This window comes from Thermobia domestica, chromosome 5, assembly GCF_964235325.1.
Source record: "Thermobia domestica chromosome 5, izTheDome1.hap1.1, whole genome shotgun sequence".
Lineage (NCBI taxonomy): Eukaryota > Metazoa > Arthropoda > Insecta > Zygentoma > Lepismatidae > Thermobia > Thermobia domestica.
Genome location: NC_137458.1, coordinates 148,651,355 through 148,711,364, shown reverse-complemented (window position 1 = coordinate 148,711,364; position 60,010 = coordinate 148,651,355). Strand labels below are relative to the sequence as shown.

General features: G+C 35.2%; 1 protein-coding gene across 5 annotated transcripts; it reads right to left on the bottom strand.

Annotated features, from left to right (window-relative positions):
• Positions 1-2,794: 2,794 nt before the first annotated feature.
• On the bottom strand, positions 2,795-51,724 carry Pgm2a (phosphoglucomutase 2). Of its 5 annotated transcripts, none has more exons than XM_081759177.1 (11): positions 51,450-51,724; positions 43,647-43,745; positions 41,762-42,018; positions 38,152-38,344; positions 35,702-35,971; positions 30,610-30,797; positions 20,849-21,026; positions 17,747-17,970; positions 15,625-15,730; positions 10,675-10,901; positions 2,795-8,518 (listed from the first exon to the last, which is right to left on the bottom strand). In XM_081759177.1, exons 2-11 carry the CDS (start codon positions 43,722-43,724, stop codon positions 8,416-8,418), a joined length of 1,824 nt encoding a protein of 607 aa, XP_081615303.1. In that variant the 5' UTR covers positions 43,725-43,745; positions 51,450-51,724; the 3' UTR covers positions 2,795-8,415. The 5 variants fall into 5 exon arrangements, with proteins under 5 accessions (XP_081615303.1, XP_081615302.1, XP_081615300.1 ...); XM_081759176.1 differs by having other exon boundaries at positions 51,430-51,722; XM_081759174.1 differs by lacking the exon at positions 51,450-51,724 and adding an exon at positions 51,125-51,175.
• Between the last annotated feature and the right edge of the window lie 8,286 nt (positions 51,725-60,010).

The window sequence follows — 60,010 nt, the reverse complement described above, 5'->3', positions numbered from 1 at the left end:
CACATGTGACTAGAGTTCCCATGAAACATTCTTTCCCTTTTTTTCGTGATCCCCATTTTGGCTCTATTTCTGGCAAAATACTCACTGCTCCTCGTTAAAAAGGATGTCTGCTACATATATGACAGTATGCTCCAAATATGGTGAATTATCCACTAAGAGTATACAATTTTCCGCCACACATGATTCAGCAAACTGACTTAGCAATCGTAGTAATTTTGTGAAACTTTGGTAGTCCCAGCGATAGACCATGTTTTGTTTGTGTCGTATTCTGTAGGAATTTGGATGCAAATTGATGTTAAGCGGTGCAGTTTTACAGTATCACTCTCTTGCCGCAGTTCTTTGTCTTGAAAGTTTTATAGAAGCTTTTTTCGATGAAATTCATCGTTCTCATGTCAGTTTCGTTTCATACGTGGTGTATTACAGAGAAGCTTCGATTTTTCACAACAGCAATCCCTTTTCTTGTTGCAATTCTCGTCTGTCTGACTGGCTTCTTTTTGTTTGCCATTCTTCTTCAGAATAACTGAGAACACGTAGATTTCAGAGCGAATATGCTACTATTGTCAACTTACAGACAGGCAAGACCACAAAGAATATAACAGATTATTTAGTTTTACAAGAATGAAAAAAAAAAAAAAAAGAAACATTACATACTATACAAAGTATTAAGTGCGATTATCTGTATGCACATGTAATAAGAATACATGCCCTACGCAGTAACTTCGAGAGTTGTTTGATAACTTTACATACGAGCAAACATGTTTGGAAGTTATATTTGTTGTAGAATACCAGAACAACAAGTATTTTCATAAGAACATAATGTAACCACCCAACATTAAAATTATTGCTTTGAAATATTTTCCATTATACCATGGACCAACAAGTCATGAATCCTCCCTGGGAGATTTATCGTTACTGGGAATCTGTCATGATATAACGAATGAGAAAAGCAACTAGAATAATTTGTACCATTTGTTTTCTATAGAAAAATAAACCGGAACATTGACACAAAGTCATATTCGTACTTCCATGAAAATCTAGTATTATTATGAACTCTGTGAAAACTATAAAAATCATATTTCCTCTGCTACTATTTAATGAATCAAGATGAAATTTTCAGTTAAGTTGAACACAAAATAGGACATATAAATACATTTTATTATTTACCTAGTTTGCAGTGTTGTCATGTAATCTAAAAGAATCGCGAGAAGGGACGTTTTTAAGAGAATTTTTATAAATATCCCTGAATTAGTTTTTCTTTGTACACAGAAATGTCCAGTTCATTACGTAAACTGAAAGCCTGCAATCTTACAAATCGATCGAGGTATAATTTGTTCGTGTTGCACTAACGGACTGATCTACGGTCATTTAAAGATATCCCATCGATGTCTGTAAATACACACGGGTGCTAAAGGGTTAAGGTCCCCAGGACTCAAGTTTTGCACTTATATGTTGACAAACAACTATTTTTAATTCTAAGGAACCTAAGGAATATTTCTAATATAGTGACAAAAGTTCCCCAGGGGGGAATTATCACCCCCTTGGCCCTTGGTCTATTATATATAGGTATCTTTACTTTTTAGATGATGGGCTGTTTGCCCATCAAATTGTGTACAGATCTGGCCAATAGTTTCCGAGGAATAACGTGCCATATACAAGTCGAACCGCCCCTATTCCTAGTCGAGCTCGGCCACTAAATATAATGATTCTTATTTCTTACACGATGGCCTACTTGCTCGTCAAATTAGGTTTAGATTCGGTCAGTAGTTTCTGCGAAATAAAATACCACATACATATACACCTGGAGTGAAACTATAGACTTCCATATGCTTACGCCAGGAACTAAAAATTAAGATTACTAAACACCGTATTTGGCCCAATCATTGTGAAGACTTCCATGTGCTTACGCCAGGAGCTAAAGATTAAGATTAATAAACACCGTATTTTGCTCAATTACTGTGAAGACTTCCATGTGCTTACGCCAGGAGCTAAATATTATGCTTACTAAACACTATATTTCGCTCAATCATTGTGAAGACTTCCATGCGCTTACACCAGGAGCTAAAAATTAAGATTACTAAACAGTGTATTTCGCTCAATCATTGTGAAGACTTCCATGCTCTTACGCCAGGAGCTAAAAATTATGCTCACTAAACACCGTATTTCGCCGCCCAATCGTTGTAAATAGAATTCTCAATAGTACTGTGACCACGCCCGCTCTTAGATTTGGAAGAACAATATTATACTGCTACTGAGTTAACTGTGACGTGTAAGAAACCTTGCAGAAAACACAACATTAATATCGCGAAATTAATGATTTCACTTTTATTCTAACATCACTTAATAGAGGAACCTGAAATCCCCGTCAATTTAAATTGTATTCTTTTCTTTCTTTTTTCCAAATTCAAGTACATGTTATTTAAATATTAAAAAAAATCATTTAAATTTTAAAAATCAGATTTTTTTTTTTTGACTCGTTTACACTGGAAAATTATGTTGTATGTATATGTGCAAACTTCCGATATGAGGTAGATTTTTACCTCATTATTTTTAATGGATTACAACCTCAAATAAGGTTATTTCGGATGGTTTAGGAAGATTCATAGAAAATTTCATTAAAATCGAACAAGTTTACACGCGAGAGTTATTCTGAAAAAGACAGACACAAATATGTCGATTGAGTCGAATAGTACAAGTTTGCCTCAATTAATTATGAACACAGAAAGTTAGCAAAGTTAACGCTAAAAATACAAATATGCACTGATTTAAACGTTAATTATAAAATAAAGATTGACTATTTACTTCTTGAGTTTTATTGCATCACATACATAACTCACGTACGTCGTCCACATATACCAGTAACATATATATCAAATAACAAGTTATCTGGAAAATAACATCCGGTAAGTTACATTTATAAGGAGAGGAAAATGTCACAACAAAGTAATGTAATGAGAATACTTGTTCTCATAATTCCTCCTTCCATATACATTTACAGTTTATAAACAATGCAATTATTTATTTATTCCACTGAGTGAAGCATTTTGTACTATCTAATATAGTAAAGAGAAATATTAAATTCCCGATTATCTTTCTTCGTCAAATACAAAGACACCAAAGTGAATACATTTCCTATTTTCCACAATGTACACTTTCTTATATCATAACGTGAAATGAATTATTAATACAGCCTTTTTATTTATTTATTTATTTTTTTTGTAAAAAGTTTGAGAACTCTTTTTTTTTTTAACAATTATAATTTTATATTTCTTGTTAATTATTAAAATCCAATTTCCTAAAATTGAATACTGGTAAAATTTAAAATCAATCTGCTTTAATTGTAATATTTTTTGTAATTATACACTGAAAGTTTCGAAAATATTCAATACGAACAACGGTAACTGTAAAATATCTTGACATATTGATATTCTGTCAGAAGAAAAAGACCCCTTCTACGAAAATATTATGACTGTTTACACTTTGAACATTTCTGAACATTAAGTTCAAAACTATTGCAATTTCCCTCTATATTTCAATATATATCTTTATTTATTTGCAAAGTTTTAAGGAAGTGTTTGAAACTAAAAGTAACAGCGTCCGATTCCTATGGTAAATATTTCTTGAGTTCGATTCCTGATAGGAGCTCATTTGGTTCGAATCCTTTTTTAAACGGTAAGTTCATCTCCCATAATAGTCTCGGTGCTGATAAAACGATAAAAAATTTAAAATACCAGTATATAAATAACAAATGTAATATCACATTGAATTTATATTTAGTAATATGAACGTGAATTAGATTTCTGAAAACCTGAAAGTAATAAGTGCAATAGATTTGAACGTTGATGCAAGTACTGTTCACAAAAATACATTATATTGGGTTTTGCAATTCTTTCTATTAAGATACTAATAGTAATAAATAAAAATGATTTTTAATTTTACTCCATTTCACGGTAATATGGAATGAATAAGTACTTCTGTTTTCTTGACATTTAAATTAATACAACAATGTCTTGCAAATTATATAATAGTATCAAATAACAAATATTCTTCACTTATATTAATTAATGTGTAAGATATCCGTGTAATAATGTTTGCTTCACAGAGGAAAGGTTTCTTATCAACCTTTAAAAAATTTCTCATCATATGTAAGCACTCGAAAGACACGAACAAAATTATATTTCCATAATTTTACTTAATGTTGCCTATATTTATACAATTATCTACAAAATTCAAATTTCATCAAACACTTTATCCCTTTTCTTTAACTTATTTATTCGTTTGTTTGGTTCTCAATCATACCTAGGTATTATAGCAAAATACAAATGAATAAATAAATAATTTGGAATGCATTTAACAATCAGGTCTTATCGATTTTGTACAGAAGAAAAGAATATCCATACTTATAGGAAGACTATAACAATAAGACTAGGGATAATAGTAATAATAATAATAATAATAGAAAAAATATCAAAGTAACTTCTACAAAACAAAATGTTAACTAGAAATGCTTTTTTTTTTTTTTTTTTTTTTTAATCTGTCCTGGAACGTTGTATCATAAAAATATGCGCATTATTACTCTACCGCCCACCCAGATTGTATATTTGAACTCAGCGATCCCTCTTGTACTTTGGATTGATACAATGTCTCTCAGAGTTTGCAAGAAAGCGATTAGGAGCTACGAAACAGAAGTTTAAAAATAAATGAACTTTACAATATTATTGGTGTATAACAAAAACAAAATGTACAGATGAAACACATACCAATCAACAGACCTCAGTATGCTGAACAAAGTAATATGAGTGAGTGTAAATCCTCATGCGTAGTTTAGAAGAAAAGTGAGAGATACATATATACATATATTTTTAAACCTAAAAATTGGTGCTGCTCGAAAGCCCCACTTAAGACGAAATTGATACTAAAGTATCTACTAATTAAGCTTTCTATTATGATGCTAACAAAATTACAGTACACAGTAAGGTTAATGAGGTATAACCCAAAATTAGAATTAACTCATATACTCTAATTTTTATTTAATTATATTGTCTACATGAAATGTTTCAGTTTAACGTCCTTGATTATGCCCTTTTAGGCTAAGGGAGATGAAGATTAAGGCAAGTGAATGATGATGGAAGAATAGGTAGAATGAGAAAATGCGAGGAAACTGGAGTACCCCGAGAAAATCCATAGACACGATACTGTCCATCACAAACTTACTTGGCCGAGGATAGAACCACCGACCCATACACAAGGGATAAGTGTTCTACCACTGAGCCACCGTGCCTCCTTAATGCATTTTAAAGATGGGCGGTACCTAATTGTTATTAAACCAGACTTACATAGACTTTGATAAATTTGCTCCTCATACTAGGTGGCAATTACTTGTAATTTATATTCTTTTCATTTCATCCTTCAATATTTAACAATTTTCTTCGAACCTCTAATTTGGGAACTCATATCGACCTCAAGTACAAGGAATTCAAGTTTTGAGAGGAGCTATGAGCACATATAATTTTAAATTTTCTTCCTTTCTTTTTTTCTTTCTTCTTAAGGGAAATGTTTAACTTGTATTGCTTGTTTAAGAATTACAATCGTCCCCTTTCTTTCTTTTTTTAATTAATGCATATACATATGAAGAGACCATATGGTGGTGTGAAGAGGGGTTATGATAATGCGTTTTTATATGGATTCAGTCCTAAGAATATGTTTCATCTCCCACGTTATCCCTATATTCAAACCGGAAGTGGTAGAAATCTAATACCAATACCAGTTTCAATATTAATCTCCATGGAGCAAAAGCAATACCAGCTAAAAGTGTTATTTTGATATATTTATAGATTCTCTAGAATAGCTTCCACCTTCGCTCTTATCACTGTACTAGAATCGTAAATGGCAGCAATTTACTACTGCTTCCGGTTTCAATATCAATTCTCATAGAAAAAAAAACTAAGTATCGAGAAAAAGTTTTCTTTTTTTATATGGATTCAGGATTCCCAAAATAGATTTCAACTCAGCTGTTATTCTTCTATTGAAACCAGAAGTGGAAGAAATCTACGTCAGTATTCTATATTGATTCCCATAGAGCAAAAACTGCAAGAAAGAGCTAGAAACTGTTTTGATGTGGATTCAACGCCCCAAGAATCAGTTCCATCCCCGACGTTACCGTCTATTACAACCGTAAGTGATATATCTGTCGCTTCTCAATGTGAAATGAAAGCCACTTTTTTTTTCCTTTCTTACACATCAGAATAGTAAGACAACCATAGAAAAAAAACTTGTAGTGACTCTCGATGACACACTTCCTAGCCCTCCTCTACCCAGGCTCTTTCCTTACTAAAAAATAAATAAATAAATAAATAAATAAATAAATAAATAATAATAATAATATAGAAATGTTGTTAGTATCAGTTATACCAGCTCTCATGATTATTTTGAACTCACGTTTGTTATTAACATTATTGATTATCTGTTACATTAGTTGTACTGTTATATAAGTCTGATGCAAAATGAATTATGTTTATTTTATGCACTACATAAATTTAGGATTAGGAATTCGATTTCTGGGCTTTCGGCATCTATGGTCATGTTAGCCCGTCACATGTATAAGGGATGACTTTCCTCGGCGATCACACTACCCGGGGAATGGGAAAGGAAGGAAACAGTCTAGGACTACTATGTTAGGTACCATCTCGGCATTTGCCTAGTGTGAATAAGGAAAACCCAGGAAAAACCTCAGTCAGGATGGATGGCCTGAAAACTTGTTACACCTTTTCGACTGAGTGTCCCCACTGGAAATCGAACCCGGGTCTACTCATATCAAAGGCGAGAGAGCGTTAGCGTCTACGCTACGCGGCGCCACACTGAATAAATTTATTAAAGACAAATAAAAAAAAAAAAAAATAATAATACAAGGCATATTCGGACAAATAACTTGAATAGTCTTTGTTATTTACCCTAAACCTTATACTAATACCAGCTGTGTCTGTAAAATATCAATTCAGTAATATAGTTTTACTTTTTTCACCGAATGTATTTTCATATAATATGGAATGCTAGTTATATACCAATGCGCTTTGCCTTTCGAAAATGTGTTAAATATAAGTATTGCACTGTTCTCCGCTAATACCGTTGTACAGTAATCAACAAAAGTAAATAACATATTTCACATGTAAATTATATACATAATATGGGATTTCTTTGATTGCTATCTGTACTGGTACTCTTTTGAAACACAACAGAAGAACTGGACAATCGTTTTGAACTAAGTAGACTTTCTCAAGGTACATATAAAGTTTTAATGAAGTTTTAATTGCTGAATTAACGTTTTTCTCTCAACTTTAATTCACAGCATATTTGCAAGTTATTGTTCTTACTTTTACTGCCGACTGTGACAAAATTTTTAAAGGAAGAAAGTAATTTATTTTAATATTTTAAATTTAAATGGAACCATGTCACATGTAGCAATTGGAATAATAATTAACTTAATATATTTCAAGTAAAAAAAAAACTAAAATTAAAAAACGTGTAACACTGTAACTAATATATTAAAGAAAACGCCTGTTAAGTATTTTCAAATTACTCATTATTTTCATTTCTGACTTTTCCTTATTCAAGAAATAATTACTAGTAGTCTTAGTCCTGATATGATCTGTTATTAAGAAACATCGTAAGTAAGTTGTCATTACTGAGCACACTTCATAATAACATGTTTGTTCACTTCTGTGTCGAACTAAAACTTCTTGAGTTAATCTTGTTCTAGTATTATTTAGAAAAAAAAATCAAATGAGCAAAAAAGTTAAGGCTAGTGCGTTATCTATCATCCCTAACATATCTGGAATGATCAAAATATCTTGTAAGTCTTCATCACGAAAAACGAATAAAAAAGTCTCACAAACTAAGCATACATCTATAGTTTTTGATTACAAATCTGAACACATCCACTGAGCTTAAAAATTAGTTTTTTCGCTCTATATACACACCTTGCTTTGTCTCAACACTTCTGTAACTTACAAAAATATCACATTTTGTCATTTAAAGTACACAAACCACAAGTACTTAATTTAATTATTTCGCCTGAATATAACAATAACAAAATAGAGTAACTTAACAACCTCCATGATATTACACGATGAAGTATTTGTTTTTCGAGAATAATGAACAACAAAATGCAACAAAAACAGAAAATGCCAATGAAAGAAAACATTCAACAGAAAACAGTAAATAAAAGTAATTTGAAAAATCAACAAAATTCGAATGTAATCAAAATAAAACATTATTATCGAAGAAGAAATAAATTTTGCCAAAACTGTTCTTCAATAATTAATTTGCAATTATTCCTTTGACGACTAGACTTACGAGCATTCTTCTGAACATACTTCTGATATAACTTTGCACTGATACACACAAGTCCACGGCTACATACTATGTGCTTCGAGGTTCAAGATTGTTGTCTTTCGGTTGCAGAAACTCTTCGATTATGGCTTCTACCATTTCATTTAGAGTTTCGCGAAGAGCACCAACATCCCTGAAAATAATAATAGTAATAATAAAATAAACAAATTTACACCGCCTTGTTTTGTTGCATTTATCTTTATCATTTCTTTGGAAATTACTTTCAAAACGTCTGCAAGTAACAGACTCGCCGTTTTTCTTTATAATAATCAGAAAATAATAGTTAGAATCGCTAGAGCAGAACTCGGGAAAGAATTGCACTACGTGGGGGTAGGGGGTGGGGATTAAAGCGATATTGCAAAAATACTGGTAACCTATGTTGAGTACGATTGGAGATGTGACCCAGGCGAGATTCCAGCTCGGACCCTCTCTAAAATAATCCCCGGATTGCTGTATTTCTCAATTGAAATGGGAAATTTAGAAGATAATTTTCGGAGGGGACTCCTGGCATATATATAAAACAGTAAAAGTAATAATAATATGGAAAACCTCGCCTGGATGTTGTTTAGTAAAATTAATGGCAATTAAAATAAATTGCATGGCAGATTGATAATTATTGCACACAGAGTCCTTTATGAGTCGTGCGAAAACAGATCTTACCTTGATTTCTGGTAAAGTTAAAAGCATCATCCAAAATCTAATAATTCGCCTGGTGGCGCCTGATAATCACAGGTGGAAAAAGAAGGCAAGGAGAGGATTTATGATACGAAGGATGAGACGAATAGCTTTCGCAAGTGGTTCTGTGGCTGTCACCCATTAGAGAAATCATCGTAGTTTCATCCTTCATACCATTACATCGTCTCTTTGTTTTTTTTTTTTCTTTTTCTATAAGGAGCATTCATTTAATTCGTAGTCACCCTATACAAATATGAGAAATTGTTCATCTACCTTAAAAGTAATCAGCTCTGGCGGTGACGCATTTTGTCCACTGTGACACGAGCCACTGGATGCCTTTCTGGTAGAAAGCCTTGGGCTACTGGCGAAGCCACGACGTCACCTCTTGTGATCTCATCATTCGAATGGAAACGATGTCCACGTAGAGCTTTTTCCAGTTCCCCAAACAGATGGAGAGGTCTGGGTTGTAGGAGTGACGGAGAACCGCCCACTTAAACTTCGTCAAAGTCCGCTGCGTCACGTTGGCCAAATGGTGCCGCGCATTGTCATGAAGCAAAATCACACCCGCCGACAATTTCCCTCCGTACCTGGTGGCGTTCACTGTCTGTCCATGCTCCCAAAATTCCGTGTGCAGTAGTCCTCGAATGTCGAAGAACACAGAGACCATGATCTTCCCCGCTGAGGTTCGAATCGATTTGGACCTCTTTGGAGGGTGACAGGTGGGTTGACGCCACTGCGAACTTTCGCGTCTGCTTGCCGGTCTGTAGTGATGGCACGACGTTTCGTCTTCTGTGATTTTCTCCAGGAATGCCTTACCCTTAGCTTAGAATCTGTCCAGATGTGACTGGCACGCCTCCCTCCATTCTTTCCTTTTTGACCGCCAGTAAGGCTTTGGGGCACTCATTGGGCACAAACCTTGCGAAAAGGAAGCGTCCTGGTGATTATGGAGTGGGTCAATCTGACGTTGATGCCCATTTCCGTCGTTACCTCCTTCACCGTAGTTCTCCCTGATGATCTCGTCCACTTGCGCAGTAATCTGTAGCGTCGTCACTACGGGCTTCCCCGGACGATCGTTGTCTCTGGACCCTCTTGCTTGCGCCATTTGATGACTACTTGCAGTGACAATGCGTACGTAAACACAAACCATTCGTCTGTATATTGGCCGTGCGCCGACACCTTCGGCGGTAAGAAACCGTATAACGGCATGCTGCTTTACTTTATCAGCCTCCATTTTCCGCGAACCAGCTTGTTGGTTTTTCAACTGAGAACACACTACCATGTATTTGGACGACGCTGACTCACAATTGTCCCTCTTTGCAGCTCCACCTTCCTTTTTCCGTTCACGCGATAACTAGCGTACCGCCATCTATCAAACCTTTAAAGGAACCGCTACAAGCCGGTATAAGCGTCATTAGATGTTTCGCACGGCTTCCGTTCATTTCACGGGGTGACTACGAATTAAATGAATGCTCCTTATACGTATGAAGAGTAGGAAACACCACGGTTTTTGATACTGACATTTTAACTTTGGGAGAAAGATTTTTATTTTTATTTGATTTACAACAAAATTATTTTAAAAAGCTGAAACACACATACAAAATTAAAAACACTTACTGTTGGTCGGGCGAGGCGCACAATTCTGTGTAATACTTTATCTTAGGTTCTGTTCCACTGGTTCGAAGTGTGGCCACCAGGCCATTATCAAAGGTAAACGTCACCATTTGGCTTGACTTGGAAACTGGAAGAACAGCTTTCTTATCGGGCTGTGAAGTGTCATACCCAGTTGTGAGATCACGGACATCAACTATTTTGTACTTGCCATTCAGAATTGAATGTGGATACTACAAAAAACAGAAATATTATTGTAATTACACTGACACAACTATACATATATTTATAATGTAAAGAAAGCAAATGTATTTCATATATATAGTCATGGAAAAATGACTGAATAGTATTTTTAAAAAATAACTAACGATATCCACATCTTGTAAATCCTTTAATATAGGAAAAGAAAAAAATGCATGAAATCCTACTCCGTTTACGGAGCTCGATATTCCTGATGATTTGCTTCCATCTTGCTGAGTTCCGAACATCAACCTCTATTAACCCCTTTTATAGTCACACAACTTATCCTCTTTTTGGTCTTCCTCTTCCTCTTGTCTTCTACTGACATGTTCCTACTCTCTTGCCCACATCATATTTATTTCATCTCATAACATGACATACCAATGGAATCTTCCCTCTCCTATTTTATTCAACATTTCAATCTAACATTTTTATTTCGGCCACGTCTTGTTTCTTCTTTTGTGCCTTCTTGATTTCCCGAATTTCTGTACCGTACATCACTGCGGGTCTCGCTACGATCTTGTAGGCTCTTCTTTTTACCTTGACACTTATTCTTTAATCAAACAAAATCTATGATCTTTCAGTTTATCTATCTCATCTTAATTCTGTGCTGTATTTCCTCATCTAACTCCCATCCTTATTCATGAAGTTTCGCTGTGATACGTAAACTAGTTCTGTAACTTACATGAACAGTAAAATCACTGCTTGAGTGGTGTTAGGTGTTTCTGCTGTGTCTTTAGTCAATTTCTCACAACAATGATGTTCTTTCCCTTGATATTTATCATAATGTGAATATTACTCACAAGCATGGTACATCTTTGAAGAGTGAATTTCTTCACATATTGAATACCCTAATAATTTCTTACTTTTCCAATATCCATAAAGATAAATAGCTCTTCACAAATCAAAAGAATATGTTGTGGAGTCATTGGTCTCGCAGGTACACCATTCATGAAAGCCGACCTTACCAATATTGCTCTACATCTGCCATCCGAGGAATTAGGAATTATATTTCTGGGCTTTCGACATTTTTGCCCATTTTAGCACGTCACATATGACGGAATGACGTCTCTCGGCCATCTTACTACCCGGGGAAGTGGAGAAGGAAGGAAGCGGCCTAGGACCTTTATCTTAAGTACCACCCCGGCATTTACCTGGTGTGAATGAGGGAAACCTCACTTAGGAGGACTGGCCTGAAAAAGCTTTTACACCGTTCCAATACAAAGTCCCCACCGGGAATTGAATATTTGCCATCTGATTCACCCCTACCACTTCTTTGGCTTTCACTGCTTATCGGTGTCCCATTCTCGAAAGAGGAGGCATTCTCTGACACCACACATTGGTCAGATAGGAAATAACTTGAAATTCCGGAAATTAGGACTGGTTTCGTTGCTAACCTGTAATCTATACAGAGTCAACGCGAAAGACCTAACTGTTGCGATTCAGTCAGAGACACTGCCTCTCTCATATTTAATAAAAAGTTGGTAATATTTATTCCGAGACAGACATTCTAATCTCGCACTTTCTTTTTCTTCTTATTCTCTACGCCCAGACAACAAACTGTAAATTTTGAAAAATTACATTTTATTAAAGTTTTCATGGAGGAAAATGTGTAATAATTAAGACACAATAAAGAAGCTGTTAAGCATTTGCTAAAAGCGAGAAGCTATTAAAATTCTACGGTTTTAAGAATTAGGCTATGATTATTAAATATTATGTAATTATGATATCTCAAAATTATACTTATTTTCAACCCTTCTTCTAGTTCACTTTATTTTCTTTTTTTAAATAATTTTGTTTCTACCGCTTCCCGTATCAGTCTACTATAGAACTTTTTACCTTTCCCCGCTTTCAATGTATTATTATTAAAAAGAATCTTATGGCCTTGAGCTAGTGCGTGTTGCGTCAGTCCTGATTTGTGTTCTTACTTCAGGCATATATACCATCGACGTTCTTACCACTTGGTTCATATCGATTATCTGTTTCCCCTATATTTACTAGTCTCAAGGAATTTAATATACTCCTAATATTTAATCGCTATTCACAAGTATAATACGACAATTAAACATATACCAGCTATGAAAATACGACTAGCATTGCATTCAATGCACTCAACTTCCAACTGTTCAAGGAACCAAATGAAGTCATTTTGTGGACCAAGGGATATTAGTAATTATCATTTATTTATTTCTTTATTTTTAAGATTTCATTCCAAATTTAAGTGGTAAAATCCAGAATGTTACTCAGGAGAATTAAATACGACAAAGTTATATGTTTATTTAAAGAGAGACTGTGAACCCCAAGATTTGCTGTGGATACGACTCTGTCATTTTGTTTCTCCACACTAGTGTTCGCTACTTCTTCAAATAAACTTGCATGTGTATAATTAGAAGTATAAAAAGAACAAAAAGGATACAAATAATTATGCTGGAGTAAACATATTATCAAACAAAATCATCAAACGTGCATACTTGCTTCTCTTCTCTTTCATGTCTCCTAGAGATTGACATCTATCATTGGCAACGTTACGCTAAGAATCGAAGAAAACCACACCTTATATAATGATTCTGCTTTTTTCTATAATAAAGAATATTTCTTCTATTCTACTATTTCTTATTAGTAGATGAAAGAATTATCATTATAAAGCGTAATTAATATGCATTATATTTACAAATTAGTTTTAAATAAATACAGTGATATCAAATTCAATTATTATTAGTATTTTTTTAAACACTTTAATTCTCATGTGATTCAGTCTTGCTTATCGTACCTCGCAAACAATTTTGCTCTATATGCACATAGATGATCCAGAAGTGTGGAAACACCCAAATAAAAGGCAGGATTTCAAAAGTAATACTGTAAGTTAGTGGTACAGTTGAGGGAAAAGCTTTTACGTGTGATGTCGATGGCCGCCACCTTGAAATACGCCATTTTGAATTCACTTTCGTTTTCTTAAATGAAAACCATATGTTGGTATACCTTGTTCCCATCTGAAATTTTTTCAGGAATTCAATGTTCGTTTGTTTTTACTTTATCACTTACCATAATTAAATTATGACTGTCTTTTTTTTTTTTTTCTTTCTTGGTATTGTTTCAGGTGACTCAGATAACATGGCTTTGGCGCAGGCAGAGCGCAGAAATCATTTTGATGTCAGGAGAGCGAAGCACAAGGGTCGTTGCTGATGATTTAAACAACCGTCACCTAGATAAAGCACCCATTAGCCATACAACAGTAAGCAAGTTGATCAAGAAATTCAGGGAGACAGGATCCGTGGTCAATAAACCAAAATCAAGCAGGCCATGTACGGCGACTGAAGAAACAACGTCAATGTTAGTGTTGGCAGCTTTTAGCAAGCGTCCGAATCGAAGCATTCGTTTGTCCCAGGAAAATGGTGTTTGTCGCACATCCATCATGTGTGTTTTGTTCCTGTACTCCTACAAGCTATAAGTGCATCAGCACCTGTTAGAGGATGATCCCGATCGGCGTTTGGAATTCACGGAATGAACAACAGAGCAAATGTGCCTAGATCCCCTTTCCACCTCCGACATCTTATTCACAGATGAGTCCAATCTGTGCGTTTCTTATGAAGTGAACAAACAGAATGTTCGCTACTGGTCGGACATCAATCCCTATTGGTGTAAAATATCTGCTGGCATTCCTCGAAAAGTGATGGTGTGGTATGGTATATGAGGGATCCGTACTGTGGGTCCTTTATCAATGGTACCTTAAGAACAATCAAGTATCGTCGAATGTTTGAAGAAGGATTTTGGCATCTCTTTTATCTGAAGATACGATATTCCTTGTCTTCTACCAACATGATGGTATCTCCCTGCATTATGGAACCTACGTTTGTGAATATCTGGATATGCAGTTCCCCAGCTCGTCGATCGGTAGACGTGATGCTGTGGAGTGGCCACCATGTTCAAATGACCTCACTTCCATAGAATTTTATCTTTGGGGACATCTCAAGTCTATTGTGTATTCAGTGAAAATGGGATATTGACATTTAAAGGAACACGTAACGCGTGTGCAAGCTTACCTGAAAGCATTTTGAGCAAAGTTTTGGATGAATGGGTAACAATTCAACGGAATGGATAACACACAACACACTCTTCAATCGGGAGAAATGTGTGGTATGTGACTGACGTTGTGAAAACCAGAAAACAGTCATAAGTTCGTTATGGTAAGTGATAAAGTAAAAACAAACACAGCATTGAATTCCTGAGAAAATTTCAGATGAAAACAAGGTATCCCAACATACGGTTTCCATTTAAGAAAATGGAAGTGAATTCAAAATGATAGATTTCAAGATGGCGGCCCATATCATCACCGTACAGTTTGTGCCAAATGTGTAAACATCATATGTTCTAAAAGTTTTTCCTTACTTTTGAAATCCTGCCTTTTTGGGGGGTGTTTCTAAACTTTTGGACCACCCTATATATTAAACAAATTTGTTATTATAACCATCTAATGTTCCACAAATTAGAATTAGAAAACTCCGCACTTTTCTCCCTTTACTATCCCTAACACAGTAACAGTTATGCAAAATAGAGAAAAATTTCCACATTTTTCACTGACAAGATTTTTAGAGCTCTCTGCAACATAATAGATAATTTACAATATTTTCTTAAATAATTAATTATTTAATCGAACTGCAAACTGTACTACTCTAACAACTAAGTATACATCTCACATTTTGATATCCATGCACTCACAGAGTTCAGCCCACCATTGAAGTTGCGTATCCTTTCAAAGAGCCTCTTGATTACACTGGAGTCATAGCACAGGAAGTAGGAATTATTACTGATATGATGTCCATACCTAGAACAAGGAATTTGAACGAATTAAATTATTGAATATAAATGCACATGAAACTATGGAATTAACCTTAAATTCCTTTTATATAAACTAATTCTAACTATAAGTTTAGTCGTCGAAAAGAGAAAGACCAGAAATAAAAATCACAGGACCCAGGTGTTTCTTCACTAGTTCCTATATCCTTCAGGAAAATGTAAGTATAAAGAAGCTCGAACAATGGAACTTCAAGTTTCTGCTTCCTGTTATAAGAATATTCACATGTAGTTTTAAAAGACAGATAAAGAAGGATAAAACAGAGAGAGATTTTATATTATACAAATATTTGGACTAGGGTACAGAATATAATTCTGATTCATAGCATACGTATCCAGATAGTTTTTGAATAGTATAACAACTACTTGGCTATAATTTTACATTTCTAAAATGATACAATACTGTAAGAACTTTCTAGTGCTTTGATTCGTGCAGAAGTCACAATTTGAATTCCCGCTGGGAATAAGACATATTTCAGATCTCAGTTAAACTGAAGATGAACATCTCGTAAAACTTCAGCACTTGAAAACATTTAAAACTCTACTGAAACAAATAAGAGCACAATAATAACTACGAAACTTATTGAGTAATTACAGTTTTACAAGTATATTAATCTACTAGCAGAATGCCCGTCCTTAGTACGGGAAGAATAAGATTTATGGAAAACAGAATATATATATATATATATATATTCTGTTTTCAAAATATTTGTTGATGCAAGTTTGATTTCACTGGAATTACGTAAATACTTACCAGTTTCCCTTTAGGGATCACATTTCGTAAATTTACATCTTACAGTCAAGCTAGGATACTTCGGGAATATATACACACAATATTTCAAGGTTTTATGCCAAATGTTGTCGGAGATCTGCAGAACGGCAAAAAAGTTTTCAAAGCCTCCCTTAAATATTTGCACAAAATTTTGAAGTTCTATGCCTAATAGTTTCGCAATCTGGAGAACAAAGAAAAATCAAGCTCCTTCCTCCATATACAGTTTACATACTCTTAGTAACAGCATTTCATGAATTTCCGTCTTATCTGCAGCCTAGGGTACAAGGGTACCATTTTCACAAAATTTTAAAGTTGTACGCCTAACAATTTCGGAGATCTGGTTATTAATGAATCAGTGGATTTCCTCTTTTATATACAGGGTGCTTCGCAAAAACATGCCCAAATTTACTCTTACAGCGAACAAACAAACCAAACAAAAAAAAGTCTGTATCCATATATACGTCAGTTACCCTATTGTTCCGAAGATATATCGGGTGTTCGAAAATATGCTCACTAGATGGCAAGATGCCCATCGTGGAGGAAACACGATGGAATTTTACGTATGGTGTCTTCTCAAAGCTTGTGTTTATTCGTCGCTGTCAAGAATAATCACGATTTGAAAAAACGCAAAGTTTGTGGCTGTAATACCATTAGAGCAACCCGAGGTAACTCTGAACATATAAGTGCATCCATGATGCGTCATATTGGTATTTCTCTCTGTGTAGATTGTCGTTAATTTAAACACTTCCTCTAACAACAGTGCCCAATGTAGGATCATGTCCCTGCCACCTCTCAAAAGGCGTGTGCTATTCTCAAAGCTGTAATCATCAAAGTTGCTAGTAGTGTTCGTTGTCACCATTCCATCTGTCTCCTTAACTACGTCTACGGTACGCTAGTATAACTTCTTCCAACATTTCCAGCCTATCAATGAGTCTCTCAGGCTCACTGATAGCTTGTTCATCTCTACTTCCATATCTTCTGGCGTATGTGATGCTTTTTATATCACCCTGTATATCTTAGGAACGGTGAGATTTCACGCATATAATGACAAGCTCCTTTGTAGCCGGTCCTTAGAAGAATTACCTGCTGAAGTTTGGCCACATCTTTTCACACCTCCCTATATAGAGATGACTAATAACCTAAGGAGTAGGCAAACACAATCAAACAATAAGTATATGTTGTCACAAGGGACAATTATTATCAGCACAATCTTACCTTTTGTACAAATCAGCGAGTTTGTTTGAGAGTGTCATTCCTTTCGTTTCCAAATACGCTGCCATTTCTGCAACTCGAATTGCTGCAGAAACACCATCTTTGTCTAATACTGCTGTTCCATTCATAAATCCTATGGCTTCTTCGTATGCAAACAACACGGTCTTTCCTTGGCTCATTAATTCACACGTCTTATTTCCCATCCATTTAAATCCAGTCAGAGTCTCCTACAAAACAAGCTTATTCTATAAATTAATTAGTTATGCAGTTCCTTATACAGCTTAATATAACAACATAACGTCAAGTAAGACTAAGGTAAACTAGTTTTTGTTCCTTTTTTTATTATTTCAGAAATGATCATATATATGATGGACAAAATAATGTAAAAACACCAATTAAAAGGCGAAAAATTATAATTCATATCGTGTTGTTACCATTTTCATGCAAAATATGATTATCCTTGAGAGATGGTGGAGGAAAATAGAACCTCACTCTGTTTTCCACAACGGATTACAATGGCTTAATTATGAACAAATCTGGTGCTTGTGAAGTTTGGGGAGTTATGGTAATTTATGATGATGCACACGAAACCACGCGCGCCTGAATGTTCCTTAGAGCCATGCCATTCTGGTAGATCTCATCATCTCCAGGCCCCAAAATGAACTCACAGGACTTGCTAGTCATTGTTCCATGCCGGTAACAATGCGACCTCCAGGATACGACTACCCATACTATGACAACCGCCCTATGCTTGAAAGTTCAAAGCAAACCATCGAAATCATGTTGAGGTACTGTCGTAGTCTGCATTCCCCCGACAGGACGTGTACAGGGTCAACTTCAACGTAAACTCAGACACAGTATTGTCTACAGGATCACACGGGCTAGTAGTGGACTGATTAGCTTCAGGAAAGGATGCAATGGCTGTACAACTCCCTTCCGAATTGAATAGATGCATTATTCAGGCTTGAGGGAGTGCTGACCTAGGATTAGCACTATGGTCGCATTGATAAGTCCACAGTATGTTTGACCTGATATTTTAAATAACTGATATAGTTACATAGTCTTTCAACGTAAGGAACTAATTCATTTTCAGAACTTCTCCTTACTTAAAGTTTCTGTCAGTGAGTGTATATAGCCAGGCGCATATACAATACTATTGTAGTATTTAAATGCGAAACAGTTCAGTAATTACACGGAGTATCATGCCAGTCACAACTCTATATCATTTTCAACAGGGTTGGCAAAAGCAATGCTTTTATTTTTGAAAAAAAAAATCATTTTTTGGGTTTAAACCCGGTTTTTTGGTCTAAATAATTTGCTCTATGTATTTATATTACATATGGACTGAAATAAGTTTATTTCGCCTTGGTATTATTATGCAACAACGGGTTTATGCTGGAAGGAGTCACGTAAGCTTAAAGCGGAATCCAAACCGCTTCTCGGCTTACATACGAGAAAAATTGTCCTCCTTTTGGACTCGAAACCGGGACTACTTGGCCACAAACGCGATGAGTCTGCCGACTCACTCACGAAGGACTCCTGATGAACGTTGTAGTGATCTTTACATACTTGTCAATATAATTATCAAGAGTCATTTCAGAAAGAGAAAAAAGATAAACAGAAGCACAAGAGAAACGATTATACAGAATTATATATATAAATCGAGAAACTCCCGCCTTAGTCATCGGGAAAATCCTATTATTACTTAAAATGCAAATCAATAACTGGAAAATCCCGTTAATGCTTTGCATGTAAAATTTTAAGGTCAACGTATCATAATAAGTACGCTAAAACTGAGGTATTAAATTACACATTTAGTATGTAGGTATCATTCAATAAAATTAAAACTGAAATTCCAATCCAAGCTAATGCTGGAAAATACATAGGCAGTCGATAAATTTTGCCAGTTTCTATCAATATATTTAAGCAACCTTGGCTTCTTTATAAAACAACAGGCATTCAGGCAAGGAAATAACAATTTGCTTTTGTTTCATATGTTTAGGCTTAACATCTTATGTAATACCAAGGTTATCAAGAAGACTTCCGCTTAAAGTGACATCCGAACCGCTATTTGGTTTACAATTGAAAGAAGGGTTGTGGTTGGACCCGAGAATTGAACATGAGACGCCTTGATTAAAAGGTGAAAAGAAGATAAAACTAATGCAGATGGTTTGATATGTGGAAACGTAACCATGAAGTTCATACAATTTAAGGCTTTCTTTTTTTTGGGGGGGGGGGTTAACCAGTTGGTTTTTAGAAGGGGAAAAAAAACAGCTAGTTAACACCAAGGTTTAAACCACCTTGGTTTAAACCAGCCAACCCTGATTTTCAAACTCATTTACATTACATATACATTTTTTAAACTTATCGTAAGCGTGACACTTCTTTAATGGCATTTTTTCCATATTTAGAAAACACACTAAATAATCTGATGTCAGCATATTTATAACTAGTTTACATTTTAAACATTATTTGGGGTACTTCTCATTTTCTTTTAGCATTGTATGTAATTATGTTGAACGTAAAATAGCAGAAACTATTCAGTTCTGAAAACAGCCTCTGGATGCAGAGCTGCCCATAGCTTTCACAAGCCCTCAGACAAATTTTCTGTAAGCCACCTATCCCCCCCCTCCTAAAAAAATATCTGTGAGGACTACCGAAGTCAAACGTACACAACGGTCGTCAGCGATCTTGCAAATCCCGTTTTTATGAAAATAGCCAAGCAACAATTCAAAAGTCACTCAAGTACTGTATTATGAATGGATAAACTTCATCTGTTTCTCCATAGATGTTTGTAAGACCGCTACATTCATATTTTTAAAATCCAATGTTATTTATTTTAATCTCTAGAAAAGTTATGATATTTTGTCGCTGTGGAAACTGGCATTTGTCGGGTCTCTTTCCCCCTTATGGGTGGTCCTGCATGCATGTAATGTAATTAATTTACATTTTACCTTTGATGCCTTATATGAATAGATTCGAAAGTAAAACAATAGTATTGCGTATCACTTTATATCGTTCCATACGAATATAGAACAGAAGTCCCAATTCGAAACAGTAAATATATTATTTTTTACTTTATAAACAAATTAAATGATCACGTACCACAAAATTAAATCCTTCAACTCGGGCCATGCTTTTCAGTATTTTCGATGAAACAGTACTGGCGATCATGTACAGATCACTCACATTGGCGTCAGGATGCCTTTCTTGGTAACTAAACAAATTCCACCATCCTAAAAGAGCACCAAGTTCATTTCCTGAGAATACATGCCAACTGCCACTGAAATAAAACAGACCACAAAATTATAAGTGTATTATACAACCCTCTTCCATATACAATTCACTTGTGATTTCTAAGTCTTTTTTGGAATATTGATTAATATTATGTATCATAGCTGACAGTCTAATTCTTTCTCCAGTTAAACAAGACAACTCAAACAAAGATAATCTTACCCTGTATCCAGGGAATTTAAAAATTCTTTCAAATTGTTTCAATACTCGCTATCATCTTTATAAAAATAAAAAAAAAATTCTGCTCGCTGCTGAACTGGTTAACTAGGGGTTAAGTTCCTGAATTTCTATCAAACTCTTCTGAGAGAAAAACGTAAATGAAAAATCCTCCCTTGTCAAACTGCATTGAACTTGGCCGCTATTAAAAAAACTGTTTTTACTATCTGAAGGTTTTTCCCAACATCTACTGATAGACGTTATAAGGCACACATACATAAGAAACATAACTTACTTTGTGCTTCCGTATTTGTTCCTTTAATTGATCTTTCTATTCTTCGCTGTGAACGTCGTCAGCATCATTTCTTTTCTGTCACCGGATCCTTTCCTTTACATTTCCGATTGTAGTTTTAGTTTTCTTATAAAGAATTCTTTACACAGTATTCTTTAGACTTGATTTCGACTTTTAATTACCCTTGATTATTGTCCCTGTATTTAACAGTCCACTCGCTGTTTTTATAAAAAGATTACTGTTCAAATCAATAATTTCATAATATGTCTTTTAATTTTGTTGCTCTAATGGGGTTGCCACTAAGGGTTTTTTTTTAAATGGATTTTGTAAATACTATTTTTCACTGGCAGATCTAACACTCCAAAAATATTTTGTGAATTTCAGTATTTACATGCATGTACACTTATTTTAATTATGTATAGTTGTCATTAAAAATTTCTTCTAAACCACAACACATAAACAACTTTATATATATTAATAAAAGGGGAAACAAAAACGAATTTTTTACACACCTCTGTAGGTGCGAATTCAATAACACACAAAGAGTGAAAAAATGAATGACTGGACTGGGACTCGAACCCAGGATCTACAGTATACTATGCCGATGTGTTAAAACACAACGCTACTCAGTTCGCTTCCCAGATGCCGAAGATCCCGGGTTCGAGTCGCGGTCCAGCCATTCACTTTTTCACTCTTTCTATGTTATCGAATTCGCAACTACAGAGGATCTGGTGTGTAAAGAATTCGGTTATTTCCTCCTTTCATTCATATATATGAAATTACAACCGTTAAAAGGTGTTCTCAATATATGGACACTGGATTGTCCAAGCACAAGCCACGTGGTCTGAGTGCAAAACACCGACTTCAGGTGTGAGAGACTGTGTGGCTGTTCTGGGTAGCGTAGTGGTTAATACATCGGCACAATACGCCGATCTCGGGTTCGAGTCCCGGTCCAGTTATTTTTCCCCCTTTGTATGTTAAGAACCTTAGTTTTATTAGTTTAATTTTTCGGAGTATTAAATCTGCCAGTGCCCCCGCCAAGTAAACTTTGTGGTGGACAAACACCGTGTGCGTGGGTTTTCTCGGGGTTCTCCCGTTTCTTCCCACTTTCTTCAATCCACCATTTCATTCATTTCTCATAATCACAGTCTCCTTTAGCCAAACCGGCATAACCGTGGGACGTAAAACTCAAAGATTTCATTTCGTTTTTTTAAATCTTCCAGTGCAAAATAGTTGAGTTGATTTTGAGCTTAACGTCCCTTTTAGCAGCGAGGCTATATGAGACGGGATCTACTGATTAACGTGGAAACGGAATCATATGAGCTCTCACCGGGAATCGAACTCAGGTCTTCCACGCCGAAGACGCGTACACTAACCGTTTAGCCACGAAAGAGCTCAGTGCAAAACAGTGTTTACAAAAACCACAAAAAGTGAATTTAGAGGCAGCCACATTTGAGCAATACAATTAAAAGACACATTGTGTAATTGTTAATTTGCACAGAACCCTTTTCATAAAAAGAGCGTGGAAGGAAATACTCAAAGAAATAAATATGGTGACACAGGATGTCACTTATCACGTATTCTTCCCTTTTGTAAAAAGGTTTGTGCAATTTTCTTGAGAACATCAATTCAAGTGTCTACCAGCTGAAGAGAAAAGAATGAATTCAGGGCTCACAGTGGTCTGGTCTCTTGTAAATAGATGAAACGTGACCAAAAGCTCACGAAAAAGTGACCAAAATCTCATCACGCCCCTTTTTTCCTTTGTCAATTTCTCCATTACCTCTCTGTTTGTTTGTTGTTTTGTTTCATGTTTTCTTCTTTAATTCTTCTTTTTCAGCTTCCTCCTTCCAGCTTCTTTTTCACCTTAGGTTTTCTAAGTATGCTTTGTAGTTACGATAAGCAGACTTAGCAGATGTAAGAAGCTTCTGAGTAAGTGGACTCAATTCTGGCGTATTTCCGAATTTCTTCATCTCAGACATTTAACTTAGCATTGACATAATAACCCATGAAATATTCAAATTCATCACCTACTCTTAAGAAGAACATACAAGAAGCATAACACAATACGAACACGATGAACCCCCCCCCCCCCCTCACACACACACACCGTTGAGTGGAGCATTAACTATTATGAGAGAAAACTAAAAGACTATTATGACAGAAGAAAGAATAGATACAGAAGGGTTCTCAACCTCACCTTGAGAGCTTAAGCATCCACTAACCATCCACTGTGCTTTAGAAATAATAAAAGCTGAAGTAAGAATAAAGCTGACTGTTTTACATGTGGCAGCAAGTACTGAAGCTTTCAGAAGGGTAATGAGTAACACGAGTCTGCCTTTTTCCATTTATTTTTATATTTTTTCTTAGTAAACTGTCAATGCAGAACACAAATCACACGAAAAAGTCACTTTACCTCCTAAAAAAAGTAACTTTTAGTGACAAATTTGAAAAAAGTAACTTTTAGTGACCAACTTGAAACAAAGTAACTTTTACTTTGTTAAAGTGACTCACTATGAGCTCTACGAATTTAAACTCATAAAATCTGAGCAGAATATAAAACTGACTTGGATTTGGCTTTTCAGGTTTTTGCAGTGACCGAAGAGTTCGTTTTTACGAGCTTCGTACGCAGCTGATATTTTCTTGAACTAGAGATGAATAATATATTGCAGAAAATTAACTGTTGTAAAGATCAGAAGTTTGAAAATATAATAAAATGAAGTTTTATCTATTAATTTTGTCGAAATTTTGCAAACATTTTTGCAAACAGAAAGAATATATATATCAACCTTCAAATAGTGAAAGTCTACCAACATTGTAACTTTTTTAAAAAAAATAAGTTTTACGTCTCACAGTATGCCGTCTAGTCTAAAGGAGACCGTGATGAAGAGAATGAATGAATGGGTGGAATGAAGAATGTGAGAGGAAACGGAAGAATCCCGAGAAAACTCACGCACATGTTGTTTGTCCATCACAAAGCTCACTTGGCGCGAGCTGGGATCGAACGAAGAACCCCATGCACAAGAGGTGAACGCTTAACCACTGAGCCACCGCGGCCTCCCATATTTTTTCAAGTTGCCAAGTTTAACATAGTTTGAGAAGTGAGATTTCATTTTTTTTTCCTAGAAAGGTTCCACAGAACGGCAGGAATCTGCCCATGGCTACCAATTTAGCAGTGAACAAACCAAGATGATGATATCAGTGAATATCGAAACAGTTCGAAGAATTTTTAAGTTCCGGACAATAAATAATATCTTTATTTGAATTATTCAATATATATCCTATAGCAACTACGAGTAATTCTGCTCGACACGGTCTGGGTCGGTTTATCTGTAGAAAAAGCCAATTTTATTAACTTACATGAATGTAACAGATAGTAATATGTTAGTACATCTGAGAAAAAATGTACATCAATTGATCCTCTGTTCGTACGAAAATTCAACATCGAATAATTTAATTCTCTATATCATCTCGTGTAATTGGCACGTAAAACAAACATTTTTAATTTCTATAAATTTTGCTTACTTCTTTGCTGTTGCTTCGAGGGACTCTCATGGAATGGGGTATTTCAAACACGCATTCCTAGGGGGAAAAAAGCCCTAATACAAGACCTTTCCTATCACATTCAGACTTCACTGGAGATCACACAATTATAATTAACCCATAAACGTTTAAATTTTCTTTCAACGTTCTCCCACTCGCACTTACATACGAATATCGAGGCAATTTGTATCATCTTTGCAAGAAAGAAGAAGAAAAACCTTGGCAAAGCCGCTATCAAATACTGTCACTATTATTACTATTCAGGGTGGAAAAAAATCATGATTTAAAAAAAAATAATTTTTGTTGATTTTTTTGACTTAAATCGATTTTTTTGATTTAAATCAAATCTTTCTCCTCGTATAATACAAGTCGCAAACTGAAGAAAAAGCATTAGGAATTAGTATTAAATGCTAATTATGCCATTTAAGTGAAAGTATTGGGGTTGAATTTTGAATTATCAACAATCGTTAACCTATGTCTATCAAAAACAATGTTTCTTAACCATTTTAAATTATGGCTCTTTTTAAAGGTTAATTATAGACTTTCAGTCAAGCAGCTACAGCATCATCCCTATTTATCTTAGGATCATGGTGCATACACCACTCTTTTTAGAATAGAACAGCTTTTAAAACGGTAACATTCACATTTCCCTATCATGTCCCTGAAGCGAGAAATTTTGAGAGTAATCGGCATTTTTTAAAACTTTTTTTTAAATTTTGATCCCCTCTAGATTCCCCTGTGTTAACGCACATATCTCAAAATCAACTGGGAAATACTAAGGGATGTACTAAATGTGTGTACAAAATTTCAAGCTTCTATCTTGAGTAGTAAGGGTGAGGGTGAGGAAACTATTTAATAATGAGCTAAGAACATTCCCATAATGCCGCAGATGACCCGGATGTAATATAAAAATTTCCTCAGACATCCCTATTTATTCTAGGATCATGATTTGTACATTATTCTTTTCAGAATAAAACAAATTTTCAAACGGTGCCCTTCAAATGTCTCCATCATGTGTCTGGGACGGGTAAATCACGAAAAAAGGAATTTTCTGTTAAAAGTATTTTTTTTTTTTTAATTACCTCTGTGGACCTCTCCCCCCGTTTCAAGGCAGAGACCTGAAACAAATCTGAAAATTACCGAGGGGTGCACTGAGTAAATGTGCAAAATTTCGATCTTGTGGGTGCCAAAGTAAGCCCGCGAAAAATATTTCCCAGATTCCCGTATAAAACAGGATCTCAGATAAGTTTCCTGAGACATCCCTATTTATCCTAGGAGCATAGTACGTACATCATTTTCTTCAGAATAGAACAGCCTTTCAAACGGTACCATTCATATGTCTCCATCTGAAGCGGGAAAATTACGAAAAAAAAAAAAGCTATTTTTTGCTACAAAATATCCTTTTTTAAAACATTTTTGCCCCTCTGGACTCCGCTGTTTCCACGCAGAGATCTGAAAACATCAGAAAATTATTAAGGGGTGCACTGAACGAGTGTGCAAAATTTCAGCCTTCTGAATGCAAAATGTAACCCGCCAGAAAATAATAATAATACGCATAACAAAAAATATATTTTTAAATTTATGACGTCATCACACACCATGCCTCAACGCAGAAAGGCGTGAAAGCATATGTAGCATGTTCTAAAATGCCTAAAGTCTTGAAGAAAACGAAGTAAAAAGCCTTATTGGTACTTTTTTAATCGAATAATGAAGATTCTGCCCTATCCCCTAAAAATAGGTGATATAATTTAAAAGGTTAAGCATTAAGGAAAAAGTACAGCAGCGTTTATCAAAATGTCACTTTTTTCACAAAAGTTTCTGATATTTGGCAGGGCCTATTTTTAAAAACTCAGAACTAGCTTGCAGCATGAAATACATAAATTTCGCCTAAAGTTATAAAATGAAAAAAAAAAAAAAAAAATAGAGAGGGGATAGGACCCCTCTAAATACTTCTTATTATCTGGGAGCAAACAGACAGATACGCACAAAAAAAGAATTTTTGTCTTAAATATCGATGGTGATTTCCCCGTTGGAATAGTTAACGATTTTAAAACCCAAACCCAATGTTACGAAAAAAAGAAAGCAGGACTGCTCCGTCACCTGTTCAAAACGGGATTTTCCCTAATCATCCTTTGCATGACACTTGTTTTCATACTATGGTGTACATTTGAGTCTCAATTGTATTATGATTATTAACTTCCATAATCGAAATAACAGAACAGAAACGGGATTTTACTTATTTCCACTTTAAATTAATTTATTTCGGAATTCGATTTAAATCAACGATTTTTATTTAAAAAATCAAGTGATTTAAATCAATCCACCCTGTTACTATTTGACGAACACTGCTTCGATGATGGTATTTAAAACAAGATACGCTTAAAATGACGATATAACATGATGAGATAGTCTCAAAATGGAAACCGCTGCAACTATTAATCAGTAAAGAACAATACCAGCCGGTGGCACACGAAGCAAGGAGATTAAAATAGAAGGAAATATTTGACATTCTGAAAAGTTGATTTTAAAAAATGGATTTTTAATATTATCATAGTATTAATATAATACTTTTATGATACGAGTTTCTCATCCCTGACCCATCTTACCACCGAAAAGTACAATGTTGTTCTTACTTTTTCAACATATTCTTCTTGAAGATCGATGTACTTATCCTAGCAATGTTTCAACGTATCTACTGCTTCCTGGAAGAAAAGCTGTCCACCTGCTGCAAATCACTCATTTACGGTCACCATACGGTCATTATCGAACGAAAATCGCTTTGCATGTACATATTCTTTCAATTTTGACACAGAGTTTGTAGTCACTGGGATCAGATCAGGTAGATAAACAGGGTATTTAAGTATTCAAAGCCTGCGTTATTAACTGTGGCCATTGAAACATAAAGTAAGTGGTTGATGGCTGTCATGACTAAGAAGCAGTGTTCCGCTTCAACTTTTCATGATGTTTCTTCTTCATTGCTCAATGTACAATTTTACTAGCAGAGCAGAATAGTAATGCCCTCTCTCTGACCAAAATAACACCTTTTGAATCCTAAAGCACAGAAAAAGATTACACCTGCTGATCGTGTCACCCTGAATTAAGAGGCCCTGATTGTTCAGTTTCTAAATTAAATTTGCTTTTAGGATCTTAGTGATGGACCCACCATTCATCCATCGTCACAGTAACTGTCGAAAAATTTATTTTTCCAATCCGAAAGTTGGTTAAATTTAGTCTGCGCAACTCTCTGTCACTTTTGTGCACGAATTACTGTTTGGAAGTATCCATTTTGCAGGTAATTATTTTATATTCTGTTTCTCACAATATCGTGTCTAGCTAGTACGGTATGAAAAGTCTATTACATATTTCTGACGGTCAACCTGTCGATCTTGTATCACATATCATGCTCGCTGCTAATGTTTTATTCTTTGGTTAAAGTTTCTGAACTGATATCATGTTCATTTTAACAGAAATTTCTCATACACTTGAATTCCGACAATATTTATTTTTTAAGACATCATAAGACAACATGAATATCCTCCAAGCTGCAAATATATCGTTGTAAATTTCATTTAACTTATTCCATTCTTCCACAAGTATTCAATGACAGTTCTGCGTTCGATATACTAATTTTGTTATTAACTTACCGCATTTAATCATTCAAATATCTCCAAGGAAGAAATGCGAATTGTTAAAACATGTATCTTTGCGTAACTATAACGCATCAGTCATTAACTTCGCACGAAATAATTATCGTAGCTCAACTAGAAATAGGTCACGAGTAAAGATTAAGAAACAAACTTTTTATTATTATTACAGAGTGATTAATAACTTCTTTCCATGTAGTATAGTGGGGCACCCATTTTTTAATCCCTACATCAGAGAAATTTATTGCTCCTATCAAAATTCTTTATCTAAAGTATGATGACTGTATTGGAACCAGGCAAGTAAACATTGAAATTGTAAAATGGCGAATGCTTGCGTTTATATTTCCACCAAGTATGTCATTTTACTCGGTTAGCACTGCGTTATGCACCCTAAATATCGGTTTACGCTTATTTAAACTAAACACACGATTGCTTTACTTCATTACTACTCATAACACTACGTACATAAACCTAAGAGCTCCTTCATGGCTACATGAATAGCGTACGCAACTTTGAGGTTGGGGACCCGGCTTCAATTCCCAGTGGGAGCTTATGTGATTCGGATCCACGTTGAGCTGTAGGTATACGTCTCATATAGCTTCGCTGCTGAAAGAAACTCTAAATCCCAAGTCGAACCGAAACATAAACCTATCCAATTAGCTAGCGTGTTCTTTCAGAGTGGTGTTCACCAACTGAAACAATACAACAGCATACATTTCCGAACTGGCATAATTTTCTTTTCTTTTTTTTTTTTTTTTTTTTTTTTTTATAAGACTAAGTAGGATAATAGTTTACGCATTGGTGCGGTAAGCCGAAAGCCGGTGAGTCACGAAAATTTAGAGTTCAGAAATAAATAAATTTTATTACAATCTATAAGTTATAGACTTAATACTCTATAATATGTGCGTATTTCAGCAGAAGTAGTCTGTTTTGCACATACGAAATTCGAAATAAAAAGAGAGTTTGTGATTAAGTCAGGTTTTAGTGACTTTTGTATTAATAACACTGTATAAACAAATTAGTTCTCACTGTAAAGGATGATTTGGTTGGAAATACTCGGTTCACAAGATGAATACACCACAATGTCTTATCCACTCGGCACGAACACAACACAAACACTGCTTGGTGGGACCAAAACAACAAAAGCTTGACTGCCTAAACGCCAAAGATTTCGGGGTTGAACAAAATTTAACTCCGAAGCCCTCTAGCAGAGGGAATGGTACTACTACACCATATTTACAGTTTAAAGTCGAGGGTAACTGACCCGTTCACCATGAAGCCTTTAGTAATAAGTTAAAAATCAATTTTGAGGCAGATTGTACCGGTGAACGCCTGCAGATTGTACCGGTAGCAACAATGCCTTTTTCTAACGTATGTGTGTTATGATGATGTGGGTGTTCAGTAAAGTGTACTGTGGAAAAAAAAACAAAAAAAACAAAAAAAAAAAAACTGCGAAACACTGCGATAAGCCATATGTTTCCAGCCGCGTCACTAAACTTCATTACATTGTCTTTTCACTAATAGAAAATTAGATATATACAGATACAAAGTATTTCCTCTACTCCCCTATATAGATAAAAGGCTACTTATGCTCGCACTTAAAAGCTCATCAGCTCTAATAATCACGTGATGTGGTGTCTTTTGTTATCCAATATGTTTGGATTGGATTGGATTGGATTTGAGTTTAGCGATCCGTTCGGCAGTGACGTTATATAACGTGGGATCCGAACCACATGAGCTCCTACCCGAACTGAACCCGGGTTTCCAGTGCTAAAAGCCTTACATTATCCATAAAGTCACGAGGGAGTTCTGTTCTAGAATATGTAATTGCCAACTGGACCTCACTCTAAAGACGAACTACGTACAAAAGATTCTGATATTTCATTCTTGTTTAATCAGTGATATTCAGTAGATGAAAGAAACCATGATTCGAAACTCACCTCTCTTGTTTTTCTGCAACGGCGAGTCTATCGGCATCTGGGTCATTGGCCAAAATAATGGTAGCTTCGTTAGCGTCCGCTGTCTTTATTGATAAATCCAAAGAACTTTTCCCTTCTTCTGGATTTGGAAATTTTACAGTGCGAAATTCTGGATCCGGATCTTTCTGTTCTTCAACAACAATGAATGGCTGAAATATAAGAATGTACTGTAGTGTTATAGTTTATAGTTATGATCAGCATTGATAAGCACTACCCAAGTGACTGACATAATAGATTTCATAAGTCGAAATGGAAAATTAAGGACTGATCTGACATTATTTTGCATATACGAGGTATGCCCATTAGGTTTTAGCACTATATTTACCTGCAAAACCTTAATATTAAGAATACAATACCTATCCAGTATAACAAAACAATATTATGACTTTGTTCAAAGTGTTTACTTTAAAAAAAAAATATTGAGATCATTTTGACGTCACAATGCGAATTTTTCAAGAGAAATAGAAGAGGACAGACTAGATTGTACAATGATAACATGTATTTACTGTGTATTCGCTTTGTTTATTTTAGTTAGTATTGAGGGCAAAAAGATGTCATTTTACCTGGCACTTGTTACATAATAGAAAACGAAGAAATGTTATAAGGAATGTCATGAATAATCTTAATTTGTAAATGTTTATTTCTCTGTCGCTAGGTGGAAATGTTTGTTGATTCGTCGTTATGACAATGATCCGGTTGCTAAGGTAACAGTTTTGTTACCAGGCACTTGTTCATAAGTAATCATCAATATATAACTCAGCAAGACGTCGTATAATAAAGACGTGTATCCAATTATTTGTAAATCAATTGATAATTAAGTTGGAATATATTGAGTTTTCAAGTGATTAAAATGTTTGTCAGGATGGCCACTCATTTGGAATTTCAAAATTCCTGACTTTTCCAGAAATTTTCCCGGTTTTCCAGAAAATTTCTAGAGAGATCTAAAATTGGTATATCATTGTTTTTCAAAGCTTAAACAGAAGCTACAAGTGAAATGCAATGTGGACTAGAGGATCATTACTAAAAAAAGAATCACAAAAAACACTAGCGAAGATAAATAGTCTAATTTTAATCACTTACTTGCCTAATTTTCAATTCTCCTGTGTGTTTCCACTCCACTGTAACCAACTGCTGCTCAGAACGAGAAGAGGAATGTCTATCCCTATCGCTTTCCAACCTTAAGCTTAATACTAGTCACAAAAGTACACACCTCCTTACCTCCTTAATCCTCAACCTCTTAAATCCAGCTGCCGGATCACAAGGTCCAAAATACACGCGTAGCACGTTTAAATACCACACAATTTCACACAAGCACACATCGATGCGGCGTAGCTAACGTACATTATATATATATATATATATATATACTGAACCGGATGGTTAGCGCGTGTGCGTACGATGCACGTAGTCCCGGGTTCGATTTCTTGTGGACACTCAAAAGTTTTGGTGTTGGCCCAGAGAATATGGAGAGGACAATTATGGAGCTACCTGTATTAAGAAGTAGCGGACTTCGGTCTAGAAAGCCGGCATTAACAACTTTAGGTAGGCCCGGGTCCCAAAGATTTTGTCGTGCCAGCAGTGGCGTGCGGTGGTTATGCAACCGGGGAACAGGTCGACATAGACGGGAAATATTGTGTAACAAAACAACGGAACTGAAGTAAATGAGCACTATTAAAATGTGCTTTTAAGAAATCAGAAAATTTTGTTTGTAGCTGATTTTCTTTTTTTTTTAAAGAAAAAAAGAACAGTAGTACATGCAGTAGCGGAATTGGGTGTAAAAACTAGGGGGAGGGGAATGCCATTACTTCAAATTGGTGGTCAAAAGGTCAAATATCTGTAAAAAAGCATGGCCAATCGTGTATCGCAAAAAGTACTGCCGCCACTGAGTATAAATGCATGTGGAATCCACACAGTTTTTGATTCCACATAGAAATACACGCATTAACCAAAATTCCACACATTTTGTGGAATTCGACACACATTCGGAACTCTTCCGGCAGAAATACTCAACTATCGTTCAGCTTTTATATTAATCACGTGACTACCAAAACGGGATGCAGGGGCGCAGCCCCGAGCGAATTCTGGAAATCAAGCAGCCATCGAACTAAACAAGTGTGTTAATTACAAAATGGTCCCGATTTCGCTCCAGCTCAATTCATGGGCAGCACTAAATGACAAAAGAATGAAGAAAGTATGCGCAGCCCAAACCAGCAGAGCTAGATAAACGAAACCTGGAACGAAGGAGAAATCTGGGGGCGAAGCCCCCAGCGACCAAAGCTATTTTGTATATAAATAAACCGGCTAAATGGCTAGGAATACAGCAGAACGTAAATTTTCCCCTGAGTAAAAATTCCATGTTTTTCATCAAAATTCCCTGACTTTTCCAGAATTAAAAAAATCCCTGACTTTTCCCGGTTTTCCATGTGAGTGGCCACCCTGTTTGTGTAATCCTTTTAATATGGAGTATCCTATGAGATTTTAACAAATCAAACTTGTGGGTGACGTTATGGTTGTTGTAAGAAAACGTGAAAATCTTCATTTCACCGTGATTTTTAAACGCATACAATGACTTTCTACTGTTCACAATTTTAGATAATAGTAGAAATTAACACATTTCTTCAGTGTGCTGAAATTACAATGGGAACTAAATGCATGAAAAGTTATCAGTCTCCTCTCTCTCCAAAAGATAGACCGAATACGCCATATATTTAAAACAGATTTCCTGCTCTGAAAAATACTTATAATTATGTATTTTATGCTCCGGGTAGCTAAAACAACTCTTACATAAACAAACATGCCGAATATAACGAAAATCTCTTTCAGAAAAAACAATGAAATTTCTTCCAAGTACCACACAACTAAGAATCAGAAAATAGATTTGAAAATAAAGAACGCACAACTAACAAACAATTAAATGATTTAATTACTTTTTCCTCACACAAACCTTATGTACTTTCCAACTTCTCATTCCTCACACCTACCCTCTTGTCATAGGAAGTATAATAGCTTAATGTTCGAGTGTTCTCAACTAATGTGAAAGATTCTTGGCCATGTACTCTTGTGGTCGATAATATATGTGTGCGGGGATCTTCTCGGTTGAATCTCTCGTTCCTTTTCGTTTTCTTATCCACAACAAATTGTTCATCATAGTTCTCTTAAATTTATTATCCATTTTCTGTTATGTTTCAAGAGAAGCACGGAAACTAAATACTAAATTCCAATTTCTTTAGCCGCATACCATGATCAATCTTCGCACATCAACAATGAAAAATATTTTACATCAGCTTAGTATATTCGAAATCAAACGAAGCTAATACATATAATTTATTATCGGTAGTTCACATACTTTTGTCAAACGTACGCTCATTTAAAAAAAATGGATACGCTTAGTAAGTCATTAATGCTATAGTATAACAGCAAGAGTGATTAGCTAACACTATACATAAAAAAAAATTGACACTACCTGCATTCCGAACATGATACTCATAACAACATACTGTCTCAGGACTTGTATTGTCCTGTTTTAAATGCATCTTCTGCAACTACACTGTCCATTACAACATGACTACAGATTCTGTCCGTTATTAAAAAAGCTTCAACATAAAACCTTTGTAAAGATGAAAAAAGTTAGCTCAATCCATACTTTATTTACCTTAGATAATAATGTAAACACTGAATCACATGGAAAGTACTTATAAGCCAGAAATGTGTTTAACATCTGGAAGTAGATATTCTCTTCTGTAATTCGATAATTATGAAATATCAAAATGTAAAACGTATTGTCATTCACAGTGAAGTTGAGTTGATTTGATTTTGAGTTTAACGTCCCTTCCAGCAGCAAGGCTATATGAGATGGGATCTACTGATTAACGTGGAATCCGAACCACATGAGCTCCCGCCGGAAATCGAATCCGGGTCCCCCACGCCAAAGGCTCGTACGCTAACCGCTTTGTTACGAAGGAGCTCTACTGATAGTGGAGATTATGTCCAGGATGCAACGTAGAAGCATTTTTTTCTAATAATCCAATAATTTCAATAAGCTAGGAAATTAATACCATACATACTTTTGGTCTTTACATTTATAGCCACTAGCTGCACGATCAATAAGTAATAATAATAATAATAATAATACACAAGATAAAAATATATATAACCACTAACCTCTTACGTCTCTTACGTGCTTTGGGAATCCTAAAAGGATGATTTTATATTCCAGGAATGATTTCGGCAAACAATATTATTGACTTCGAGTCAGATACTAAATGAATAGCGTCGGCTTCACAAAGCCTTTTACATGTTATTTTGACATGTTAAGTCTTTTTTCAAAGAGAACACTAAAACCAACTATAAATTTTAAAAAACTTTTTCAAATCACCTATATGCAATTTGGAGGTAACAATTTACTAAAATAAAAACAATATAAGATGCTATTTATACACGCTTTTGTGAATCCGAAGCTCTCCAGTATCTGGCAGTCGCAGGCAACAGGATTCCATGAACATAATCAATCGATTAGGTATCTCACGAAACATAAAACTTTAGTGGTTACTAATCTGAATAAAATTTGTCAGATTGTATTCGTGTTAAGGTGAGTTTAAAGCAGCTTTAATCACCAACAGATGGCAGGACGTTTCTTCTATGTTTTAGCAACAATTCAGTCAATTTGGAGAGAGAGATATTTAAAGTTTGTCCCAAAACAAATTGCATCAATAATCCGATAATAATTCATATATTTTTCTGATATCATGTTTTTATCATTGTCGAGAGTTATATTATTAGAAGCATTGTTTCTGAAGTGTAAAATTAGCTGCTTTCTACAACGAACAGAAAAAAAAATATTTTAAAAGTGCATGAATTATCCTGTGATCAATTCAATTTGTTTATGGACAAACTTTGAACACCCATCTCTTGAATTTGATTGAGTTGTGAATATTGTCACTTCTTACAAAATAACACAGAAGAGACACGATTAAACGTGCTGTCATCTGTTAGGGATAACTGGAACTTTGCACTCATCTTGAACGTAAAATTAAAAAATAATAAATTATTTTACCTTGAAATTAGAAACGCGAAAGGCTTCAACCATATAATCATAAGCTACACCATGCATTGGCGTGTAAGTGAATTTCAGAGGTGTATTCGCATTTACATTAGGAAACAGTATAGTGTTCTGAAGCGCCTCGTAGTAAGATTTCATTACTTTCGGACGGGGATCCTTACATAATGAGCTTCTTTTAATGATTGTAGTATCCCACGAAGTTTCCCAAGGCATTAAGTTCTTTAAAATACTTGCTTGAATTCCTTTATCATGTGGTGATATTATCTGGAAAAAGAAATATACATTTTACACAGGAAAGAAACTTAGGTTTGTTTTTATTTTATTTTTATTTTACGCTACAAGTCTAAATAAAAGATGACCAAGAATTAACAATTATTAAATATTTACCCATTTAATCCCGAGTAGGATTTTCTCCCATGAGTTTATTATCGAAAAAAGAATGAGAACAGATTTTCCAAATATGGGTAATAACTGCGCACGGAAGCCAATTTTATATAAAATAAAAATATTATCTTGTTTGCTTATAAAAAGTCAATATCAAAACTACAATATTTTATTTGGTGTCGTCAGACATAGTCACAGATGGATAAAAATAATGAACAAAATTTATGATTTAAAGGGCATAAATGAATCACATGCTTAACTGACACTTGAAGGATAAGCTCTATAGAATTCCTAGCTTCTTCATATTAAGGATTTTTTTTTTTTTTTTCAATAAAATTATTAATTACAAAGTTCCGAGTTTAAACACCATGCTCTGTCGTTATTTAGGTTTATATACTGTATTTTAATAAAGAATAATTTCTGGATTTCTTTTTCTGTGATACTTTTTGACTTAGGAAGTACGGCAACCTGGCTGACCTCGTGATCAGATCATGGTAAGTATTTAGATAAATCAAAAATAGGATGTATTGTATCCCTGGTAAGATCTTTGGTCCTAATTTTAAAGTTTCTTCTCGCCATACCTCTGGAAATTTCATCATAGCTGCATGCTCTTTTTACGAATTAGCGTTTTTTTTTTGTTTTGTTTTGTTTTGTTTTGTTTTCCGGACCAAACGAGGACTGTTAGAAGTACCAGGAGTAAAGTGAAACAGTTAATCAAATCTTTGATTCCCATTGTCATTTGTTTTTCTCTTTCTTCTTCTTGCCAAATCCAATCTTGACCGAATCTAACCACTTCTGTATTGGTTCAGGTTTATAATAGTTTTTTCGCTCTACGAAATATCTATTCGACTTTAAAGATAATGGCTAAAAATGATTTGCTTTAAATGTTTTTCTGAAGAAATTTTTTCGTGCATTCCCTTTTACCTGAACAGTGAATGTCGTATGTATGTAACGCGACGCTTGTGTCATGTGTCTGTACGCTTTGGTTACAAATTTGTTATTGTACCCAGAAATGATATACTCTAAAAAAAATAAACAATAATTAGCTTCGTGTTCAACAGTGAATAAAGACTGATGTAATAATTAATTTAAAAAAAAAAATCCATTTGTTATGGATTTAGTGTCTTCGACATATTTCAATTAGTAAATATATAATTCTCGAAAATTTTAGGAATTCAGAGTCAAAGTGATCCAAACAAAATTCCCATAAAGAGGAGAAAGACGATTAACTTTGATTAGATCATCTTTTTAATAATACTGCCATTTAAACTTAACGTAATTGGTGATGCTAATATCTTTACAACTTACTGACCTAGCTCAACTTGAAATCAAATTATTTCGAAGATCCCGATAGCATTCTGTCTGAACTACCACTGTCAAAAGAAATTGCAAGGATGCCTGAATAAGTTTTCTTTTTTCTTTTAACTGCTAAAATCACGATTGAATAATTAAAAAAAAAAAAAAATGATAATTAAATGCAGTTCCTTCAATTTAAAGACAGTTCTTTAGTATATGTAACACTTCATTGTAATCATAAAAAAATAGACATCATTAACAAGAAATGTTGTATTATGGAATATACACTGGTGATGATATACGCGTAACATATGTAGATGTATTTCGTAAAAACAGAATTATTTATCGATATTATTTTAATTCCTGTATTCGCTAATAAGCTGTAATTAGTGAACACTCTGGCTACACATACTTCCTTATTACGGTAATCAATTAAAATAGAAAATATCTTCCAGTAATATAATATAAATACTATAATGTGGTATTATAAACGTTAAAACGAGACAAATAATGTGAAAAAATTCGACTTTTTTAATGAAGTCAAAATGGCGTTCTTTCTCGATGCTTGGTATTATAACAATTATTTTCCATAGTTACTTTCTTCAACACAATTGTTTCAAATAGATAAATATTTACGCAAAACGGAACACAGGTGAAATCCTATTGCTTTTTTACTTTTCATTCGATTTATATTAACCCTTCCTTATATCTGAACCAGAATAGAATTAATAAACACAGATAGCTAATATAGCCATATTACATACCTGGGCACCATTGTTCCAATACACTTTATACCCGTTATCATCTTTAGGATTATGTGAAGCCGTGACCATTATTCCTGCTGCACACTTAAACAGCAACACTGCAAATGGAACAAATGGTGTTGGGCAGATCGTCGAATACAAATATACTGGAATGCCTCGATTAAGAAGTATTGCAGATGCAAGCTCTGCAAATCTGAAAAAGGTTGGTAATCAGGCTCTATTTTTTACGATAATGACACATATAACAAAATCTTGTGTTACCAATATGATCAATATATTAAATTTTATCACATAAATAACATACACTCAGCATAATTTTTTCTCCAAAGACTTCCGTTCAAGATCTGCCCATAGAATTTTGTACTCTTCTGGTGGTCTGTCAACACGTAAGGTTAATTCACTTTTAATGAACCTGTATTATATGATGACCTACTAATAACTCAATTAAGGAATTAAGATGACATTTTTACCAACATTTATTCAACACATGAAATATTTTTGTAAACAGTATGAAATCGTACATTTCAATGCACGAGTAGGTGTCTGAAACAAAGAAATTCGTCCCATATCGCATGGCGTGAAAAGTTTTAATGTTTAAGTAAAAACTAAACAAGTCTTTCCTTTCGTTCAGACCTATAAATTACCCAAGTTCCTAAATCCAATCCTAGCACGCTCGGAAAAATATGCTGTTCAGCTACCGAAAAATCAAACAAAAGAACACCTGAAAGATATTGATATTTTACAGTCTCAACTAATGCTGACGCAGTTAAAAGTAAAAATATGTAGAAGATTAATTCTGTCTACTGTGCCCAAAAGATAAGAAGAAACGAGTAGAGGTAGAAGTTTAAAAATAAATAAATAAATAAATAAAAATAATAATAAAAAAAAGGATCTTCACTATGTGTACTTGTCGCTAAATATCATGAAGATGGATAAATCAAGACGTCTAAGTTTATTTTTGTTTCTTTCAGTATTACAAGTGTTACTTCACGTTATATTTGTTTTACTTGTCTTTATCATTTCTTTCTTTCCCTCTTTCTTCACGTTGTAATGTACTAATTACTATCACTACACTCGACAGTCTAATTTTCTGTTCTCGAGTATGTTCTACACAGCTTCATTTTGTGTGTGTTACAAAAATACATTTTCATACATTTTAAAGATTTTAGTCTCGTGTTTAATACTACCACCTAGACAAGTGATGAGTACCCTTATTTTTCCCTTGTATCGATTTCCAATGGAAAGGATCCACACTTTGAAGCAAATTGGCTTGTCAGTTAAGTTAAGATCGAATTTCACACAAAAGTAAATCAGAAATTGCAGCAATGGGAGTCGCTATGTAAACAATGTATTAACTAAGTAACAAGTCAAGTTATTAATATATTAACTATAGATGATCTCTGAAAAAATTAAATGAAAATCAAAAGAAGCAGTTTGGCGTTCTGAGCTCTTTGTAGGCAACACACAGAAGAAGCTCTGCAGTTTGTCCTTGTTTTATTTTTCTTATCAGTTACTCTTTTGTTATTTACCTTGATAAATACTAGTGCAGAACAAAATGTTGGAAATGTGATACAAGAATTTCACAAGATATAATTGCTAATAAATACTATACGGATCATACTATTACAAAATTAAAGACCTTACCTCATACCTAATTCGGTCTCCTCTCTTAATGAGTATAATTAAATTCTCACGAAGACTAGATTAAGAACAAGTTTTATTTATTTATTTATTTATTTATTTTTTAATTTTACAGGACATTTTACAATTTGAGAATAATTTGAAAATATTTCCATACATCAAATATTGTGAAACGCTTGTCTGCCTTCTAATTGTTTTATCACGAGAAATATTTTAGCGATTTTATCCTTCATAACATGGAGGTGTGAAATTTCCTCTCACAGATTTTCATTTTAAACGATATTTTATTCGAGTTACTGGTATTTCCAGAATAAAAAATCCTCTGAACATATCATACGTTTACTGGCGCGTATGAAAAAGTTACTCTGAAGAAGAAGCGAGAGAAGTCTTGAAACCGTAAATTATAATATTGCAAGGATGTAAGATAACCTTTTTTTTTTTTTTTTTTTAATCAAGTAAAATTACATTGAATTTCACGCCTATAACAACGCAAGTCTTGTTCAAAAATACTGGCGATCCACTTCTCTCCAAAATACCATATTCTCATAATTGTACAGCAAAATTTTACTATTTTGATTTGAAACAATGGCTTTTAAAAGACAGATCGGCGACCACACTTTTGTGAAGTAGATTGTAAGTATCATTAAATGTGTATACAGTATTATATAATATAAATAAATGAAAAAATGCACGACTGGACCCAGATTTGAACTTGGATCTCCGATTTAGTGCTGATGTATTAACCACTACGCTATCCAGTTCGCACCTGAACATTCATATGTTCTATCACTCTTGAAGTCGCTGCTCAGCCATTCAGACAACATGGACTGTAGCACAACTATTGTTGTGCTTAGACAACCCAGGTCCACATTACGGAATATCTCTGACGGTTGAATTAACATTATGTATAATAAGGGGAGGAAATAACCGATTTTAACACATCAATTGCTCTACAGATGCAAATTCATGGTTAATGCATCAGAATGATGAGCCAGACACCTGGATTCAACTTCTGATCTAGTAGCGCATATTTTTTACTCTTGTGCCCATAATTAGGTATATGCTATTTTAAAGACTCCGGTAAAAAAGCAACAAAACCTGAACATAAAATTGGGCATGAACACATTACTCTTATACCTTTCCTTACAAGAATTGTAATCTCTGTTCCCCATGACATGGTTCACCAATGCACCATCCAAATCGATATATGCCTGGAGACGAAGAGCAACGTTGTCACAAGAGGCTTGACAGACCCTTACTGGTATCCTGTGGAACTCTTCTGTGATAGCTTTCCGTAGTTCGTCCAAATTGCGTATGTGACAATGATACACTTTGTCCTTTAAAACATCAGATAAGAAAAAAAGGGAAGTGGTATCAAATCGGGAGATCAAGCTCCGTCTTACCTCCGCGTAATTGTTTGTTACAAAATACAAATGCACACAACACACATGCTGTTCCAGAGACAACAGTTTCGCCATTCTGTCTGGCATACACTAACGATTGTAAGTCGAGTGACCGTTATCCCCACTCTCAGGCCACACAGTGTTGCCATATCGAAACTATCGAAACTATTTTTATCCAGAATTACAAATACTACAGTGAATCAAACGTCATATACTTAATTATGAGCCATTCTGTTAAAAAAAAAAAAAAAAAAAAAAAAAAAAATCTCAGTTTTAAGTCTTACGGTTATGCCGGATAGGCTAAAGGAGACGGTGATGATGAGAAATGAATGAAATTGTGAAATGAAGAAAGTGGGAAGAAACGGGAGAACTCCGAGAAATCCAACGCAAACGGTGTTTGTCCACAACGAAGTCCACTTGGCGCGAGCTGGGATCGAACCATGGACCCCATGCACCAGGGGTGAACGCTCTACTATTGAGCCACCGCGGCTCGGACCTCGCTGTAATTTTATTCATTGAATATATAGGTCCAGAGTAACTCACCTCTCCTTCTCTCATACACTCACCTTCTACTATTGTACCGTCCATCATAGCCAATAACAACCCCACTTTCCTTGACGTTCGGATTCACTTCTTCCAGGTACAACGCAAGACCCTGACTTGTCTGTATAATTACCAAATCGTTCATTTGGGAATATCCAGGGCCCATACGTCCTCGGAGTCCAGCAGTACCAAATTCAAGACGAGACAGCAGTAACTTCGACAACTGCTCTGTTTGTTTACCAAACACAAGCGACGATATTTCAGCGCGAGATTTCTCATTCTGAAACAGAAAATAATCATGATATACAGTCAATATACAACACCGCTATACTTGAAAATTCAGCAGAAGACAGTACAAAACTTTATCACAATCTTTCTTAAAATATGAAATCCATAACTAACCTATTGTGTGTTCACGTTTAGCAAAGTTAATCAAATCATTTGAAAATTCGTTGTACCGTCCCCAGCGATAGTTGGTATCCACATACATAACGTTCTTTGTTAATAACGCAGAAATTAAGACAAATCATTGAGCATACATTTCTGTAATTTAAAGAGAACACAGTTTTCTGAAAGTTACAACAATCTATTCGGAAATTTGCTTCCAAGGTTTCGAGAAAATAAACCATGTAGGAGAATAAGTCAAAGTATGCATGTTTAAGCACTTTTATGAAAAATTAATGCTTAATTACATTAAGCATGTTATTGTATTTTTACTTAGCAATATTTCATCATCCTACTTGCTATGGAGTTCATCTGGCCAATTTCTCAAAATTTAACTTGAACTACATTTCTTTACATATTTCTGCCTTCTTTATTTGCGTCATAGTATACTTGATGTAGAAGTATCAAACTTAACAGGATTACACACTCTTACAAGATTACATTCTCTTACAAACTCTAGGTACAGCAACATACAAACTAACGCAAAATACAAATGGCAACTACTGATGGCTGATATTTCAGTGCACAATAAATATGTCTCTTTAAGTGTTGATGAAATGATAGTAGGGAGAGAAAAACGAAAGCGCCTCACGAGAACACACAGCTATGGTGCTTTAGTAATGGTCTTGGACAGAACTAGTGTACTGCATATTAATGTTCTGTTATTGTATTACTGTGAAACTCACATCAGTAACACAACACAGTGATGGATTAAGGTCACGCGTGTAACGTCATTAACTCAGTACACGTATAGCAAACAGGCTGTGGTACCTATACATTCAGGAGTTCGTTACTGCTGATGAGAGTTGTGAAAGTGCTCAAATTCGGGCATTCTGCACAGCAAGCCGCACAAACATTAACAGTGCATTATGGTTGGGAATGGTGAATAAGCGTACCATTCGTTGTTGGTTTGCCGAATTTAGTTCTGGTGACACAGCACTGTAAAATGAGTCCCATGGGCACCGACCAACATCATGTTCGGATAAGAAGCAATTTAGAAGCAAACTCTAGGAAAAGTGTTTGCAGACGAGTTAATCACACCCCATAGCACTGTCGTTCGTTAGCTCCGACTAATCGGTAAGGTGAAAAGGTTGGACACTCATCTTTCCCTCTGACTACCACCTCTCCCGATATCTTGATGATTATTTGAGGACGGCCTTTCTTGAATAACTGGACGGTGCAACGTGTGGTTGAGGATTTCTTCGCATCACAGTTTCAGAATTCTTTTGCAATGAACTCCAATCGTCGTCTGAACTTCAGCAAAAGTATATGGTTGCAGATGGCAACTATTTTAAAAAACTAGGTATTGTAGATTTATTTTTCTTACTACTTACTTATTTATTTTGGAAATTACGGGCCTGGACAGACATTTCATTCGCACAAATCTATAGAAAGTTTGGTATATAATGTGTTCCAAAGTGAACGAGTTTTACAAAATACTATTAATACAAAATCAATACTTACCTTATCCCAATTTAGCCATTCCGTAATCTTCTCATCAAGGTCTTTATTACCAGTGTTAACCACTAGTTCTGGACTCATGATGTCTAGACTGATTTCTACCTGTAGAATATAATATTGATATTTAATTTCATCATCAACTGAGAAAGCAGCAATCAAATTTACAGCACAATGCAGGAATTTCATATACCTAACGAATATTAAAGTCGTAACTCCATTGCGAACAACGTGAATAATAAAGCTTATGTTGAGTTTCAATCATTTTTTTCCCTTTCCTTTGAAAACATTAAAAAATAAAACTACTCTGTGCATATGAACTTTTGTGTGTTTGTTCACACTGAATAGTTTTATAATCTTAACGTTTACTTCTTTTTGAAACTCATGCATATAAGAAAATTGTCGGGGGGCGCGGTGGCTTACTGGTAGAGCGTTCACCTCCGGTGATTGGGGTCCTTGATTCGATCCCAGCTCGCGCCGTGTGGACTTTGTGGTGGACAAACACCGTGCTCGTGGGTTTTCTCGGGGTTCTCCCGTTTCCTCCCACTTTCTTCATTCCACCATTTCACCCATCTCTCATCATCACCGTCTCCTTTAGCCTAACCGGCATAATCGTGGGACGTAAAACTTAAAGATTTCATTTCATTTCAAAATTGTCATTCTCATTCATTGGAATGTCAGCTTTCCTAGTCTTGCCGAAACTTCGTTAATCTCCTTCAATCTCTATCCTTAAATTATACTGAAAGAAGTTATACCCGTCCCACTTTGTCAAGTCCTATTATCTGTGTTAAAAATAAAATATATTCATCGAATTATATTGTTATTTTACAACTCCGTCAAACCTGCTTTGAAAACAGTGGAAAATGATATTCCTCGTGATTAAATTGTAAGTTACCCGTCTCACACAATTTGTTGATTAGTTTGGGGTGTAATATCTCTTTCAAGACCAAGGTTATATCAGAGATGGATCTCTAACTTAACTTGGGATCTATTATTAAACCAAAACCTTTTCTTTGTTACAGGCACTTAAGTGAGAGAAAGTGTAAAGACAGATAAAACTGAATCCCGGGCGGTGATCAGGTTACTGTACTTGAGAAGCCGCGCATCAAAGGAGACATTTGATGAGATGGAAGAGTCTTATAGAGAAGCAGCTCCATTATATGAAATTGTGAAACATTGGTATCGTCAGTTTAAGTGTGGCCGGACTTAGTGTGCAAACGGCCCGTCATTCCAGAGCAACTCCAGTCTGCCACTGATGAAGACATCATTGGACAAGTGGAAGCCGCCATCTTGGTGGACCATCGCATACTCATTTGCCAACTAGCTGAACATGTCAAGATAAGTGTGGGATCTGTGAGAAAAAATAATTAACGAGCATTTGCACATGGATAAGGTGTCTACCCGATGGGTTTCGCTGCTAGTGATACACTTCCAAAAGCAGGAACGAGTCATTTGCTCCCAGGAACTTATGACTCTGCATCACGAAAACCCAGACGGACCTTATTCACAGATTAATAATTCAGGATGAAATACGAGTCCATCACTGTGATCCAGAGACTAAGGCCTAGCCAAGTCAATGGAAGCATACTTACTAATCAACTCCAAACAAGGCCCGTGTTCACCCTCAGCTAACAGCAAATGCTCTATTTACTACTTTTATTTGGTTATTTCTTAACATTTGAGTTGGCAAAAGTGCTGGAACAATTGACAATTGGCAATTGGTAACTATGTGTAATTCTAAGAACATTATTAATGTTTAATAGGGAATGATTGTCCAAAGATTATAAATTTATATATACAAATCCTAATGTGTACTTTACGAGAAAAAGAAAAAAAAACTAAAATTACGATAACTATTTCTTTTAATATCAACCAAAGCTGACATCAATTCATGATAGATTATATCAATGTTTCAGGTGGAATTATCATGCGCATTTTTTGAAAACATCGAGAAAAAGTAATTTTCATTTCGCTAAATATACATATATATATATATATATATATATATATATATATATCGTTCTTTAAAACGAACTAACTCTATGGCCTATGGAACCCGGAGGCTCAATGCCGTGTTCACAAAAGCTCTCCACTGACTTTTTGTCCTGCCCACCTGAGCCTCCTAGACTTGATGACCCTAACAATATTTACTAAACCGTATAAATTATGTACTTCCTCGTTATGAAGTTTCCGCCATTCCCCATTCCCGTTTCTCTTGGGTATGAATATTCGTCTCAGGATCTTGTTCTCAAATACTTTCAGTCTATATTCTTCCTTCCGAGTAAGTGACCATGTTTCGCAACCATACAGAACAACAGGTATGAATATTGTTTTATACATTTTAAGCTTCACATTCCCCAACAGAATTTGCGACGAAAAGAGATTTTGAACTGAATAATAACACGAATTTCCTGCTTTTAGTCGACATTTAATTTCTTCGTGAACATCGATTTTGTCTGTTAATATTGGCCCTAGATATCTGAAAGTATCCACTTCATCAAAAGTATTATTCGATATTGTAACGCATCCATAATTTGCCGAATTACGATCCCGACGAATTTTCATGTATTTAGTTTCCTCTGCATTTACTTCTAAACCCATGTCCCTGCAAGCGTTTAATAAAACCTCTACATTTCTTTCTATTGTTTTCCTATTAAATTTACATCATCAGCATATGTCATAACCTGGTGAACACCATTCAACTCTAGGCCCAGGCTGCTATCTTTGATTTTCCTTATAGCGTATTCCAGAACAAAGTTAAATAATAATGGCGATAACGCATCTCCTTGTTTTAGGCCATTTTTGACGTGAAAGCTCGTGGACAAAAATTTTCATACCCGGACTTTACTTTGGGATTCATTTAAACATAACTTAATTAATCTAATTAGCTTTTTCGGTATTCCAAATTCTGTAAGAATGTTGTACAATGTTTCTCTCCTAACCGAGTCGTAAGTCTTTCTAAAATCAATAAATAGTTGATGTACTGGGGTATTGTATTCCCACTTCTTTTCGAGTATTTGTCGAATGGTAATGGTCGATAGTTGATCGATTTTGTCTAAATTCGCACTGATTATCTGCAATAATTTCATCTGCGCATGGGATCAATCTTGCTAATAGAATGTTTGAGAGGATTTTATAGGATGTTGACAGAAGAGAAATTCCTCGATAATTATTACAGTCAGTTTTGTCGCCTTTCTTGTGAATGGGAACAATGATTGATTCTTTCCACTCTTGTGGTAATTCTTCCTTGTTCCAGATAAGGAGAATGAGTTTGTGTATCTTGTTCCACAATTTTTCGCCTCCAGCTAAAATTAACTCAGCCGGAATTATATCTACACCCGGAGATTTATGTTTCTTTAATTTCTTTATAGCGATTTCCACTTCTATTCCGTTGGGTTCTGGAATATACGATTCTGCGGTGTGTATCTCATTTTCTCCACGCATATTAGTATTTGGCTGGGTGTTAAACAATTCGTCAAAGAAATCTTTCCGTCTATTTAAAATGCTATCTAAATCAGTAAAAACTGTTCCGTCAGCTTTCTTTAATATATAAGCACGAGGTTGATAGCTTTTCTTAAATTCATTGATCCCCTTATACATGTCCCGAATGTTTTTATTGTTACTATTATCTTAGTTCCTTAATTTTAACTTTCAAAAAATCGCGATTCTTTGTTCTAAAATTTTTGGAGATTTCCCGCCTGATGTCTACGAAATTTTGTGTAGCTATTTCATTCGGATTTTGTAGCCAACGTAATTTTGTCTGTTTTCACTTTCTCCGCTAGTTAAATGCATTCCTGGTCGAACCATGGTTTGTTCCTATGTATTTACATGTGTCCTAATTTTTCTTTTGCTGAAATTTTAATGCTATCTCTAATTTCAATCCAAGTATCCTCAACACTAGTGCACCCCGAATCTTCCAAAACCGAGAATTTCTTTCAATTTGGTATTTCTCTCTTACCTGGCTCTCTTATAATTTCTTTAAATTAAATCTATCCACTTTCAGACATTGAATATTTCCATTATTCAACGATAATCTCTCTCTTATTATCACTGCTACCAGGTAGTGATCAATGTCATAATCAGCTCCTCTAAACGACCGAACATCAATTATGCTAGATTGGCTTCTTCTAATCTACTAAAACGTGATCAATTTGATTATATGGTTTTCTGCCTGGTGAGGTCCAAGTAGACTTATGAACGTCGTGATGTGGGAATTTTGTACTCTTCACGATAAGGTCTTTGAATGTTACGAAGTTTACGAGTCTAACACAGTTGTCATTATTTTCCTTATGCAGATTTTCGTTCCCTATAATCGGTATTCTCTCGTCCTACCTTCCCACTGAAATCCCCTAATAGAATTTCCATATGGTATCGTGGGAGCTGGTCAAATACTCGTTCCACTTCTTCGTAAAAACTATCTTTTATATCATCATCCTTATCTTTCGTTGGGGCATGTACACTCATGTCCAAAATTATTGTCTCATGTCTATAAATATGTTGTTGTAGTAATATAATTTGATTACGAATTCGTCCAGTAGTTCTTATAATGGTAGTATCTGTATAATCGGCAAAGACATGTATGTGGTAAATTTCATGTCAAAAGAGCAGTAAATAAGAACAACAAAACGAAAATAAAACTTTCTTGTCAATTTAGCAACATTTTGTTTTGCTTATTCTGATTTTCGTATTTATAATTCTTTTCCTGTGAAATTCACCACAAATATACACTTCCCGATTATACACATAGTGTCAGTATTAAAAGTACCCTGCAAAATCATCATCAAATTATATTCGTACAAGAAGACAGTTATAGATATGCGACAATCATTTTGGACATGAGTGCACATGTAAAGCAATAATATCACACCACCGACCCTTAAAAGTAATAAAAGAAAGTCTATCAGTAACAAATTCAACCCGCTTAATTACTGATATTTTTAATTTGTAAACGAAAAATCCTGTTCCTAATTGGTGATTTTTATTTTCTTTCCAGTAAAAGAACGTAAAATTTCCGGATTTCACAGTTCCATTTCCTTCCCACCTAACTTCCTGAACTCCTACTAGTCTATCCTGTATTTCTCTGACAGGATGGACCTAGTATATCGTTCTTTAGCAATAAAAATTAATAGTTCTCATTATGTTAGAATAGATTGTTTATATTAAAAAAATATATAACATTGAATACCAGGTTATATCTAGTGTTGTGTGTCTTTTAACGGTGACAGACATACTCATAATAGTTACACCCATACTACTTATAATACTGCAACGGTAAGACCAAACCCATATGTTCAAAACCATGTTATGTATGGTATCTGAATTCCTCAATACTGTTAATAATAATAATAATAATAATAATAATAATAATAATAATAATAATAATAATAATAATAATAATAATAATAATAATAATAATAATAATAATAATAATTATTATTATTATTATTATTATTATTATTATTATTATTATTATTATTATTATTATTATAAACAGTTGCCTTTTCTGCTCTAGTTTGCTCCAAAATATAGACGAGTCAAATAGATTTATCACTTCCGCTGTCAACCTAAGTACAAGGTTCCAAAAGTCACATTTTCGGTTCCAAACAATATATCAGGCCAGGTGTGTCTCTCCGTAATCTGTGATCCGTTTTTTTTTGTTTTTTTTTTTAATAACTAGCTTTACGAAAATTAAACGAAAAAGTGCGCAATCCTTTCTTTCATTATAATGTTAATCGGTCATTTGTAATTCGATACGTGGCTTATGCTCAGAAACCCACCGAAAACAAATGATGCTGAACGGACTGGTTGTCTAACTCATCCATTACTGGTTCCTAAACAGAACTTTATTAAGTAAAGCCTGTCCGTTTACACACCTGCTCTCCTCGCATTACAGTAGCCTGATATTTCCAATGGGTCATCTGACAGGGGGAGGCGCTGATTATATTAGGTAGTAAGTTAAGATCTCAAATCGTCGAAGATCCAGGCTTACAAAATGGATTTAATACAATGGAAAAAGGCACAAAGAACCTCCCCATTCGGGTCTACCAATGATCAGCTGAATGTGCACCACAAAACTTACGATTTTAATCGTTCCCTGCGCTACACGCGCACACAAGATATTTGCAGTATAATGATCCGTTCCATGCTTGTATAATACGCACTTATGTATATAAATATGAGAAATTTATAGTACTTGTCAGTTTATGGAGTATATAATAATATACACATATCCTATCAGCTGCAAGAAAGAAAGACGAACTTTACAGATTTTACTGTAGACTCCTAAAATGAGGGACCCAAACTTGTTTTTAGAGAACGCTTCTGAATAAGAAATGTTCATACTTTTCCATCTTTTTCTTTCTTAAGTGAATTCTCTCGAATGGTAGAGCTTATCCTTTACTTTTATGTAACAACCTTCCTTTGAACAAGTCCAAGGAGAAGTTTGATCGAAAACACCTAACTACTTTTTGTTAGGTTATAGAGGTCGCTTTGCATCGTACATAACAGAAAACAAGTTTATAAAACTAATTAAATAGCAAGCTCTCACCTCTGTATCCTGATACAGAGGTGCATGCATATTATTTATGTGAGATATATATCCTAACATCCGTTAGCATCTGATCAGGATATAGAGGAGAGTGGCTATCGTTTATAGATGTGATAAATATTCTATAGCGTTCATTAATAACCTATAAAAAACGATTGTTGACTAAGAAAGTGACTTAACTTAGCGATTACCCAGCTGGGTGAATGCTGTCTGGCTGAAGGTATTTATATTCGACAAACTGAGCATTTAAAGAACGAGACTTAACTTTACAAAGCCCACATCGGTTTGTGTCCTTGCGTGGGGCTACTTTCAACGAAAAAAACAGAAGCAAATGCTAAAACAAAGGAATCTTCCTTTATATACATACCCGCTTTCGCTAACGCGCCTGCCTCCTACGGACGCACCCCCACACGGAATCTTATGCTTTGCCCAACCCTGATTCAAATTAGATAAAATGCTAGCTTGTAGTAAGCACATAGCACAGGTTGGTGAGAGTTTCTAGCACAACTAAAAATAAACCATCACCATCGTTTGCTAAACACTTCTAAACCAATCCTACTTTACGCATCTATGAAAGGATACCAGCTGAAGCGTATAATATAAACTCGAAATCCTTTATTTCTTATATCATATGTCAATGAAAACTTCATCTTATTACACAGACGAATACTCACTAAGGTAATAGTATACATGAGAACCCCCTTGTCTTCCGTGCGCGACGGTATGTTTTATTTCGATGCAACGCATTGTGTAAACAATATCTCGCATGACAAATTGTTTACATACTGACGGACAGCTGTCAATCTTTTGTACTTGGAAACTTTACTTGCACACGTGCATCTCATTTTTAAACATAGTAGGCAAATTTAAGAAAAAAAAAGTAAGTATTTATAATTACGACCTGTGTTCGTTTCCCGAATGCATATTTTACCACTACCTTCCTGTGAATATTTTTATCATACTGATTTCTCATTGTCTATTGAGTATGACAAACCGACCAATTCATGCTGTTTCCGCACAATGTCTAATTTCTCACTTCTATCATACTGGCAATACTAATTTATTTACACGGCAACCCTGTGCCTACTTTACAATCCCTTTAAAAAACGAACTTCTCTCGCCTTTGACTGTTCAGCTATTTCCAAGGTCATGAAAATGTTAATTTCATAAGCACAGAAATAATAATCAAATGAATTTATTTCAAACATTGCGGTAGAGTAATAATTGATCCTAATAACTTACCAGCGACTTCTTGCACTTACAATGACAGTGCTAATGTGTTTGTTTGGTCCCTCTTCCAGTTCTTGAATACATCGATCGGTGAGAACTTCCCTGCTATATTCCCTAACTCCCCAAGGAGAGTTTCAGCAGCCGAGAAGCTCCTACTGTATTTCTTCCTACGCGAGTGCGACGCTGCAGAAGGCGAAGGTTCCGCTTATCTAACGTAACGTATGAACGAGACATCGGTTTTCCGTCAAGTGATATAATATGAAGCTAGAAACACTTCCGCGATTTATCTCCATATCTCCCTTCTATTTCACTTCTGTTAGTCACGACCATTTTTTTTATTTATTTATTTATTTATTTGTAATAAACTCTCGAAAATTAGGCAACCCACTTCTCTGGTAACAGAGACGGCTACAGATAAAGGGCAAAGTTAAAAGTTCTGAGCAGTTTTAACGTTTGACGGAAATATAGAAACATTATAATACATCCGGTGCCCATAAGATAAGGCAAAGCACGTCATTGGAATTTTAGGGATATCGAGAGGAAATTTGTTCGAACTAATGAGAAACTAGAGCAACTAGGTTTTAATCAAGGCCCGTACCCAGGGCGAGGGAAAGGTCAGAAAGATTCGGTAAGTTTAGAAGAGTTAGGGTGTGCAGTGCCGCAGTTAGAAGCTCGGCGCCCCTAGGCACATTTGCTATTGGCGCCCCTAGATGTTTCACCACCCCTTCATCCCTAACTTAAAAATAAAACTTATAGTGTCTATAACTAATTTATGCTTAATTAGTGAATTAACAATTTATTACAGTTAAATACCACTCACTACATACTACAGCTACAACTACGTAACAAAAAATAACAAATGGGAAATATGTTCTCAATTATTTTTAGATTTCTTGCGCTATCATTAAACATATTAGAATAGTAAAAAAAAAAAAAAAAAAAAAGATTAGTCATGAAAGGCACTATTTGCTCTTGATTTTTTAACTTTTTTGCCTGATTTTTAACTTATTTAATTTTTAAGTTTTGTGCCCTTCAAAAATTTTGTGCTTTTCGCTCAAGGGAAAATGACGCACTGGGTACTCGTCAGGTTTATGTATGCTTGGGCAGGTCCACAACAATGGGTTTGTGTCACTCGGGCTAACACGAAATTCTCCCCACCCTTCTGAGGTTTGATGAAAGAAGGGTTGCTTATGCACTGTATACTCTAAATTACATTTTAAATAAACGTTATAACGGTTTGTATGATGTCAATGTAAATAACACATTCGTCGTAGAAACATAAGACATTCCTCATGAGTGAAAAATGTTTCAATTTGTATTCCTCATGTATGACATTAAGTTCATTATTTATTTCGGCTTGAAATAATGAAATTTTAGATGAAAAATATTAAGTACGAACAGTACGAACAATATATATAAAAGAACGCTCTCAAAATTTATTGGCCTTTAAAATTGCCGCCATACTTTAAGTACTCACTCAGAAATTGGGTTCGCTAATAATAAATTACCGTGAATAAAACTAAGCAAGTTCCTTATTATTATTATTATTATTATTATTATTATTATTATTATTATTATTATTATTATTATTATTATTATTATTATTATCGAAGGAATATGTCAGTTGTGTTATTTCTGGTAGATTGTTTACAAAATCTCTTTCTAAGCTCATCCTGATAGGTGATGAAATGATCTGGCGATATGCATTTGTTTACTGAATTTCACATATTAAGAATTCTTAAAGTTCTAATTACTTGTGTCTCTGGCAGAGATGGACGATGTTTCAACCGCGGTTTGCTATAGTCCGATCAAATTTTGACCAAACCTTGAAATTATTTAGGGCTATATAAAGCTGAAACTTTGTGTGGTTGTTTATTGGTCGGTCCTTATCTCTCCTTGAAAAGTCCCCAAATGGTGGGCACGGTGGCTCAGTGGTAGAGCTTACCACTAGTATGTGGGATTCCTGCTTCGATCCCCGGCCAACTAAGTTTGTGGTCGACAAGATCGTGTCTGTGAATTTTCTCAGGGTACTCCCGTTTCCTCCCTTACTTTCATTCCACCAATTCTTCCATAATTATTCACTAACCTTAATCTTTCGTCTCCTTTAGCCTGAAGGACATAATCCCGGGACGTTAAACTGAAATATTTTATTTTCCATTTCAAGTCACTAAAAATCCAATGGCGGGTTTCAGAGTCACGACGTCATCAGTATGGCCGCCACCGAAAGTTGCACCGTTATTTTTGAATATGTGTAAGTTCTCACAGAATAGACTCTGTTTTTGCGTTAAAATGTGAAGAATGATTTTGCAAAAGAATAAAGGATAAGCCTATTGTAAGTATTTTACTGATGTCGGGAATCATTATAAGTACAAACCGAAATATTTATTTTTTTTTATTGAATGTTAAAATGCTAAAGCGAAAATAATGTGTAAAATATGGGACATTTCTAATAATATGACCAGATAAAAAAGTACATGTTATTTAATTAGCTACGAAACAACACCAGCATTAGGCTACTTTTCATACTTTATATGTAAGCGAGTTATCTGAAATAATTGACTGAAAATTTTGGTTTTGTTATTGCGTTTATGTATTTGGCACTGATTCCGTTTCGTTCCGTTAAATTGATAAATTACAAAAGAAAATCATACAAAGTTTAAACTTTGTAGTATTGTTCATTGTTTCTTCCTCATTTGTCCATGAAAAGTCTACAACAATCCAGAGGCAGGGTTGACCGCCATATTGGAATATAGACACAACCACTATTTCTACGCTAGTTATTCTTAAATAGAGTGTAAAATGAAAACCATGTTCGTAAATACGAATTAGTTTCTCGTTTCTTTTTAATTGTATAAAGTCTTTTATGCTTTGTTAACTCGGGAAGCAAATGCTTGGAAAGGAAATTATTTTCCATGCGTACTAAAACAAATAAGGTCTACTTCCGTGCCAAGCTTGGTCAAAAGATTGGATGAGTTGTTTAGATAGCGTAGGACAGATAGTGTTATTGTGTGTCTACCCTGCTGGCGGATGACTTTGAAGCACAGGGTCTTGGCATCGATTGTCGATGGGAGAACATTGTACGCATCACGATGGTTCGGATTCCACCTTAAACTGTAAGTTTACATCTCATATAGTGTCGGTGTTGAAAAGAGACAATCAACTTACATGAACAAACAAAAACGCCCTTGTGATTGATTTTAAAGAAAGAAAGAAAAAAGGAATGATGAAATGAAGGACGATTAGACGAAAAAGTCAGGAGAATGAGGGAAGTTACGTAAAACTAACTCTACAACTTGTGCTGGTAACCGAATACTATAAGTAATTTAGATCGATACATTTAAGATGGACAGGAGACACAAGTTGCTTATATGGGAAACACTCGCGGCTCAAGTGGTATGTGTGCTGTGTGGAAAACGGTCCGTGAAATGGCCAAGAGCAAAATGAGATAAGAATAGAAGCCTAGATTTAAGGAAAATAGGTAATAACAACCGACAAAGTGTTAAATTAGTACAATACTGTATTCAGTGGTAGGCTATCGGTATTCGCCCGAAGTTGGAGCTGCAGATTCTTTAATCCATAGAGTGAGATAGTAGAAACAATGTTAGACTGAAAATGAAATCCTCGCTAAGTGCTAAAAATGGAAAGGTTCGGTTTAATGCCAAGATGTAGCCTATGTGCCTAACACCGCTCAGTTAAAATCGGACTATCTAGTATTCACTGTGGAACTAGTTCAAATAATTCCCAGAAGAATGCACGTGCCTATATGTTCCATCACTTCTGATGTAAAATCTGGATATTTATTCAACATTTTGGCACTTAGCACGGATTTTATAGTCTAAAATTAATTTTATAAACGTGTTCGAACATTCTCTTCTTTTGAAAAATATTCAATTTGATTGGAAACTAAAGCAACATTGATGACATGTTGAATTGCAACGAGAGGTAACTATTTCTCAGTTGTAGAGCCTCACATCTCTTGCAAGAAGTCCGTGGTCCGATCCCAGACCACGTGAGTTTGTGGTAGACAATATCATTTCATATCCATAGATCTTCTCGTAATTATATTAATTTTCATTAATCATGCGTCCCACTTAGTCTATAGAGCATTAATATGGAACGTAAAATCCAACTATTTAATTAAAATTACAATGGAATACTGGCAAATGTACTGTCAGTGCGTCGTTCTTAAATTAACTACACAGCGCATCATTCACATATGAGCATGAATCCCCATCTGTACATGTCCGCTTACAGACACAAGTGAAAGACGTCTTCATAAAAATTGGCAAGGGGTATCATAAAGGGGAGATTTTTCGATTATTTTTTAATATCTCGCACCGTTTGCAAGATTGAGCCTACTTCTGGTTGGAGTTTCTAATTCATATGTGATCAGTGTTTTCTTTCTTCTTGCTTGCAGTATGTAATGATCAAATACATTAGATGCACAACTAATTATAATGTCAGTGATATATTGTGTTAATTGGGCAAAATACTCCAAACAATAAAGATTCATCTTAACCTGGAGAAATGGTTATCCTTCGTTTTTCATTATCATTTGGTCTTGAAACAAACACCGGAGAGATATACAATCCCTTATACAACTATGTTGTGTTGGAATGTATAACTCAAAGGTATAATGCTTTACTTTTTAAAATTTCAACACTTCCAGTGTACCCCTAAAAAATGTGATGAAGAAATAACAACCACGTTTTTTTTTTTTTTTTTTTATAAGAAAGCGCAACATTTGCGGCACTGCAACATTTGCAGTACTCCGACCTATCGACATTTGTGCTACTGGGACATTTGCAATAATACTCGAAATAACTTCTTATTCTGCAAGCTAAGGGAGAATATTTTTGGGTATTCAGTAAGAGGGTAAACACACAGTATCAACTGCTACACAAATACCAAATTTTATAACATAGGTGTAGTCAGTAAATTGTTCTAGGGGAGAATAACATGACTTTTTCAAGAAACTCGGGTTTTTATTTGTATACTAAAGGTAGACTAAAAATCTTCTTTCAGAATATAAAACCATTATTTACTCACCACACACACAAACATTCCTCAGAACACTAAGAACATGTAAATATAACTATAAGGATCAATTATACATTAAAGTGAAAAAACATTTAGTATTATACAGATGGTGATCAGAAAAATGGAAACACCTGTAGTTGGCAACACGTCAGATGTATGGGTTGGCAGTGGTGTCGTGGCGCCCGCAGCGCCGGACCGCAGGTGGTGGTGTGTTAGGTCGGTCTCCATACTACGTCAGGCGCAGTGGAACAGCAGTATTCAGTGGCTGCAGCAGACGAAGGTAGTGTAAAATGGGAGACCTCTCAGATTTTCAAAGAGGGCAAATTGTTGGTGCGCGGTTATGTGGAGTGAGTGTGACGGCAGTGGCTACTGTGTTATGTGTGTCGCGTAGGACAGTGTCGAAGGTGATGACGGCCTACACAACACACGGGAAAACCACATCGGGGAAGCGGAACAGTGGGTGGAAGAAAATCATGAGTGACAGGTCACGCCGGGTATTAAAGCGCATTGTCACTCAGAACCGTCGTGCCACTGCGGAGCAAGTGACGGAGGAACTCAATCAGCACCTCCCCCACCCTGTTTCGACAATCACAGTCCGCCGGGAATTACATGACATGAACTTACGGGGTCGTGTTGCACGGGCCAAACCGCTCATCAGGGACCATAACGCTTTCGCACGCCGCAAATGGTGCCGCGACCATGCAACTTGGACCGTTGAGGACTGGAAACGTGTGATATGGTCGGATGAGTCATCCTTCATCCTATTTCCAACCACGGGCCGTGTTTATGTGTGGAGAACGCCCAAAGAAGCTTATGATCTGCAGTGTCTCCGCCCAACTGTGAAACATGGTGGCGGCTCGGTGATGCTGTGGGCCGCCATATCATGATTTTCATTGGGTCCTGTGGTCACACTTAGCGGACGAATCACTGCCAACGATTATGTCGCAATTTTAGGAGACCACTTGCATCCTATGGTCCGGATGTTGTTCCCGGACAATGACGCCATCTTCCAGGATGATAATTCACCCATTCACACAGCTGGCGTTGTTGCAGCATGGTTTGAGGAACATCGGGATGAAGTTCAACACCTCCCCTGGCCCGTCCAATCCCCAGATCTCAACATAATTGAACATCTGTGGTCCGTCTTGGAAACACGACTCCGGCGACGATTTTCACCTCCATCCTTTCTCACAGAACTGGCCGATGCCCTGCACGAGGAATGGTGTAAAATTCCACTTGCTATCATTCACGACCTCTATGCCTCCATCCCACGTCGCATCAAGGGTGTTCTGAAGGCGAAAGGTGGCCCGACACCATACTAATCTGGTAAGTTGCAATTTCGTTCAGGTGTTTCCATTTTTCTGATCACCATCTGTATATACTAGACAAATTTTTATTTCTCATTGGTCAAACGCCTGTCCATAATATTTAAAGGGAACTTCTAGAAATATTTATATTTTTGTTTTCTTTTATAGCTTTCATTTCCAATAACTAAAGATAAATATAATGGATAGATAGAGACAGTTTACAATCCAATAATCAAAACAATAAACAACGTAGCTTTTCTTCTGGAACAAACAAAAATTACTCCAACTTTTGAATGTGTGCTATTTTCCTCAATAATTTCTTGACATCTTTAGAGGCTATATATTCAGTTAATACTTTTTCTATTCTTCCGTCCAATTGTATGTACTAACGTCGCCTACGTTTCCCTTCAATGTTTAAAGTTCTTTCATATAGGTAGTTGTTGTTCACAGCCTCACTTTTTTAGATACTTCACCAAACAGTACACGTTAGAAGTTGACTTAGAAGTTGATTTGAGTCTGTAGTTCCTCCTTTCAACAGTGTCCTACTCTAAATCTGAATCATTATTGATTCTGTGCTCTTGATTCGAGCAGTTCCACATGAAGATGTCAACACGTTATAATTTAACCGGTATTATTACTTAACCACTCTTCTACAAGATAATCTAAAAACCTCTCAAATCTTTCGTGATGTGATGCATCTTCCATAATGGAAAGCCCCCAATATCGGTATCATCTACAGGGAGAAATCCTAGGGCAGAACCCATTCTGAGGCAGAGCCTCACCACTCGAATTGGTTTATAGTCATTTGTGAGTCCTAATTCCTGAACCTTCCTCCACAAGCACTGATTAAAATGGAAATTACACCCACTAATGTGCGTTTCCTGGAACAGTGTTCTGCGAGATGTTATTACTGCTTGCTCGAAGTCCAATTTGATTAATTTCGAATTCCATAATTAATATTAGCCTTCACCAAGCTGAAAAATCCCTGAAACATCTTATTAGCTCTTGTTGGTAAGAGGCCGAAGATCAAAAGGACAATATTTGTTTCCTCCAAGTTATGTTCCCGTTCTTGAAATTTCGATACTGTCTGTACTGATGGAACATGATTTCTTCTTAGGGGATTCGATTGCTGTGATAATTTCCATTAGGTGATCCGCGTAATATCCTCTTATATATCTATAACCTACCAAAATCAGCCAATCAAAATGAATCACATATATTAGGCTGTTCCATCTCCATACCCATCCATTTTATTATTACCTTGATTCTAATTTAGATTAACGGAGGTGGAATGGATGCTTTTGGCGCACATTCCATGGTGTGTACCGTAGATGTCCCACTGTATCAGGTAAAATTTTGAACAGTACCGCAAATGTCTCAGAAAAACTGGTTATCTGGTTGTACCGCAAATGTCCTGATACCATTTCTTAAATATTCAATTAGAACTGGATAATCTACACAAAATTTGGAATCGACCAGCAAAATCGGCACGTTTCTAGCACTTCTGGTTTTCGAGATCTCATGGTCGAAAAGATTGGAGACAAACATATAAACTTTTCTTTGGAGACAAACATATAAACCTATCATTTTAATATAGAGATTATTATCTGTGATTATAAAACAAGTATTTTTTTTTCGATTCAGGTTATAAATAAGGTAAATTCATCTCACAGTTGTGCGGATTTTGTAGACAAAACGTGGAGCAAGCACCCCACACACAAATTTACGTCAGCATTCTCATTTAGCTCAGAAGTGTCCTACTCTAAATCTGAATCATTTTTATTCCTACAAATACTGCCACTTTTAGTATTACAAATGCAAATTGCAAAATATTTAATTGATGGAGAAAAGCAATATTCAGAATAAATCGACAGGATTACAATAAAATATTATTACAGACGTGAAGAGAAACAGAGGACAAAATATAGTATAGAATTCTAAAAAATAGTGCAAAATTCTCACTAAAATGTGAGGGGAAATGTCATAATTTTGCTTTTCCACTCAGAAGCTTTTGATCAGATACCATTTAGGTCACTATTCTATTATTTTTGAGAAATTGTTAATATCCTGCTTAAAAGAGCTAAACAAAAGTTTTGTGATCACCCACGCTTTCTACCTTGATAAGTTAAAAATAATTGAATCTAACAAGCAGTTCAGTGATTCCTACTTCCAAAAGTTCCGTTCAAGGAATGAGTCACTCTTTGATCTCAAACTGGACTATTTTATCATAGCTAACAAATCTTATC

Coding starts and splice junctions, on each gene's coding strand:
- Pgm2a (XM_081759174.1), bottom strand. CDS start 51,160: ATGAGAAATCAGTATGATAAAAATATTCACAGGAAG. Junction 42,019..43,646: donor AATGGCTAAATTGGGATAAG/GTAAGTATTGAT, acceptor TTTCTGTTTCAG/AATGAGAAATCTCGCGCTGA. Junction 21,027..30,609: donor GTTGCAGAAAAACAAGAGAG/GTGAGTTTCGAA, acceptor GTTTTATTTCAG/TGGCAGTTGGCATGTATTCT.